General features: G+C 33.4%; 9 protein-coding genes and 1 non-coding gene across 12 annotated transcripts in view; 6 read left to right on the forward strand and 4 right to left on the reverse strand.

The window, feature by feature from the left end:
• Positions 1-14,951: 14,951 nt before the first annotated feature.
• On the forward strand, positions 14,952-16,180 carry LOC11408670 (histone H2A.6). Its single transcript, XM_003596531.4, has 2 exons — positions 14,952-15,231; positions 15,755-16,180. The coding sequence occupies exons 1-2, from the start codon at positions 15,043-15,045 to the stop codon at positions 15,959-15,961; spliced, it is 396 nt and encodes a 131-aa protein (XP_003596579.1). The 5' UTR covers positions 14,952-15,042; the 3' UTR covers positions 15,962-16,180.
• A 6,232-nt stretch (positions 16,181-22,412) lies between these two features.
• Positions 22,413-23,331, forward strand: LOC11409476 (histone H2A.6). Its single transcript, XM_003596553.3, has 2 exons — positions 22,413-22,716; positions 22,935-23,331. The coding sequence occupies exons 1-2, from the start codon at positions 22,528-22,530 to the stop codon at positions 23,142-23,144; spliced, it is 399 nt and encodes a 132-aa protein (XP_003596601.1). The 5' UTR covers positions 22,413-22,527; the 3' UTR covers positions 23,145-23,331.
• Positions 23,332-24,432: 1,101 nt separating this feature from the next.
• Positions 24,433-30,432, reverse strand: LOC11407115 (formin-like protein 5). The gene is made up of 7 exons (XM_003596528.4): positions 29,939-30,432; positions 29,509-29,838; positions 28,206-28,674; positions 27,072-27,705; positions 26,651-26,853; positions 25,860-26,095; positions 24,433-25,538 (listed from the first exon to the last, which is right to left on the reverse strand). The coding sequence occupies exons 2-7, from the start codon at positions 29,671-29,673 to the stop codon at positions 24,663-24,665; spliced, it is 2,583 nt and encodes an 860-aa protein (XP_003596576.1). The 5' UTR covers positions 29,674-29,838; positions 29,939-30,432; the 3' UTR covers positions 24,433-24,662.
• A 2,349-nt stretch (positions 30,433-32,781) lies between these two features.
• On the forward strand, positions 32,782-35,072 carry LOC11405866 (21.7 kDa class VI heat shock protein). Of its 2 annotated transcripts, XR_003009009.2 has the most exons (3): positions 32,782-33,234; positions 34,314-34,746; positions 34,842-35,072. XR_003009009.2 is itself a non-coding variant. In XM_003596527.4 (2 exons), the coding sequence occupies exons 1-2, from the start codon at positions 32,823-32,825 to the stop codon at positions 34,568-34,570; spliced, it is 669 nt and encodes a 222-aa protein (XP_003596575.3). In that variant the 5' UTR covers positions 32,782-32,822; the 3' UTR covers positions 34,571-34,776. The 2 variants fall into 2 exon arrangements, 1 of the variants encoding a protein (XP_003596575.3); XM_003596527.4 differs by lacking the exon at positions 34,842-35,072 and having other exon boundaries at positions 34,314-34,776.
• A 1,138-nt stretch (positions 35,073-36,210) lies between these two features.
• LOC11405868 (pentatricopeptide repeat-containing protein At5g40410, mitochondrial) lies at positions 36,211-36,831 on the reverse strand. The gene has a single exon (XM_024777129.1). The coding sequence runs from the start codon at positions 36,829-36,831 to the stop codon at positions 36,211-36,213; it is 621 nt and encodes a 206-aa protein (XP_024632897.1).
• Positions 36,832-43,193: 6,362 nt separating this feature from the next.
• TRNAA-AGC (transfer RNA alanine (anticodon AGC)) lies at positions 43,194-43,266 on the reverse strand. Its single transcript has one exon. It is a non-coding gene; the product is annotated as a tRNA-Ala (tRNA).
• A 4,697-nt stretch (positions 43,267-47,963) lies between these two features.
• LOC11433597 (kinesin-like protein KIN-14N) lies at positions 47,964-53,842 on the forward strand. The gene is made up of 17 exons (XM_003596559.4): positions 47,964-48,249; positions 48,379-48,615; positions 48,926-49,070; positions 49,166-49,275; positions 49,367-49,486; positions 49,684-49,866; positions 49,956-50,165; positions 50,250-50,324; positions 50,406-50,552; positions 50,639-50,777; positions 50,870-50,979; positions 51,311-51,472; positions 51,568-51,788; positions 51,990-52,071; positions 52,348-52,452; positions 52,540-52,644; positions 53,381-53,842. Exons 2-17 carry the CDS (start codon positions 48,424-48,426, stop codon positions 53,558-53,560), a joined length of 2,286 nt encoding a protein of 761 aa, XP_003596607.1. The 5' UTR covers positions 47,964-48,249; positions 48,379-48,423; the 3' UTR covers positions 53,561-53,842.
• A 760-nt stretch (positions 53,843-54,602) lies between these two features.
• Positions 54,603-56,350, reverse strand: LOC11405533 (photosynthetic NDH subunit of lumenal location 3, chloroplastic). Its single transcript, XM_003596561.4, has 3 exons — positions 55,963-56,350; positions 55,082-55,368; positions 54,603-54,823 (listed from the first exon to the last, which is right to left on the reverse strand). The coding sequence occupies exons 1-3, from the start codon at positions 56,249-56,251 to the stop codon at positions 54,707-54,709; spliced, it is 693 nt and encodes a 230-aa protein (XP_003596609.1). The 5' UTR covers positions 56,252-56,350; the 3' UTR covers positions 54,603-54,706.
• Positions 56,351-57,801: 1,451 nt separating this feature from the next.
• On the forward strand, positions 57,802-59,685 carry LOC11405534 (thioredoxin-like protein CXXS1). Of its 2 annotated transcripts, XM_013609350.3 has the most exons (4): positions 57,818-57,961; positions 58,061-58,099; positions 58,197-58,319; positions 59,091-59,685. In XM_013609350.3, the coding sequence occupies exons 1-4, from the start codon at positions 57,860-57,862 to the stop codon at positions 59,232-59,234; spliced, it is 408 nt and encodes a 135-aa protein (XP_013464804.1). In that variant the 5' UTR covers positions 57,818-57,859; the 3' UTR covers positions 59,235-59,685. The 2 variants fall into 2 exon arrangements, with proteins under 2 accessions (XP_003596610.1, XP_013464804.1); XM_003596562.4 differs by lacking the exon at positions 58,061-58,099 and having other exon boundaries at positions 57,802-57,961.
• A 9,725-nt stretch (positions 59,686-69,410) lies between these two features.
• Positions 69,411-70,743, forward strand: part of LOC11409489 (transcription factor ILR3) — a 2,464-nt gene continuing 1,131 nt past the window's right edge. Inside the window, exons 1-2 of the mRNA XM_003596565.4 lie at positions 69,411-69,689; positions 70,476-70,541. Of these exons, the coding sequence (XP_003596613.1) occupies positions 69,571-69,689; positions 70,476-70,541 (185 nt within the window). The 5' untranslated portion in view covers positions 69,411-69,570. The remainder of the gene's footprint in view (positions 69,690-70,475; positions 70,542-70,743) is intronic.

Below are 70,743 nucleotides of genomic sequence, written 5' to 3' on the forward strand. Positions count from 1 at the left end.
ATAAGAAAATATACTTATAATCAATTAGTGTAATGAAATATATTTTAATTTAATTACGAATATAGTATGGTTTTACCTAAAAAATAGCGTTTATACAATTAAATATTTTTATGATAACATTGTTTTTAAGGATATTTTAACGTTTATATTATATGTTATGTCTTTTAAAAGATAGTTGAGGTCCTCTATTGTATAAAAAAATATGTTACATGTTTTAAAAGGGATTTTTTATTTGACAGAAAAAGAGAGTTGAAGTCTCCTTTATATAAAAAAGAAAAAAAGTAAATAGATTTGTATAAAAAATAAGAGTAAAGAAGGAAAGATTGTTTTAAATTGAATAAAGGATTTATGTTATATTAAATAAAGATGGATTATTTTAACAATTATGAATTTTAACGTTTAAACTTTCCAACTTGCAAGACTTTCCAACATGCAAAAAAGAAAAAGAAAAAAAAATGGTTCGGGCAAAACATATATATAATAAGAATTATATTTTTGGGGGTGGGCCATGGTCTACCTTGGCCCATGAAGGGCTCCGCTCCTGATTGCAGATTCGGAGGCCATGAATATTCCGGTCACTTTAATTTTATCATATATTTTTGTAGGCATTATGCCGTTATATGCTATTAACTTGGATGATGCGAGTTTGTTCACAGATTCATCCTTTACGTTTTTAGCGGTGTTGAACGATGTAATCTCTCGATTTGAATGAATGGATATCATTTTGTTTTTGTCAAAAAAAAAATGGATTGACATAATAGGCTTAATTGCACTTTTGGCCCCCTATCTTTCCAAAAGTTGCGATTTTGGCGCCTTAACCAATTAAAATACAAAACAGCCCCTTATGTATTGGATCTTTGGCAGTTTTGGCCCCCAAGGCCAATTTTGACTTGGTCTTCACTGACGTGGCACCCACATCACTTAATTTTTTTTTAATTTTTTAATTAAAAAAAATAAAATAAAAATATTTGTTTATTTTTTAACAAAAAAAATAATTTTTAAATAATTAAAAAATAATTATTTTTAGTTTAAGAAAATCTTTTTTTATTTTTTTAATTAAAAAATAAACTTTTTTTAATAATTAAAAATTCAAAAAATAAAAAATATTTTTTTTTAATTACAAAAATAAAAAAAATACACGTGTGCGTTGACCGAGTCAAAATTGGCCTTGGGGCGAAAACTGCCAAAGATCCAATACATAAATGGCTGTTTTATATTTTAATTAGTTAGGGGGCCAAAATCAAAACTTTTAAAAAAATAGGGTGCCAAAAGTACAATTAAGCCATAATAATACCTGCACGGCGCAACCAATGAAAACAACAAACACGTTGAAATGAAAAAATCAATTACCAACTAAACACAGAAACATTAAACCACTAAAAACAACGTATTAAAAAAGAAAGAAGGAAAAAATAACACCACAAATCATATGTCTTGATTCTTAAAGACATACTCCACTATAGAGAGAGCGTAGAATAAATTTCACTATATTGATGAACAATTACAAGATATAGTCTACGTCATAAAGTTTCACTCCACCCTTCATGGTTCATGCTTCAATGTCGATTCTTCTTTTTTCCACCACGGCGACCCCAACCTTACACTGCCAAGGGGGTCGTCGTTTCCCTCTTTCTCCACCAATTTTGCCGTCGTTTCGTCCCTTCTTACCAATTTTACTTTTTTTTCTTTATTTCCTTCTACTTCTTCTCTCATCTCCTTGGTGGAAATTGGTGGGGAAAGGGGGCAACAACGACCTCGTTGGTGGTGAAAGGTTGGGGTCGCCGTGGTGAAAAAGAAGAATCTATGTTGAAGCATGAACCATGAAGGGAGAATGAACAAAACAAGGGAAGAAAAGACGAAGAGTTAACGTGTTGAAAGATTGAGAATAGACAAATGACTCGCTTATACCATCTTTTAATCTCAGCCCTTCATTTTAATTTGATGGCTACTATTTATTCCTACCATTCTTATTTAAGACAGCGCTTACACATTTTTTAAGAAATAAATATTCATGTAAAATATTCTAAAACTATTATATTTATCAATATTGTTTGTAACATAAAAGCAATTTTTTATTTTTTATTGAAAATGTATTTTTTTATTAGTTTAAAAATCAGAAATTTAATTTAAATGAGATTATATCTTAGCATATTCTATTTCATTGTAAAAAGAAATACTTTAATTTATAACATTTTATTTTCTTTTTCAATTATCATCATTTTCACACACGCTTTTTCCTAACCGTCATAATATTCCTAAAGACTTTAAAGCACTTTTGAACGGCTCGGACGCCCTTCAGAAGGGCTCATGAGGCCTAGGCGCGCCCTCCCTAAGGCGCCGTCTTTCTTAGCTGCTAGAAACCTCTAGAAATCGTCTAAAAGACCAAAAGTCCAGCTTTCCTTAGGGCTGAAGTCACGCTAAAACAAGCCCACAAGGAGGCTATAAATACAACCCTTGTTATTCTTTGAATTATTTTGCTTCAATGTTAATCTTACTTATTCAATATGAACAGGATGGTCATGTAAAGCCAATCAATAAGCTCAAGAGAACTTTATGAGGCGCCAAGTCACACAACAAAGAACCTCACCTACCGGCGTACTAATTGGAACGCCAATCAGCCAAACACAAACATCAGGCACAGTTCAGGAACTCAGGTCGACGCTCAACATACAAAGAGCCATGCTCAATCGTAAGGGCGTCATAAAAAAAATTGTCCAGGTTCTATTTTTTCTTTGCAATATGAAAGAATTATTATTTGGTTTAATATAGCGATATAAAGAGTGGAGGGATTACCCAACGATTTACTTCTTTACGCAACAAAGAGCATGAAAAGTGGAGTAGTTAGTTAGTTTCAATATAAAATAAAAGTTTGAAGTCGGTGAGGTAGTAAAAATATAATCAGTTTCAAGTAAAGATGAGCAAAAAATCAAAGAATAAAATGGGCGAGTTAGTTCATATCAGGGAAGAAGTGCTTTCGGATTTAAGAGGAGTGATAAAATTGAATAGAGGATTCAATTCCAGTCTAATAGAAGAAAGAAAAAGACTAAAAACACAAGATAATTGATTAAGAAAGTTCTTCCCAATTTAGTGGGATAGTGAACAGGAGAGGAAAAGAAGTAGAAAATATGGGCGAGTTAATAAGAGAAGACAACAAGTAGTTAGTTTTTATTAAGTAAGATTGAACAAAAGAACAAGATAATGAACAAATAAAGTACAAAAATCATCAAACAAAGGAAGAAAATCTAAGCTGGCAACAAGTCGCCGGTGTGTTTACAAAAGTTCATCGGCGCAGAAAAATCCATGTTGACAACAAGTCGCCAGTGCGTTAACAAAAGTTCATCAGTGCAGAAAAATATATGTTGACAACAAGTCGTCGGTGCATTTACAAAAGAACATCTTCGCAGAAAATCCGATCGACAACAAGTCGACGGAGCGTATTTGCAGAAAATCCGAACTGACAACAAGTCGACGGTACATCTTTGCAGAAAATCCGATCGACAACAAGTCGATGGTGCGTATTCGTAGAAAATCCGAGCTGACAAAAAAGCATTTATATCATGTCAAAAAACCGAGCCGAAAAAAGTCGTCGGAACATCACGCATAAAGGATAGCGCGAGCTAACAATAGCGCCAAGTAAAACATAAATAAACTAAAGCACATTTGAAAGGTCACGAAATCTAAACTGTTAGATCTTTCGATAAAATGAGCTCGCCTTGTATTCTTTCGAATACTCGCCCCTGAGGAATCGCCATAAAGAAATCAACTCGTCACGGTGATACAAACCACTTCGCCTTATTCCAAGACTCGTGCTTGGGGGGCTATGAGTGGTCAACCTATAAAACAATTCGAATATATACTCCCTGGGGGGCTTCGAAGGAAAAGTGAAATCACCCTAGGGGGACTCTCCAAATTCAGACGATAACACCCAAGGCACATACAAACTATAAACAAAGCATAACCAAAAAAATTCAAGCTATTCAAAAACTTTGCCTTGTTCCAAGACTCGTGCTTGGGGGGCTGTGAAACGTCATACTATTCCTAAAGACTTAAAAGTCCTCTATAAAGGCTCAAACACCCTTTAGAAAGGCTCCTGAGGCCTAGGTGCGCTCTCCCTAGGGCACCGCCTTTCTTATCTTCTAGAAACCTCTAGAAATCGCCTAAAAGACCAAAAGTCCAGCTTCCTTGGGGTTGAAACCACACTAAAACAAGCCCACACGGAGTCTATAAATACAACCCTTGAGAGCTTTCTCGAGGCATCCAATAATCAGTCTAAACCCTTGAATATGATACCTAACCCTAACATCCCTTATTGTGCTTTTTTGCAAGTACAGTACTTTAAATTTATTACAATCATAAAAAAATTCAATATGGTGATTTTTCTAGAAAACTCACTAAATAACTTCTTGTAGGTATTTTTTTCATATCTTTCAAGACAACATTTTAGATTCTTAAAAAAAAAAAAAAAAAAAAAAAAAAAGGCAACTGGCATTAACCGCGTGAATTTTTTTATTGCAATTCTATGCATTGATTTTGTTTTAACTCAAGGTAACAATTTCGTTTATTATATTCCTAACATTTTTTATTTTTTTATAGAACGATTTAGAAAATATAATCGTTTATCCATAGGAAGATTGAAATAAAAATTATTTTCAAACGTTGAAAAATATTTTGATTTTTCAAAATATATTTACAATGTGGAATATAAATTGTCATGGTAATTTTCAGCCAAAAAAAACATGCACAATGGATTCAATATGTTTAATTATTTTAAGCATAATTAGTCAATCAATAAAAAAATATTGGACATAACTTCTATTAATTTTTTTATCGCAATGGGAAACATGGAGAGAAAAGATCTTTGAGAAAAAACGTTATTAGAAAATGATCTGGTCGGACCTACGAGGATGATTAAGTTGCTTAGATATGTCGTCTATTGCGGTTGATCCGCCGATCTGTCTGTCATCAGTGTAGTTCTGATGAACTGTGGTGAGGTGATGATTCCGATGAAGTTGGTTGATCGTCATCTCCTGGTGAGACGAAGGGGAGTTGTTTACCTTTACACGCTCTGACGCCAAGTAATTAAGGGTTTAAAGAGGAGAGGTCAGAAGTTTAGGGTAAGAAGTGTCATATTTGACCCAAGGCTAAGGCCTATGTATATATAGTGGTTAGTCAAAGCTTGGTTGGCAAACCTTATCTTGACAATTGTACCTGCTGGTTAGGACCTGGGTAACCATCGGCCCTAGGGAGCTACCATCAGCCTGCATGGCCATGGTCAACCCCCGAACCTCGTGCGTAACCCTCGGCCTGCATCGTAATCTTGTGGATTTTAGGGTGTGTCCATCGTATGTTGTCGCCTTCTTAGTCGACTCAAGTCGGACATGAGGGGAGCCGAATTAGGATCTAGCCCATCCGGAACAGTAGCCCCACAAGTTATAGGTTGAGGGAGTTAAAATGTATCTTGATAAAGCTCTCTCTTTGGAAGTCTATCTTAGAGGTCAAGGACATGGTCTTGCGTCGTGGTTTATGGGTTGTGCGGGTCTTGTCAGGTAATATGCATGGTAATTTGGTTATCACAATGGAAAACATAAGTGTGATTTAGAGGAGTCTTCTGAAGGAGAAGTGTGAGTCGTTGCAACTCTTTAGTAGTCAAAGTTTAAGTACCTATATTTTACATATGTTGAACAAAAGGACACACTCGAGTTTTAGGTAAGAACAAAGGGGGCTTCTAGGGTGAGGCTCCAGCTAAACCACTTACTCGTGGACCAGCCAAATTAACCCATGTTTGAAGGTAATTTTGGTCGATAAATGTAATACCTAAGTCATTTTGGGAAGTTTTGTAAACTGAGGTAAATTGCGAAATTGCATATGTGTAACCTCCGTTGCGGTTATTTTTTAGATAAAGTGTAGATCAACCGCGAACCTCTACCAAAAGCAGGGGACTCATTGTTCTGCTTGCAAAGGTGTGGCATAATATTCTGGTACTGAGATTACTAATTCCAAATTTGTTATGTCCAATGAAATTGAGGTTTCACTCTTCTTTCATCATGTTAAAACATGGATGGTTGTTAATATCCCTATCATGGTTTAAAATTGTGGACCTACTGCTAGCATATAAGGCACAGTTGCAATGTGATTGTAAATCACAATAAAAATTGCATCATAATGCCAAAAACATAGTGGACGCAACGGACTCATCAGACCACAACAAACTATGTAATGCTCACAATACCCACGATCGTCATGGCTGCTACCACAATTTAAAACTAAAACCATGATCCAAATACTTGTTCTCTTGTGGAACATAAGATTCACAACAATATGATACTTTGGTCATCACAACATGAAACATAAGTGTGAGTTATAGTAGAAACCGTCTTTTTTTTTTCTCTCCTTCCATTGTTTTTGAGCAAGTGTTACTCCACCGACGAGTGATGGTCTTTTACCCTATCTGACTTTGAGCGACCTTGATACCTTCATCTTGGGGTGCCTCCTACAGAGAATAACATCTACCCAATTTGTTTTCAGAGATAGAGTTGGTACTCTCGGCCAACTATTGGGATCCGGATTTAGTAACTTTGGGAGGGAAAAGTTATGTGATTTTGATCAATATCCACCCTTAATTTAATTTGTTGTTTCAGAATTTGAAACATGTTCCAACCTTTGTTTGTATTAAAAAACAAAAGCAAACATCAAATGGAGATTCATCACAAAGCCAGTGCCTATATCACACGACCATAGTCATGACCGATCACCACTTTCACAAACTTCCACTTTCACAAATCAGATTGATCAGTATAACCCATTTTCATGACCGATCATCACAACAGAGAAATCAAAATATGGAAATCCAATTTTATTCTTCAATGTCTTCTTCTATGAATAAATTTTCAAAAAAAAAAATTAATCCAACCAATTTCAATCTCATTTTCAAATAATCAAAATCTGGAAAATCAACTTCATATATTCTTTCACGATGGCGGCGTTGAAGGGATGGTGGTGGTTATAGGACGGCGGTGCGACAGACAACGGCAACGGTAACAGCAAAGGGGTGTGGAAGAGAGATAAGTTCTGATATGGATTGATGAAACGGGTCTGAGATTTTCTGAGAAGGGTCGGCGGCGATAACGGAGGTTGTGATTGGATGACGGCGGCGCGCGGCGGACATCAGGCTGAATAGAGAGGGGTAGAGAGGAAGAATGGGTCATGAAAATGGGTTATACTGATCAATCTAATTTGTTTTAGTTTTTTAACATAAAAAATGACTGGGACGCGTGTTAAAATATGGACCATAAGATTTATCCAATGGTCAATTTTTACCAAAGTCTCATAACTTTTCCCTCCCAAAAGTTACTGAATCTGAATCTCAACTATTGCTTTCAGTTTTCACAATTATTATCCTTGATTTATTGATAGCGGATAAAAGTCAATATGGGAATTTGACTAGTCATAAAAATCAATGTGGGGATTTGACTAGTCATTATGGGGATTTGACTAGAAAATTCAATAAATAGCTTCATGTAGGTATTGTTTTTTCATATCTTTCAAGAGAACATTTTAACTTCTTCAAAACAAAACAAAAAATAAAATGGCAACCGGTATTAACCGCGTGCATTTTCTCATTGCAATTTTATGCATTGCTTTTGTTTTTACTCAAGGTAACAACTTCACTTATTCTATTCCTAACTTTTGTATTTTTATAGAATGATCATTAGTGTCAATTGTATTAATAATAATGACTTAATCTCCCCCAATTTTATTTCTTTTAAATAATGATATAAATTTAAAATTTGATGTTGCTCACGGTTTCTGACAATATTGTATTTATTGTAGGAGGATCAATTGATGCACCACCTACTACGAAATATTGCATTACAGAAGTGAAATGTCCAAATAACGATAAAGCTTGTAATGATTATTGTTTAAAGATTAGGTTTCCTGGTGGTGGTAAATGTGAATCAAATAATATGTGTTGTTGTGAAGCATAATTGTAGCTTCTCGAAGTATTAGTACAAGTGTGTCTACACACAAAGTCTTTATGACTAAAAAAGAATAAATGCATTTTTTTACTTTCGTATGATCAAATGTTTTAATAAATTTTGGTATCTAAGCTCAACTGTTTGTTCCAAGGAATTGACTCATAATTTACATGTTCCTGGTTTTTAAAATGGATTGATAATAATACCTGCAACAGTGCAACCAATGAAAACACTAAACACATTGAAATAAAAAATCATGTACCAAAAAAAAATAAAAAATCAATTACCAACTAAACACAGAAAAATTAAACCACTAAAAACAACATATTAAAGAAGAAAGAAGAAAGAAAGAAAAAAAAAAACACCACAAATCATAGAGTTACATGGATTTCTAACTTAAAGTGCAACGTGATTCCAAATTTGTCTCCTTAGCCCCTCCTCATAGAGATTTCCTATGAGACTTATTTATACCTCTGAAACAAGCCTCTAACTCAAACAGAATAACATAGTTCAGTTAGAATAGTTTTTGCCAACACTGTGTAGCTGAATTAACAAGTTGTAATTGACTTGTGATCCCAGATGTAGCAACATTTGGATGCTCCAGAGTGCTGCAACACCTTGCTTGCATCATATTTGAGATACACATAAAAATATCTCCATGTTATCTTCAAATAAAACCTGTCCCACCATCGTTGTTATGCTCGCTTTTAAATCTTTTGTTTTCGTACAAGTTAATCAAGTCCAAGAAATGTTTGATCATTGATAGTTGTAGTGCCTTGGTAAATGAATTTGAAAGATTAAAAAATGATATGGTTGGTCTGAGAGGATGATTGAGCTGCTTAGATATGCCGCCTATTGAGGTTGATATGCCGATATGCATGTTGTCTGCCTGGTTCTGCTGAATTGTGGTGAGGTGATGATTCCTGTGAAGTTGGTTGATCGTCATCCCCTAGTGAGACGAAGGGGATTGTATACCTGCAAATGCTTCAACGTCCAAGTAATTAACTCGCACAGGGATATTTTTGGAATTTCAGTTGGGAATAAGCAAAATGTGTTGGGTAAAGAGCAAAATTCATATTTAATGGTCAATTTTGTCCCCTTGGGCCCATGAGCAACTTTATTGGAATTTGACCCCGCACGGTTCACCTTAGAAATTCACCACTTAAAACCCTAGATTATGTTTCTTTCTTTGTTAGGGCAAATAGAAAACAACAACAATGGTTCAGCATAGCATTGGAGAAACACCACCAAACGATTTCGCCATGGATACTGAATCAACACAAGAAGCTTCAACGGTGACAAAGAAAAACTCGTTAACCCAACAACTACCATCAAGGCAAGGTAGAAAAAGAGAGCGATCACCAGAAACAACGAGCATTGATGCTGATCATGGTGACAAGCCTAGCAAGATGAAGAAGCAGAGGTTGAGTAGATCAGTGTCACGTTTTTCCAGATCGGTTCAGCAACCACTTCACGTTGTTGTGCCTGGAGAAGGTTTTAGGGATTCTGCTCAAAAGATGAAGGCAATAAAACTTGCAAAGAAAGCTTCTAAGAAGAGAAACAAAGCTGCTCGTCGCGGAGAAGCTGATAGGGTTATAGTTAATCTCAGACCGAAGCACACTCTTGCTGGAAAGCGCCCCAAGGGAAAAGCTCACCACCGCTGATGAAATAATTGGTAATGTTGTTCTTTGGTATCACGATGTGTTTGTCAGAATCACGGCGAACCGGAGTGGTTTTGCAGAAACTACGCATTTTGTTTTATTGAGCTCGAGTAATTATAGGTAGTGAATTGCTTGTGGCACAAGGATTTTGATTAGTACTGATTTTAAATTAATGTTTGAATTTGTAGTTTATTCCTACTAGTTTCGCTATGCTGAAAATGTTGAGCTTGTTATATACAATCAAGTTGTGTTTTGTTTCATTTATTGGGGTGATTGACAAATCTTGTTGCTACAAGTTTAATTTCTGCATATTGATATCCTGGTCATGAGATATATACTGAACTGCAAATTTGTTCTTGTCTATGTAACTAAGGTTCCGCTATTCTTATATCGTCTTAAAACATGGTTGTTTATGTCCAAATACTTGTTCTGTTGTGGAACATTGTATTCACAACAAAATGCATGCTAATTTGGTTATTACAATAGAAAACATAAGTGTGAGTTAGAGGAGTCTTGTGAAGGAGAAATGCGAGTCATTGCATAGTCAAAGTTTAAGTACCTATATTTTGCATCTGTTGAACAAAAGGACCACACTTGAGTTTTAGGTAAGAACAAAGGGGGCTTCTAGGGTGTGGCTCCAACTAAATCCCTAACTCGTGGACCAGCCAAATTAACCCATGTTTGAAGGTAATTTTGGTCGATAAATGTAATACGTAAGTCATTTTGGGAAGTTTTGTAAACTGAGGTAAATTGCGAAATTGTATATGTGTGTAACCTCCGCTGCAGTTATTTTTGAGATAAAGTGAATATCAACCGCGAACGATGCTGGTGTCTCCACCAGAAGCTCTGCTTGCGGAGATGTGGCATAATAAGAAAACAAGTGCAATATGTCAACATCAATCCTAACATGTCAATTTTGTTTCACTCAAGTATTTGACGTGCTGATGATGACCTGTTATAGGCTTTTTGTGCAGGGAAATATCGTAGGCTATTATATTTGCTTGTCACTTTTGTGATAGTTTTGTGTTTGATTGGCTTTACAAGAATGCAATAAATTTAATGGGGTGATCGTAGGGAAATGTTGTAGGCAAAAGAACGTTAATTAGTCACTCATTTTAAATCCTTATGTTTCCATTTAAGTTTTATTCCTACTAGTTTCGTTATGTTATATACAAGCAAGTTGTTTATTGGTCGACAAATATTGTTGCTACAAGTTCAATTTCTGCATACTGATATTCTGGTGCTGAGATTTCAAATTCCAAATTTGTTTCTGTCCAATGTAACTGAGGTTTCACTCTTCTTTCATCGTGTTAAAACATGGATGGTTGTGAATATCCCAATCATGGTTTAAAATTGCGGACCTGCTGCTAGAATATAAGGCACAGTTGCAGTGTGATTGTAAATCACAATAAAAACTGCATCATAACGCCGTAAACTTAGAGGACGCAACAGCCTCATCAGGCCACAACAAACTATGTAATGCTCACAATACCCACAATCGTCATGGCTGCAACCACAATTTAAAACTAAAACTATGATCCAAATACTTGTTCTCTTGTGGAACATAAGATTCACAACAATATGATACTTTGGTCTTCACAATTCACAACAGAAAACATAAGCGTAAGTTATAGTAGAAACCATCTTTTTTTTTCTCTCCTGCCCTTGTTTTGAGCAAGTGTCACCGGTGAGTGACGGTCTTTTACCCTATCTGACTTCGAGCGACCTTGGTACCTTCATCTTGGGGCGCCTCCAGCACAGAATAACAGCTACCCAATTTGTTTTCAGAGACAGAGTTGGTACTGTCGGCTAACTATTGCTTTCAATTTTCACAGTTATTATCCATGGTTTATTGATAGAGATAAAAGGTTTTTGCCTTTTTACAGGTTCTACTAGTTGTGGATACGTTTTGGTTTTTGATGTATTGTTGTTGGAATGTTTTACTGGTTGATGAGGTCTCTCACTTGAAGCCAACTTCAAAAGTTGATGTCATTAACAGAAATGTAATTAAAAAGGTGTCCAGCTGTGGATAATGTGATTAATTTATCGTTCCGTTGAGGGTTCCCTTTTTAGAGATATATACTAAAAGCCACCTATTTCGAGATATATATACACTAATTGGCAAGGACAAATGACTTTCCCCTGTTACTGTTGGAGGCTGCAAATTGGAATTATAGGTGGGTTGGTAATGTTCTGAAGTGAAACAGATTGGTTGTGGTTTACTGCAAGTGCAGCGCGGGATGCTGCAAAAAAGTATTGGAAATATATCAGTTGTTCCAAATTCTGGTTTAGTTTTATGCTGATGTGCTTATGTTAGGTGACTCTGAGTTAAGTCTATTTGAGTGTAATTGGTGAATACTTTGATGTTACTTTATCTGTTGTTTTGATCTATCTTTGCATACAACCTGTTGCTTGAGAGTCCCAAGCATATTATTAAAGTAACTTCTTTGCTTTTGTTAAAAAAAACTAAATATACTAAACTCGCTATAGTTAATTGCCAACCATAAGGGACTTTAATAACTTTTTCACCAAAACTAGTATACATCAATAGAAATTTCTACCTCAAATCAAATAAACTAAGGTTAATTATTACATTCAAATTTGATGTTTGGCTAAGTTAAACTTTAACCAAAAGAACTCCTATGTAAATCACTAGATTACAAGAAGCATTTACAAGCAGATTGTGTGTTGTCTCCATAAAATCAAATTACAAGTAATTGTTGGAGATGGATTTCTTGAACCTCCAAGGATGCTTTTTTGGGTGACTGCATAATAATAATCCCACTGATACATTTGAGATGAATTGGTTGAGCCTCCAAGGATGCATTATTTGAAAGTTGCTTCAATGTGGCCACTAGTAGTTTTGTATAAATTTATAAGTCATCACCAATTCTTCTTCTTTATTGATATGGTTGTCTGGTGCTCCCATACTAACTAGTAAACATGTAAAGTAGTATTCAAAATATCCACCAAATCAATTTTATGATCATGCTCATATTTATTTTTTTACACAATACATACATTGAACTCCATATTACAATGCCGTTAGCAAACAAAAGAGTTCAGCCACATATACAATTTTATATTGCAGCCACCTTTAACACCAAGTCTGTTACAATCTGTTAGATCATTAACTTATATTTTATCGAACTGTAGTATATAAAGTTAGGTTGTAAGAGATTTTTTCATTCATTTAGTTTAATTCATAGTTGAAGTTTGGATATGAATCATTCTTTTCTCTCTACTTTGATGGTAATAAGAGCTCTTCTATGAACAGAATTAGAACTCTTTTTAATAGTTCTGCTGCACATCACAAATGGTTCGAGCTAATGGCTCCGGTGGCTGCAGTGATGCTTCCGCCGTGTTGACAGCAACTCAGATTTCTGAGATTCAGGCCAATCCTTTCTATATTCGTCCAAGTGAGAGTCCCACTTCAGTGATAATTTTGCAACTTCACACCGGTTCCAATTATAATGTTTGGACCCGTTCTATGAAACGGGCTTTGTTCTTCCTCATGAACAAATACCAATTTGTTGATGGTAGATCGCTGTTTTAACTTCTCGAGATCTCAACTACGAGGTGTGGGAATGCTTCAACAATATGATTCAATCATGGCTCATTTCTTCGGCTTCTCCACATTTCGCTCAAAACGCGGTATTTCTTGATAATGTTGTTGATGTTCTGAATGAACCGCCAGAACGATTACATGATAGTATTTCCTCTTTACGTCAAGGTAATACTTCTGTTATTGATTATTATACTCAATTGAAGAGTTTTTGGGAAGAAGTGGAGCATTATCATCCCCTATGGCAGTGTGTTTGTTGCATTTGTAAGGCTAAAGAATTTCATTTAGAGGATTATTTGATTCGTTTTCTTACTGGATTAAACGGCCAATTCAGTCATGTTCGTTCTCAGGTTCTTCTTCTCGAACTCTTACCTACTTTGAACAAGACTCTTTCAATGGGTTTACGACAAGAATGCCAAATTACTCATGTACATGTACATGTACATGTACAAGAGATTTCTGCTATGATTGATTCTGCTGCTGGTGGAGGCCGTGGTAATCCCGGTTGTGGCGGCAGCCGTGATCCTGCAAAATCTGCACATTCTGTCGAAGGCCTGGTTATAGGGTAGAATCGAAGGCCTAGTCGTATGGTAGAAACTTGTTACAAGAAGCATGGCTTTCCACCTTATTTCCCATACTCAGACAAAGGAACTCAAGCTTTTTACATTACTTGTGCAGAGTCTGCATCTCATAGTATTGATATCATATCTCAACCACAACAACATTCTTCATCTGAAGACATGAAGTTCGCTCCATATTGTTCACCAAGGATCAATATAATGACCTACTTTCTTTGTTGCAGCAACAGTTCCTCCATCCTGGTGAATTATCCAATACTCATGGTTCTAACATGGTTTTGGCTACCAATGGACATGTCGCACCAGGTAGCTATTCTATTGTTTTTCACTTGCTAATTGTGTGTGACCTCTATTCCTTGGTAAATATAAAAAGTATATATCGATACACCTTAAAGTCTCATATTGTTTATCCCCCGTGAGCTTAGCTCAGTTGGTAGGGATATTGCATATTATATGCAGGGGCCGGGGTTCGAACCCCGGACACTCTACTTCTCCACAATTAAATTGTGTGAGCTCTAGCCACTAGGCTATTAGACCAAAAAAAAAAAAAAAAAAAGTCTCATATTGTTTAACAAGCGAGATCAAACGTAATTTATGTACAATAATCATATTTCTCAACTAAATGAGCTCTTTTTATAAGTTACAAAACCGTAAGGTGGCTTATGTAAACATAGAAATTACATGCTAACATGTTTTACTGCCATGTGACAACAATTCAACAAAAGGTGGCTTTACGAATTCACACATGTTCACAATTTAGCTAAGACTTATAGACTCAATATATGTTTTTATTGGTAAAAATTCAAATATATCCCACATGTTATGAAACTCAAGTGATTGTGTGGAATCAATACAAATTTTAATTAAATTCTATAAAAAAAAAATAATCATTGAAATTTAATGTATTGGAAAAATATTTATTACAGACGTTTCTAAATTAATTTGAAAATTTTGGTATAGAAAAGGCTCCAAAAACAAAAAATAGGCTCCAAAAATTAACACCGGTTCAAAACTTCGCTAGTTACGTCACGACCGAATAACCCGTACAAACACCACAAACTAATCTCAACCGTCCATATCAAACACAATCAACGGTAATCACAATCGATCCGCGTGATTCATTCTCATTGGTCCATTCCTCCCCATCTCACAATATAAAACCCTTGCTACCGCCAATGTTTTCATTCACTTGAATCTTTCATCTTCTACATTCTCTTTCTCTCTCCAAAACCGTTCCTTCAAATCTCTGAAACTTTTCATCAATGGCGGGTAGAGGCAAATCCCTTGGTTCCAGTGCTCCCAAGAAGGCTACCTCAAGGAGTAGCAAGGCGGGTCTCCAGTTCCCCGTTGGCCGTATCGCTCGTTTCCTCAAAGCCGGAAAATACGCTGAACGTGTTGGTGCTGGTGCTCCTGTTTACCTAGCTGCTGTTCTTGAATATCTCGCTGCTGAGGTAATTTCCCTTCACTTCTCTCGTCCTTCCAAATCGCTCTTTTTTCTTTTCAATTTCATATACATGTCGTAAGATCTAGGGTTTCGTGATTCAAATCGAGTTCCCCAGATTTAGGCAAAATCATCGATTTTAAATAACTTCGAATTAATTCAATGGAAAGAAATTGTTTTTGTTGTAGATGTGTTTCGAATTTTGTTTAATTTCAATTTCATATACATGATGCATGATCTAGGGTTTCGTGATTTTGGTAGTTTTCTCCAATTTCAATATATTACTCATCTTTTTGAATAACTTTGAATAAATTTATAATTTATTATGTTTTAATTTCAATTTTATATACATGTAAAAAAAAATTAGGTTTTTGTGATTCAATTCATTTTCCCTGATTTTATGTAAATAATCATCTTTCTTCGATGATTTTGAATGAATTTATCGATTCTGTTATGTGTTATGATTTTTGTTGAATTCAAATTTTTTAGGATTTTAGTCTCAAATTATATATATATTTTATTTTTGTGATTAGGTTTTGGAATTGGCTGGAAATGCTGCAAGAGACAACAAGAAGACAAGAATTGTGCCAAGACACATTCAATTGGCTGTGAGGAACGATGAAGAATTGAGCAAGCTTCTTGGTGATGTTACCATTGCTAATGGTGGTGTTATGCCCAATATTCACAACTTGTTGCTTCCAAAGAAGGCTGGTCCCTCCAAGATTGTTGATGATGAATGAATGAATCTTAGATGAAAAACCTGATTTTGCAGATGCAGTTATTGAATTTAGTTTCATATTTTGTTGTTTCTGGTTTTAGTTTCAGACAGAGTTTAATGATTGGGATTATTAGGGCTTGTTAGTGGTTCTGTTAGTGATGTTAATACAATGAATTTCAGATTGTTACTTTTGCATGAGAATGGTGGAAGTTTATAACATTGATCCCTGTTTTTAATTGTTCGTATGAATTTGTCTCTAGTCACTTCACTAACAATCAATCTGAAATTAAGGCAGGGGTAAGGCCCTTACCAAGAAGATTGTTTAATTATGTGTATGGTATCCAAATGGAAGCTTAACAGAAAGTTTTGCTTAACAATCTATATCATGGTTTTCTTTTCTGAATGCCTAAAGTAACAAACCTCCATGGCCATAAACTTGATGCCTGTGTCAATAGTTCAGCTTGAACCATAATTCAAGGTAACAAATTTTAAAGCAATTATGAATGTAATCGCCCCAAATACATCCATAATTCAGCTTGAACCATACTACATCTATCAGTCTTTCCTGCAAATCCCCACAAAAATCGTCCATTGTGATGGCGACCCAACCCCCGAGCAAGAAGACCCATTTAATTGCATTACATAAACATTGCACTTATTCCCATATTCGGAGCAGGCCATTTCGGACTCAACAAATGACAACTTTGTCACTCATAACAGTAACAAATTTCTCCTCGTTAGCCCTCTCAAGGTCTACAACAAGGTAGTAAACTTGGAAAATGGTGTTACCTTGATTAGGTGTGATGGCTTTGAAAACCAACTCATTTCTATTGCACCAAACACAAGTTAAAGGATCAATGTCTGCCTGTCTGAAATATCTCCAAATCTGCATTGCCTGCCCAATCTGTGAACACATGAAGGAGTGTCTCAGATTCCAGATTGCAGATCCGGCACAAGTCATTAACCAGTCCTGTTTAGCCTGCTCTCCAAATGACATTTTTATTTGGCCATCCTTTGCAGATTCCCTGTCAAAACTTCGAACCAGGTCTATTACTTCTGATTGTAGGCACAATATCTGAACCACACCTATATTTAGATTTGATAGTTTTAACCCACAACTCATTACTTCTATGACAAAGAGACCAACCTGCTTTCATCATAAGGTGAGTTTTATGTGACTAATAATTATATGATATGCATTACATATATCGACACTACACTACATATGCACTTTGGCGCGTCCGTTTCACACCCTCATTTTTGGACTCAAGGTTCTGGTTTTGTCCCAGTGATATGGTCTTTTCTGCTGTGGCTTCACAGATTTATTTTAGTTTTTCGGTGCATTCTTGCATGGTTTGGTGTAACCAACTCCTGTGTTACTGTTGTTTTTTTAATTTGATTAGATTACTGATTTTATCCTCTTTGTTTAAATTTCTGTTTGTAAAATTTGGTCAATTAAAAGATAATAGCAAGTTATCGATTTGGTCATTCGAAATTACCATGACAAGATGAAATCTATGGAACTTACAGGTCCATATTAAGACGAACGGTCCAAATTAAAACTTATTAGCCATAGTCAATAATCGCCTAATTCCTAACTCCTCTAGGCGAAGAATTTGCTTATCTGCAAAATTTATATCTCCTCTTTGAGAACCCTAATAAATCATTAACAGGTGGTGAGTGAATAACAGAGAAAGTACTAAAAGAGTTGCACATCATTGTAGCTCAGATAATATTCTTATTCTTACAAACATGCTATGCTACAAATATTGTAAGGAAAAAAACATAAGTTGTCACTAGACACAACACTAAAGAATCAATATGAACTCCAAAAAGCATCAATCCGTAGAATGAAAAGAAAAGAAAGAATACAGATGCAGTTTATTGCATTGTACTACAAAAGATAGACAAAAAGAGTAGGAAGTGAGGTGGGGTTTAGCATGGGAAAGGATAATTGTTTCCCACCATGGGAAAGTTATTTTTGACCATTAGATTAAGTTGCTTTATCATAGACTCTCTACACTAATTAGAAGCTTTATCCGAACCGAGCCACTGAAGATACTCTTTGATGCCCCCAAACATTAATATGAACACATTTACTTAGACAAGCCACCAGCAACATGGCACATTATGCTTACATCACATATTTTCCCCTAATTGACTCTATCTAATCTCTACTTCTTCAAGCTTCTTTGCCTCCTGAACACATTTTTGAACATTCAAGCCAACGGTGGCGGAGCCAGGATAAAAAAACTCGGGTGGGCCACCAAAATAAGTAATAATAATAATTACAGTTTTATTTGCAAAGGACAGCATGGGATGATCAAGTACAAGATGCAGTCAATAGAAAAGTAGCAGCAATATTGTGAGTTGTGATAGCCATGGGAGATCAAGTGTGTATATATCAATTAATAGCAGACTCCAATATAACAAAGACAAAATTCTAGAGATGATGAATACATAATACATTGAACCCTTTGTTCATAAGAAAAATTAAGGCTTAAATGTCCAATAATACAATGACAAAGTGACACGTGTCCCAGAGTTAACACGTGTCACCTTGTCATTGGTTCTGGGAATTTTTTACAAAAAGTAAAATATATATATTAAAAATAAATTATTATTTTTTATATAAAAAAATATTTTTTTGTAAAAAAAAAAAGAAAACAGAGCCAATGACAAGGTGACACGTGTCCACACTTAACGTTTTTTACTAAAACTAACGGAAACCTAACAGAAGGGACCAAAACGAGACTAAAAAAAAACTTAAAATCCTCAAACAATCTTTTTTTTAGTTAAGGGACCAAAGCGATACCAATTAAATAGTTAAGGGACTAAAAGAGCATTTAAGCCAAAAATTAAAGTCAAAATCAGCAAATTAGTAAGTACAATAAGAAAATGAATTAGTATAATTAGAAATTAACAAAAAAAAAAAAACTCACACCAACTTTGTGCAATTTGTACAAAATGAGAACCAATCAAAATTTTTGTTTCACAAATCTATTTGTAGACTGTGTAGAATCCATATGTTGAACAATCGAAACAACAAATAAAACATAGGAATCTCAATATCAAGTCAAATTGTTGGTTTTTGACCTCTCTGTTGCCTTTGGATAAATACATTTAGAGAGAGGGTGAGGGAAATCCTGGTGGGTGTTAAATACCTGACCCAAGCATGACAAGCGCACGATTATGAATTCTGCTCTTTAACCAGCACATTTCGCTCGCACCCTGCAGCCATGCTCAAAATACCCCTACGCTAGTTAATTAGTGCAAGTGTAAACTTATGCGCAAGTTAAGTAGCGTTGCGCATGTTAAGTAGCGCAAGTGTAAACTAGTGCAAACTTTAAGTGGCGCAAAGTGCCTACTTTTTATTTATTTATTTAATATGGTGCAAAGTCGAAAATATTTTATTTATTCAATATGATTTAATAAATTATTTTATTCAGTCAATATGGCGCAAAGTCTAAATATAAATTTTATTTTATTCTAAATTATTTATGCACTTAAAAAAAATTCGATTTTATACTAATTCAATTTTCATTCTAATTTATTTATTCATTAAATGCAAAATTAGAAAATAAAATCGATTTTATTTATTCAATACATAAGCATAAACATAAAATAAAAACGAAAAATAAATACAAATAAAAAACAAAATTAATAAAAAATAACTCTCATTTTATTAATATGATTCAAACATTACATTATATAATACTTATATTTTACCCCTTCAGTATATGCTAATAACTCTTGGGGAAAATAGTGATATGTCATGTTGGGGAAAACGACATCAAGACCCCTTGAGTTAAATTTAAATTTGGTTCCTTTTATACCCCCATATTGATTCAAGATTTTAGGAGTAAAAGGAAACAAACCTAATTTTTTCCAAGGGATTATGTCTTTTTCCCCAACTTAACGGACCACTATTTCCCCCCAAAAGCCACCGGTATTTACCTAAAGGGGTATAAAAAGCCTAGAAACTAAAGAAGCAAAGAAGAAGAAGAAAAGGAGGGGGAGAGAGTGGGAGGAGAAAATGTGAGGAAAAGAGAAAGTATGTGAGGGTTTTTATAGGTGGTATAAGGTATATGGCACTTAATGAGGTCCAAAAACGTGTGAAAAACTTAAGAAAAACGTGTAAAATCCAATCAAAACCATTGACTACCGTCCAAGAAACGTTTGTGCTTCAGTTTTTATCACCGGCCAACTTGTGCAAGTTAACTCGCGCATAGGCTCAGTAGTGCGTGACTTAAGTCACGCAGAGCTTGTGAGGTGCGTGACTTAACTCACGCAGGGTTATATTTGGAAAAAGTGCAGGGCGCGAGCAAAATGTGCAGGGTGAAGAGCAGAATTCCGCGATTATACCGCTAGGACGAGCAAACAATTGTGAAATGTTTGTCGCACTATTTCTATAAATTATATTTTTGTATGCAGTATACAAAAAAAATAAAAAAAATAAATTGGGCCCAAAATTTGGAGGCCTAGCTCAGTAGAGTTGTTTGCACCCCCTCAAGAACGGCCCTGAGAAGATTAGTGTATGGAAGGATGCTTCTATAAAGGAGCAAGACAATTCTAAGTTAATGAGTCTAATAAATTTGAGCTCGTAAAACCTATATGTCTCGTACCTTATTGAACCAAATTGAAAGGAGTGGAGGAGACGATTTTATTGAGGAAAACTTCAATGTTAGGGAGGCCTCAAGTATCTTATTAGGGGGATTGGGAAGATATCATATGTTGGAAATTTAGTCCAACCAAAATGTATAGTGTTAAATATGGTCTCTATTAGTCTCGTGAGCATAGCTCGGTTGGTAGGACAATGCATTATTATATGCAAGGGTTGGGGTTTGAACCCCAGACACTCTATTTATTCACCTTATAAGGTGAATTCTAGCCACTAGACTACTTGACAAAAAAAAAATACGGTCTCTATTACACCATGAAACACTTGTTTGACAATAACGAATACCAGAAGGAAATCTAACAAAGTTATTGGAGGTAAAACTAACTCAAAAAACGATTTTTATATGTTTTTTGTTGTTGTGTGGAGGGCACCAAAAGGAGTGTTACCTACTCCACAAAGACTTCAACACTGAGGGATACCATGCACAGAATGTGTTTCTTTCGATGTAGGAAAAGCAAAAGATATGTGTAGAAGCTGGTACCATCTAATCATGTGATTCAAATTCATTACTTTGTTGGTACCATCTAATCATACCACGAGTCACTAAATTCGCCTTTGTTGGCAATCGATTTCGAAGGAGACGCCAAACAAGGATTGACACCTTCAACGGAATCTGTCTATGCCAAATTAAATCAGAAACCTCGGTAATCACATTACTCCCATCTGAAGTGAGCAAATCATAAGCTGATCGGACAGTTTAACTTCCTACAGGGTCGCGAGACCATCTCCAATGATTTGTGGAATTAACCTCCAAAACAACATTAGCTAACAACAACCTACACTCCTCCACTAACATCTCCTCCCAATCCCACAACCTCATACGCCACTCCCACGCATCACCCCCTTCTCCCCAACCCTTGTCAAACATTTCCTCCACTGTTCGATTTTTATTAAAGTTTAAGTCATACAAGCGACTGAATCGAACTGACAACGCAATACCTCCCACCCACGGATCAATCCAAAAAAAAGTGTCCCGCCCGTTCCCCACCATTTTTGTAACATTATCGTGGAACCACCTATCTCCGCTACCTCCTCCACTACTACTATGCAAACGCACAACCTCCCTCCGCCATCTTTGACAATTTTTATTAATATCCAAGGTTTAAATAAAATGATCATATAAAAAGGGACATAGTGAATATTTAAAATGCTTGTAGGAGGTTATTATTTTCTTTATTAATAAACTTTAGGTTAAATTATATTCAACAAAACAAAAATATTTTGTTCATAAAAAACAAAACAACAATATTGCACATTTATAAAAGCATTTTATAAACTAATATCAAAGTGATATAATGATATGTATGCATAAAATCATCTCATTAAAAATAAGATAGGAGTAATTAAATTATAAAAATATTTTAAAATGATTATCCCTTTTTTCTTTTTCTTTTTCTTTTTTGATAGAAGATTATTCATTTTTCAATCACATTCGCTCATAATAAACTTTTAACAAATATAATTCTTCCCTTAAAAGAATAATTAATCCGGGTATTTCTTTTTCAAGGAAATTATGTTTTTTTTAGGAATTTTTAAGGAAAATTTGATCCATGTATTTATAAAAAAAAAACATATTTAATCAAAAAAAATCCAAATAAACTAATATTAGACACGTGTACAAAATGGCTTGTTTCGGTCCTACTAGTAGAGTAACCCATACACACACCACAAACTAATCTGGACCGTCCATATGAAACACAATCAACGGCAACAAGTATCGATCCGCGTCATTCAATCTCATTGGTCCAATCATCCCCATCTCACACAATATAAAACCCTCGCTACCATCTTCAATTCTTCACTCTGAATATTCATCTATATTCTCTCACCGATTCAAAAACTTCACCTTCTTCAAATCTCTCTTTTTTTCGATTTCAATTTCAATTTCTTCATCAATTTCTTCATCAATGGCTGGTAGAGGCAAAACCCTAGGTTCCGGTTCTGCTAAAAAAGCCACCTCAAGAAGCAGCAAAGCTGGTCTTCAATTCCCCGTTGGCCGTATCGCTCGTTTCCTCAAAGCCGGAAAATACGCTGAACGTGTTGGTGCTGGTGCTCCTGTTTACCTCGCCGCTGTTCTTGAATATCTCGCCGCTGAGGTAATTTCCCTTCACCACCTTCATTTTCACATACATATCACCAGATCTAGGGTTTCTTAATTCAACTAGGTTTTCCCCCAATTTTAGTAATTTATCATAATTTCTGATTAATTTCAACTTAAATTAAATATTTTTGTTGAATTTGAAGTTTTTTGGGTTAATTTGGATTGAATTTGGATTTATTAGGGTTTTGAATTGAATTTGTGATTTTTGTGTAGGTTTTGGAATTGGCTGGAAATGCTGCAAGAGACAACAAGAAGACAAGAATTGTGCCAAGACACATTCAATTGGCTGTGAGGAACGATGAAGAATTGAGCAAGCTTCTTGGTGATGTTACTATTGCTAATGGTGGTGTTATGCCAAATATTCACAACTTGTTGCTTCCAAAGAAAGCTGGTGGTAACAACAAGGGTGCTGATGATGAATGAATGAATCTTAGCTGAAAAACTTGAGTTTTGAATTTAGTTTATTAATTGTGTTAAATGGGTCTTGGTGTCTTTGTAGTTCTAGTTAGGTGTTTAGTTAAATGATGTTTATGTGGATATATTTATCTAAGCTTGTTCCTTTGGAAGAGATTAATGAAAATTCATGAATTTGTCCTTTTTAGTATTTGAATCTCTCAGTTTTCTAGTTAATGTTTCTTCTACTTATATTTCTGATATTGTTTTAATTTATTAACTGTTATTATCATCATGGCCATTTTTGAAGTGCAAGATTGTTTAAACAAATTATAAGGAATCATAAATTTAGATTTTGGGTTTGAATTTTGCTGTTATGTGATGTTTATATGTTCATCAACATTTTGCTGTTGGTATACTGTTGAAAGGTTTATATTTGGAATTTGAATGCAATTGCAGTAGTTTGATTTGGTGTGGAATACAGTTGCAGTTATATGGTTTGTACATTTTAGATTGTGTTATCTAAATTCTCAGCATTTGGTGTCAATATGATTTTCTTATAACCTTTGGAACAGTATTTGAGATTACTTGGGATGTTTGTTTCTATTGTTTTACATAATACAACATTTGGTGTCGATAATGCTCTTGAAATCTATCCTCACATAACATATTAACAATAGGTTTGTAATTGAGGTAATGTTTTGAAATGGTAACTTCCATACATAGGGCTGTTTTGAAGTAGGAAATTTGCATGCACTTCTTTTTGAATAAATGCTTTTTACTTTATTGAGAAAATGAATTGACCCTTCTTAATTATCTTTAAATGAACTCACATTTATCTCTATTTTACATATTTATCTATCTCAATAAGAAGTTTAAAGAATTAAAAGGGGTCATTATCATTACATTTTAATTTGTCAAAAAAATGAATGAAGTTAAAAAAATATCAATACTTTTATGGAAATTGATTAAAAAATATACCATTTTCATATACTTTTATTGTAATTCATTCAAAAATGTACCATATTCATATATAAATGAAGCAGTGCAGTACTTATCTACCAGTTAGGAAAATCAAATAAACAAACTTACATCACTACTTATCTAGAAGTGGTTTTTTCACGAGTAAATTATGAATCTAATCCTAACCGACCAACAATAATAACTTTCATAACAACTGTTCTGCATGATGTCAGATCCTTCCAAGTCTATGTACATTTGAAAATTTTAGTTTGAGGAGCATTAATGCTATGCATACCAAATCTATCTACATTTGAATATTTTAGTTAGAGGAGCATTAATGCAATGCAACTTAAACCATTAAAGAAGATACACAATTTAACCATCTTTCTACAAAAGGAAAGCCAACAATGACTCTACTACATACATTCAAATTATCAATGATCAACAACACAATCACCCTTTTCAAAGATTAGACAAGTAAGCAATCAAATAGTCATGTCTATGTAACAATGCTATAGTAATTAATGACATGACTATTTGATGAAAAAAAAAAAATTACAGTACAACTTCCAACTTGAATTGAACCTATGGACTGTCATCATCTGAACTAAAATCATCCACTCTCCTATCTACCACTGCTGGAAACATTCGCTCGCGAAAATCTGACGGCGGTGGACGACGAGTTTCTGGCTTTGATGAACCTCTAGAACTAGCAGTATCTTTATCTTGTTTCACATTCTTTGTTATTGGTTTCTTTGGTGCTTTTTGAATCTCTTTGCACACCTTATCCAACATTATTAAGAAATCACGTACTATTACAAACAATCTTAACCCTTCATCTCTTCCTGCACTCCCATGAAAATAATCACCAGTACTCTTCACAAGAGCCATGATTTTCTTCTCTTCTTCTAACAAATTTGTGACATCAGCCTCAGCATGCTCGACAAAACCCTTAACAGTCTCGTAAAACCCCTTATCACCGTCTAAATTGTCCACCATCTCTTTTTTTATGAAATCTCTTGTTTTTATAAGACCATGGCCTAATCTAGCTGTTGTTCCTGTTAAACCATCAGCATCTAATGCTGCTGCTTTCTTCACATTCTCAAGCTCACTGCTCAAACGCGAAACAACTTGAAGACCAAGTTCGCGGTAATGGTCTTCCGATTCATGATTAAAGTCTTCAAGAAGGTCCTCGGTTTTTATACTAGAGAAACTACTGCTCTCTTTTATCACTCGGGCTGATCTTAATCCTTCGGTTCGGATTATCTCTTGAACAACAAAGTGTAAGAGTGTGATTTTTCCATCTACTCCTTTTACATCAGATAGTTTTAATAGTGTATCAAGTTTGAATGCAAGTGCACCTCCTCGAAATGTTCCATCGTTCATTCGGTTTCCTGTTTTAAGAACAGCTTCAAGAAGCTTGAGGAATAGTCTACTGTTTCTTAGTTCCTTACTAGCAACCTGGAATGAGATCAAGGAATGAACCCAATTGGTTTTCATTTTGATAAATAAAAAGAGTGAAGCACAGACACAAACACATATACCTGACAAGAACATTGATAGTCTAACATTGACATGTAAACATCGGTAATAATATAAAAGTGGTAGTAATTGAATGTAACCACATCGATGTGAGGATGTCATGTTGACGTTAGACAACAAGCACAGGAGACACGTTACAATCTGAAGTGTCGGTGCTTAGCAGTCATGACTATCATGTAAGATTAAGACTATAGAGTATAAGCAATGTATCAAATGAGTGATGAAATTTAGAGATCCTACCTCTAAAGTTGAGAAAGACTCTCGGGTAGTGGCGAGTTCTTCTTGAAGAGTACTCATGTAAAGCAATGCATCCATTCGTTTAAAAGCAAATGGAATCTCAACCAGAGATTTCAGGAACCGATCAGCCGGACCCAGTTGAGCAAGACCACCACTGAAAAGTCTAAGTTTTAGTTCTTCCTCTGAAGTTGGTGCCATCTTCATCAGGGTTTGAAGGAATTCTGGTGGGAGCTCATTTCCTGATCAACCAAAAACATATCAAAGCTATGATACAAGTGGAATTCTGGTGACAATAAACTATATTTGTTTTGCATTTCTATGTAAGGAGCTATTTTGACCAATATCCAATGTGTGTGCCTCAGTGAATGTATCTGTGTGAATTATTGGCACAAATCCAATCACTAGACACTGACAAGTCGTCATCGATAATAATTTTGATGGAACAGTTGAATATAAACATGCGTCCGTGTCAGATACTGACACATATCGGACACCGGACATGCCTTTAATGTGAAGGGTCAATGCTACATACTGATCAAAAGTTAGAACTAATCTAGCATACTAAATCCTGCCCAAGTGCATGAAAAATATGCTAGTTTCAAATAGTTTAATTGGTACCGCATATATATGAAATTAATTCTAGGCTTCTATTGATAAATAAAGTTTGCATACTAAAGCAATGATTTCTAGTTAGTGTTACAACAGAGAATCTGATGATGCTATTATTATCATTATTATTTTCTCCTTGTAGCTATATGCATTTATAGAAGAAAATTGAAGGAACAGAAAAAAACCTTCAAGTAGTGCATCACGAACTTCTTCTAGTGTCACATTTAATGCTCGCAAGAGAATTGATAAATTTTGTGCTTTCTTTGAGTCAATGATTTGGATATACTGAGGTGTATCACGTAAGGAAGACTCTTTCCTATGTCCACCTTTGAGTTTATCATTCTGTTGAGTATATCCAAAAAGAGATTCCATCATTTCTTCATTAAACCTGTCACATATTCGATCATCATCAACAACATTAGCCATGTAACACCTATCCATGGTAGATTATTTTTTATCCGCATCAAAAGAAGATGTTAGCTCAGTAGTAAGAGTTCGGCATTATAATATCAAGGAGTAGAGTTGAAATTTCCTCGTAAATAGTTGTAAAATGATCATTAGTACTATTTTAATTAAAAAACGAGAAGAAGAAGAATGATCACTCACTGGAATGATCCTGCTTTGAGTTGATTCCAAACCATAGTTTGATCTGAGTTTGCTTGAACCTTGTCCCAAAAAAAAGGCTTTAACTTAGTTTTATGACTATCACCTTCACCTTCTGAACCAACAACAGCCTTTTCTTGAACTTTTGATCCTAAAGGTCTAGGACCCTTTTGGCCAAATGGCGGAGGAGCTCTTACACCACTCTTAGGAGGCGGTGGTGGACGAGGACCACCTGGTTTCGCACCAGGTGGTGGTGGTGGAGGAGGCTTAGGACCACCATTTCCAGGTTTCGGTGGTGGAGGTGGAGGAGGACCGCCACCACTAGGCTTCGGTGGTGTGGGAGGAATGGCACCACTGCTAGGAGGTGGAGGGGGCGGAGGAGTTTTAACGGCAAAATCAGAAGTCTTATCTGACTGTGGTTCAGTTGAAAGAGGATCAGATCTTCCAGGAGGAGGTTTCAAAGGTGGAATACCATTTCCTGCCCTACCAGGTGGAGGTTTCAGGTCAAATGATGGTCTTGGAGCATCTTCTTGCATTGCATTCTTTTTTTCATCAACAAAAGCATTACTTATTGATTGAACACCATGTTTCTCCTCATTTAGTGAATTTTTTGAAGGGTTATTATTTGAAGAAGAACCTGCAATTAAGATTCAAGTACATCATGTCAAGACTAGTACATCATCATAGGCTTAATTGCAATTTCAGTCGCCTTATTTTTCCATATTTACAACTTTGATCCCTCCACAAATTTTATTCCTCAAATTTCAAAGTATGTGACATTTTCCCGACATTTGCATTTACGGTTGATTTTTTATTACATCGCAAGTGAGCAACTTATGTGGCATAGATGGTTGATTTTGGTCACCCTATTTGAAGAACCGCCCTAGAGAGTGTTGCACCATCAACCAAGCAGCCACTTAAGCATCTCACTCGTCACCATAAAAATTCAGTGTCGAAATGTATAAGTGGGGGAAAAGTCAATCACTTTTAAAATCGAGGGACTAAAATTGTGGATTTAGAAACAGGCAACCGAAATTGTGAATGCGAAAAATCGAAGAGACTGAAATTGCATTTAACCCTATAACATAGCATTAAAAAGGTGTTACTTGTGAGAGAATGAATTTTTTTGTTATATACCAACAGAGTAATCACTCTTGCTCATGCTGAGAAGTGGCCTTTCATCAGTTTGTCTAACTCTACCACTTCCACAACAACATAAAAAGAGAAATGCTGCAAATATAAATGTCACCAATGCAGTTATAGCTATGGCATGCATAACAGTTTTCTTGTGATCACTACTCTTGTCTTTTTTCGACTTCTTTTTCTTGTCTTTTTTTTCTCCTAAGTGTCGAGGCGAAACATGACGTAGATATCTTCTGGATGAAACCGATCCCACATAAGCATCGTTTTTTCTCAAACAGTTAAGAAAATTTTGTTTCAAATGTGGATTGCAAGTACTAATCAATTTTTGTATGTCTTCTTTTGGTATTGATCTGATTTCATTGGTACTACTTGGTGATTCCTTTGGTATGCATAAGCCAAGATCTCCAATATCTTTCCTTAAATGAATCAAATCTTCCTTGCAAGTAATCCATAGCATCTCTGCCTGATGTCATGAAACTATAACCCGTTTTAGAGTCCACTCATCTAAGAGATGGTTACAAAATAATTAAAGAATTTTAACTTAGTAGCAAGTCCCTTTAACAATAATTACATGAGGAAATGCTCAAGCTTAGTGCATGCTCATTCACATCATGTGGAAGCATAGATATATTCAGGTTGAAGTAGAAGCATAGATATAGATATATTCTTAAATCAAAATCTTTCTTCATCAATTAAGTGCCTAATTTGACAAAGAGCATAATAGAGAGTACATAACAAAACCATATGAAATCATTCATATGAAAACATGAGCAGTCCTCAAGACACTTTGAAGACTAGATTATGCAACTAATGGAAAAGAACACAAACCCTAGTCATATACAGTGTTATATTCCCGCATTATATGAAAGACATCTCTCACCTTACAAGCTGATTTTTTAAGGTTGAGTTTAGGTCTATCTGAATTTTAAGACGGTATCAAAGCCTATTCAAAAAATATCGGGCCACCCAATATTAGACCACCCATATATCACACTTCAATTGTCTGATCCAACCCAAATTTTAAGATAATATCATAACCTAACTAAGATCCATTATGCCACCCGTTATCAGACCACACATGTTACATTCCAAATATTTAGGTATTGGTGTGAAGGGGTGTATAATGAGATATGAGAGACTTCCCTCACCTTACAAGATGGTTTCGTAGGGTAAGTTTAATATCGCATGTATGTTACTATGTCATGTTGACTTAAATTTTCCTCAAATATTTTGGTTGAGGGTGTTAAAATAATGAAAGTATTTCCTAAATGGAAATAACTAGTGAAGTGAGTCTCACCGTATCCTCATCCAATAGTCCAGATGCAGGATCAAATAGTTGGCTAATGAATTCTTCATCTGTTTCCTTGTGTTCTTCAATGCTTATAGCTGCTACAATATTGAGAACCAGAACAATGCAAAAAGTACACTTTATGACACCCATATACTGTTGAATTATTACCATCGTGCTTCATATGCTTCTTGTAACATCGAGGCCCATAAAATGTCTAAATTGCCTTCATCATCCAAAAATCTATCATTTTTCATTACAGCTATATGTATCACTTTCATGAAGGCATGCACAAATTCATCAATTCCCACCAAGGAGGTAGGAAGAAGAATCAAAATTCTGAAATCAGAAAAAAAACAAAACAAAACAAATAAATTGCCAAATTATTACACATTCAATAAAAACTAATAATTGTCACAGATAATAAATTAAAACTAACCTGAAATTCCAAATGTGAATGCAAAGATTCACAAAAGTGGTATTTTGTTGTGTATAATTTTTGGTACGTTACAAGGATCCACCAATCCAAGGAAAGGAACATAAAACACACGTGATGTTAGATCAATGAAAGAAAGACAACGTGTGACAATGTTTTTTTTGACAAAAATGTATGACAATGTTGTTGATTATGAGATAATGTTGGAAAATGTAGCAATGATGTTGTTGTTTTTCTTTATTTAAGGTTGTAATGTAACAACAAGTTTCATATATATTATAGTGATGATGAAGTTGATGAATTGTGATGACGATGATGATGATGGGAAAATTGTTGTTTGGCGCGAGAACCCTTTCACGCACAGGGCCGTCCTATGAATTATTCTGGATAATAGGACATTGGCACCTACTCAGAAACACAGATTTTTCCTTTTAACCCCTTTCTTTCTCTTTCTCTCATTTTCTTTTTGCTATTTTCTTTTTCCTGCAAATCTTTTTTTTTTCTTCTCAAAATTTTCTAATTTTACTTTAAAATTCATGAACCGTAGCATTGTAAAATTAGAGATTCGTTATTACTACTACTACCTCTTTTTTAGTTTTATTATATTTTTTTAAGGAATTATTATTATTATTATATCACAATAATAATGAAAACATATTCATTGAGATTAAAAAAAAATCAGGAAACAATTATTTATCTTTTCGATGGAACTCTAAATTACCAATATTAATTTCTCTTAAAAGTCAGTTTTCATACTTTACTTTTGTTGAAACTGATCAACATTTAATTGGGATTGTATCCTCTCTCCTTCCATTTCTCTCCCATCTATTAAATTATACTTGTCTCTCTTACCTTCCTCTCTTGTTTTTTTTATTTTCTTTTTTTCTTTTTCATATAGTTTCTTTTTTAGAATACGAGAGTTTAGTTAAGTTTAAGCTCATCAGGGTCAGAGCAAACATCATGACTTAAAAAACGTTTATAAAAAAAGTACTTATAAATTGTTCATCAAAGAGGTCTTTGCTTTGGTAAAAGAAGTTGAACCAATAACTTTATACCGTTAGTCAACTCCTCACTAACTAAACAAACCTTCATTAAATTTTTCAATCGTTTTTGTCACTTACATTTGCATGAGAGGGTCCATTACATATTTAATCTTCATTTGTGAAAGAATTTATAGTAAGAATGGTAATTTAATAGAATATAGATTCTCTACATATTATTAAAAATGAAAATTACATTACACTTTTGATCCTAATCATATTGTCGCGTAAGTGTAGTTTAATAAATGGCTATCAAAGATATTATATGTTGAGGTCGTGGTTCTAATTTTAAATTTATTATTTCTTTACATTTAAAATGTGTGAATGTAACCGCATGCTACTTAACAAAAATAAAAAATCATATTTAATCTATATAATTCTACTATTTTTTGTTTTTATATGAATAAATTTATTTGAGATATCTAAATATAAGATACTTAAATATAATAATGTACTTATAAGAAATAAATTAAAAAAATTTGGGGTAGCCAAAGCAAACCTCATGGTTCTAGCCTCAACCTGTTTAGGGAAAGAGATTTTTTATAAATAATAAATAAATAAAAGATGAATGAAGAAACTATTGGTATATGACCTGACCCATCATCCAAAGTGTCGTTAATATTCGATGATGGTGTAGAAATTCTTCCATTACATCGAGTAGATGCCCCATACTTAATTAACAATGCCTATTAAGCTCATTGCCATAGATCAAAAGCTGACGGTCCTTACCACAAAAGATATAGATTATGAATGTCCATCATGACAAAAGTCATCCATATTCCTTCCAAGACATGCAATATTCTTTTCACACAACTTTGCTTTGTGGAGAGGCACATCATGAAAAATCTTGAAATAATGGAATTTGATGATAATATTTCACAAATGTACAGCCACTGATTACTTGTCACTATAAGAAAAACCAGAAATATCTCACTAATTACTTGTTTTAAAGAATCTCAAAAGATTATGCATGGAAGAAAAGCATTCTCACAATGTGGCAGATCGATGAAAAAAATACAACGATCGGGTGGTAACTCTTGATAGATTTTGTGCGATCGGGAGCTAGGATTCAATTCGTTTTCACTAAAATTTCAATCCCTCATTTAATTCTTTTCCTAATAGTGTGTTTTGGAAAAGTTAAAACATTTTTGTGCAATGTTGTTCCTACAAACCTGCTACTCCCTTATCTGATTCCAACAATTTGTTCATCTTGTTAAAAGTAATCACCATGGCAAATTCCTTAATTATACTCATTAATTTATCATGTGCAAGCAATATATCTAACAGAGGTAAGCATCAATTGCCATGTCTTGCACGCGACAAACAGCTAAAAAAGTATCTTGAGTGATAGAACAGTAATCCTTAACTAGAGTTTTACAGAACATTCATTGAATAGAACAAAGCCTGTTTTCACAGAATGTTCTGCAAACAATATAAGTTAAAGTTAAACAACATAAGTCATTGATTCGAGATCGGACGGTTGAGATCTATAATTGTATCACAACAGGAAATCCAGATCCATTTCTAACAGAAAACTATAACATACTTCAATGTCATGACTAAAATATTATGATTCACCAAATCTAAGTAATCAGAATATAATATAGCAGCAACTATAAAAGAATGTCTAGAATTGCATAAATGTTGCTTAATATAATATACATAATTACAATATAGCATTCCTAGAAAAATTCCTTCATTATGTTGAGCATCAATTACTAGTGTTAACCATACGTAATAGGCATGACATGTTTTCTTTTCTCTTTAGAGAGAAGAAAAGTCAAGAAAAGAAAAATATTCCTTTATATCTTTACAGCCTTAAAAAATTCCGAAGGAATTTATTCTATATGTTTTATTATCAGAATAGCTTCTCTTTCACTATAAGAGAAAAGGCCTCAAAACTCTCTCTCTATACCAAAAAGCCTCACAATTTTGTTGAGAAGAAATTAATGGCTAGTTCTAACAAGAAGTTTGAGGTGATTTTAGATGATCAAACTCCAAATAAATGGTGTGTTTCATTAGGAGATGAAACTTTCAAAAGATTCTTCAGCATGACTAATCCAACAGTTCACAAGGTTTTTGGTGATGGATCACTTTTTAGTCCAATGTTGTTTGGGAAATTCTTTGATCCTTCTGATGCATTTCCTCTATGGGAGTTTGAGCCAGATGTTTTATTATCTCATGTAAGAAGTTCCAACCAAACCACTGTGGATTGGCATCACACAGATGAAGGCTGTATGTTAAAAGCTGAAATACCAGGTAACAAATATTACAATGCATTTATTTTTCATATTTTCTGATTTAATTTTCACTTAACCTAATAAAATAAGAGAAATAAAAGTTTTTTTTTTGGGAAAGAAATAAAAGTTGAAACCATTCATCTGTGTGATGTTAAATGTTAATCATCACACAGATGAAGGCTATATGAAAATTGAACATGTTTTCAGAAAGTAAACAAGCCCTTAACTTCACATTTTCAATTTCTCACTTCACATACTCTATGTAAACTGAACTTGTGCTAAACAAAACTGAAATGATGAAACTGCATCATCATTTTTAAATCCTGGAAAAATAAAAAGAGTAAGTAAAATATATCTCAAAATTGGAGGAACTATTTATTAAATTTGCAGGCACAAAATTATTTGAAACAAGGGAGAAGACATCAAGTTTTCTTTACTAGATGTTATTATTACATATATAGTGAATCTTTCAATAGAACCGTAGAAGTGCATGAGGCAAAGTTTAGCTAGTATGTTTGGATAAGAAAATTTGAGGTAATGTAATTTCAGAGGATAATTCATATGTTTCAATATGGATTATTACTTTGTTTTGATAATAAATTTGGAGAATTTTCAAAATAAAGAGATTTTATGAGGTTTTGTGAACACGAAATTTAGAGAATTTCAAATACCACCTAAAACCTAAGAATTTGAATTTCCTTATCATAGGGACATGGTATTATGGGGTGCCGAAATCCCACATGGAATAGTATGAGATATTTGCTGGAAGTAGCTTGGTAATTCCCCCTTAATAGCTAGTTTTTAAAGGAGTGTTCCCCATGCCGATGACTCAGAAATGGCTATACCTATGAAGGGGCTGGCCAAAAATGCCTGAGTAAAGCATCGTAGAGTATCGTGCTAACAGAGATTAGTCCTTAACAAGTGCCCTTTCCGTATTTAAAAACTTGCACACATGTCCCTATTTGATTTTTCAAATTTTACAGATTGATGATCCCTATAATTGTGGTTAGAATTCTCAATTTCCTAGTATTTTCAATTGCCTCATCCAAACACTCTCTTAGTGGAAATTTCTGTGACACCAGTTATTTTTCAAAGCAGGAACCGGGAAAAACAACATTCAGGTCCATGTTGATAAAGGGAAGGTGGTGGAAATCAGTGGACAGTGGAGGCAGCAAAGAGACTCAAAGACAAATGATTGGAGGTGTGGTCATTGGTGGAAAAATGGATATGTAAGAAGGCTTGAGATGCCAGAGGATGCAGATTGGAAGAATATACAAGCATTCATATATAATGACATATTCTTAGAAATTAAAATGCCAAAGATCAAAAAGGGTTCTGATCATGCTCAAGGATAAGACGTGGCTTGAGATTCAATTATGCAGAAACAGATTAAAATTGAAAAGTGAGTTTGTAACCATCTATGCAAATTGATACTAAAAACTTAAGAAAGTTATAACTCTCAAGTATCAATCTAATATCAGTAATTATGAGCATGCCTTGTGATGATGTAATATAAAGACGCAAGAAGAAGGTAATAAAAACAAAATTATTGTGTATAAAATTACCTAATGCGCAATTGCCTTTTTAAAAATAGAGTTGTTTATCAATTGTTATTTTCATTGGCAGTGATCATCAAAGGACTATTGTGAACTACACTTGTAGTGAGGAGATAGATGGATTCGGATTACCTGCTGGGAAAAAAAGCATGTATTTACATGTAGTAAACGATTTCAGTCATAAATATACCTTATAAAGGTATGCCGTGCAGCATGTGCATCTACGAATACAGAATCAAGAAATGCCCTAATTGATCGTAGTACATTTTTCTGCACATCAATGTTGATGCGCTGCCACTTCCGTCTATTTGTCTTCTCATCAAAACGTCTGTCAAAATTTACAAAAAAACAAAATAAATACAGGAACAACCTACAGAAAAAGGATGTAATGCAAAGAAAAAGGCATGATTGAATAGAGAGGAAATAAATAAAAGAATGAATTAGGGGGAGAGGAAGAGAGAAACCTGGTGCCAAGGTTTAAGGCGTAGCAAAGATGGAGATGTAGGGTGAGGATATGCAAACTCATGCGCCAATCGTTTTCTTTTTCTCTTGTCGAATTTGCTGTCAAATGAATCATAATAACGTTGTAACTATAGCCATTTTTTTTACGACCGACTGAGAGAGATAGTGGAAGTTGAGAATCAAGAAGAAATTGTATGTGTAGTTGATAATGTATCCAACTCTTTGAAATCACAAGAATTGTATTTTCCTACTGTACACATAGTCACATAGTAAAACAGTCTAATAAAATTTGAGTTGGAAAGGCTCAGATAGGATCATTGTGACCCCTTATTCCCAATAATCTTAGTCAAATAGTCACCATAAATCATTACATGAACAATTTCCATTTTTGAAGTGATGAAACCTGAAGGAGTCTCTGACAACAATCATCACATCAACAACCTTAGCCATATACTTAATGGCATTGTGACAATCACCACATATTCTCAAATTCTTAAAAACTCGTATCGTCGACTGCCCATTCAAATTAAGTATCCCAAATGCAACGGCAAGCTTCTCACTATGCTTACAAAGACTCTCAACTTTTTCCTCTTGATCAATATCATGCAGAACATTATCAGTGTCGCTTATATCCAGCCGCTTTTATTTTCTCAACCAACTCATCTAAAAAGTTATAGATTTTAGGGTTAATAGGTCTTTACCCCCTGTAATATAGGTCATTTCCGGTTTTCCCCCCTGTAAAATATTTTTTTTGATTTACCCCCCTGTAATTATTTTTTGTTTTGATTTACCCCCCTAATAGGCCAAACAAAAATGAAAAATTCTTAAAAAAAAAAATAAAATTGGTTTTTGTTTGGCCTATTAGGGGGGTAAATCAAAACAAAAAAAAAATTACAGGGGGGTAAATCAAAAAAAATATTTTACAGGGGGAAAACCGGAAATGACCTATATTACAGGGGGGTAAAGACCTATTAACCCTAGATTTTATCATTCTCCATATTACTTTTGTCTCCAGCAACAAAGTTGTGAACTCTATTTCCCACATGAAGCCAACTACATCCTGGAGTTTTTGTAATTCCACTCTCTTTCATAAACATTCTGATTTTTGAAGCTTCACTCCATAATTTGGCAGTAACAAGAATGTTGCATAAAGCAACATAGTCTCTAGACCTGCTTGGCTCAATCTCAAATAGTTTCTTAGCTGAAATTTTTGCCAACTCCACATTCTTATAAACCCTACAACCAGCAAGGAGTGATTTCCAAGCACCAGCAGTTGGTCCCATAGGCATTCTTTGTATAAACTCATATGCTTCATTGAGGCGACCAGCACGGCTATAGATATCGACCACACATGAATAATGTATAGCATTAGGTTCAACAAGATGATCCTTACTCATTGAATTGAATATCTGGACTCCTTCCTCTACCAGCCTTGAATGGCTACAGCTAGATAGAACACAAATAAAAGTAACAGAATCGGGCTTGACCATTGATAGTAGCATCTTCTCAAAGAGAAAGAGTGCTTCTTTTCCATTCCCGTGCATCGCATTTGCATTGATCATTGTGGTCCAAGCAACAACATCTTTTATAGCAATCATATCGAAGACATTCCTTGAAAAACTCAAATCACCGCATTTGGCATACATATAGAGTGTTTGTGCATGTCAAGTACCAAACTTTCCAATGCCTGAAGACATAGTAGTGTATCTCCTTGCACATTCTCAAGCTTTCTGAAAGATAACAAGCTTGTAAGATACTACTAATTGTTATTTCATTGGGTTTAAATCCCATATTTTGCATCTTCCTAAGCATCTCCATTGCCTCTTCTATTCACCTGTTCTCCATGCATCCACCAATAACAATGCTCCAGGTAACTTCATTTGTTTCGACTCCATCTCTACACATCTGAGAAAAAAGGGAAAGACCCTTCTCGTATTCTTTGTTTGTGAAGTATGTCAAAACTCCACTCCATGACACAACATCTCGATGAGGCATCAAATCAAATATTGCATGAGCTTCTCTTACACATAAACATTTTGCATACAAGTTCACAAGGGCATTGCAAACAAACACATTTTCCACCATCCCGTTTCTCACCGCAAATCCATGAATAGCTTTACCTGATTTCAAATCTTTCAAATCGGCGCACGCAGGCAAGATGCTAGACACAGTCACTGGATCCAGCTTCACCCCATTCCATCCCATTTCATGAAAAACATTTAGACCCTTCTGAGGAAATCCACAATCGACATAGCACGAGGACAACGAGGTTCAAGAAACCACATCTCTAACAACCATATCATCAAAAACACGTCTTTCACCCTCAACGCATTTACATTTACCATATGCATGAATCAATGCATTGCCAACGAAAACATTAAACATCGCCCCACACCGAGTTGCGTCATTGTGAAGTTCCTTGACATTCAAGGCATCACGAGAAGCAGCACAAGCCTTGGCTACAGCCATAAACACAGGTATGTCGAGTTTGATCCCACGTTCCCGCAACGAAGTACAGATGTTAATGGCCTCATTTAGAAGACCATGAGTGGTTAAAGCTGAAATAAGAGTTGAAGAAGTAGTGGGGTCTGGTTGAGGAATATTATCAAACAGTTGGCGGGCACGCTTGAAATTTCGCACGTCCAAAGCTTCCTTGAGGAGTTTAAGACTAAGGTGAGAAGGGAGGTTGGTAGAGAGAGATGGAGACACCATTGCTTCACTGGAATGATGAAGATAGCTGATTCAAGGTGTATCTTTGAAGGGAAATACATTTTCAAAAACTTGTGTTGTTTGAATGAAAAATGCTGTGTTTTGCGAATCATCTATCGTGCAAAACCCACTAAATACCATGGTGGATCGATATAGGCATTTGTGAGTGTTGTTTGATTTTCTTCGATTTGAGTTATGTCTAAATGACAGATTTGGAATTTGTTCAAAGGGTTCTGGGTTTTTAGTTGTATTTCATGAAGAAGAGAAGAAGATTAAAGTTCTTCTGATTTATTGGCAATGAGAGAGAGATGAGGAATTCTTTCATGGTCACAAGACCAAAATCAATAATATTTTAGAATTGTTGTTCCCACAATTGATAAGGATATGGCACACAATTTCTAATTCTTCGGCAGTTAACTGCCGAGGAATTAGAAATTCGGTTCAGTTAACTGCCGAGGAAAACTTCGGTAGTTAATTGTCGAGGATCTTCTGCTACAAATCTAGAAGCTCTCTCATCCATTATTCATCTCATCTTCTTCAAATTTCTCTCACAAATCTCTCTACAAAACACAATCAAATCCAACCAAATTTATTCAACAAAATCACAAATAAGTAATTATAATGATATTAACTTACATTTTAGTTGTTATAAATGTTTTTATTTTTTAGTTTTTGAGTAAATTTATTATTTTTTAGTTTTTGACTAGATTTATATGTTATAATTAATTTTTAGGGTGGATGTTAGTTGATTAATGTTGTTAAAATATTTGCATGATGTTTATGTTATAATTTAAAATTTTAGGGTTTTTTTTTTTTTTTATTTTAGTTTTTAATTAGATTTACATGTTATAAATCATTTTTAGATTAGATGTTAGTTGATTAATGTTATATTATATGATTAAACATAAGTTGAATGATTTATGTTATATTATATGATTAATTTTTTTATTTTAGTAAGAGTATATGATTTATAATTTTAGGGTTATTTTTATGAATTTTAGAGTCTATGTATAATGTGCACATCAAGTGTTTGATGAAATGTTTGAAAGAGTTTTTCATTGATTGTTTTTAATTTCTTATTGTGTAGATTTGAAACAATGGTCGGGTGGATCGACGTTCATGCGCAATTCAACGGCGGAGAACCTCAGAGGTTGAAGGTTCGGTGCATTGGTGTAACGTTAAGAGGTCTCAAGGATCAACTTACTGAATTCAACCAAGGAGTCAACCCCAGAGACACAAGGAGGTGGAACACCTTCGGTATAAACGTCCAACGCTCAACGAGGGGAGAGTTTCATTCACTTGGGTGGAATTAACAAACGACGAAAACGTGACGAGCATGTTTTGGGAGCACAGCATGTTCCACCGCAAAAAAAAAAAAAAAAAAAAAACAATTCAACCGCAAAACAACAATGTAATAAAATTAAAAAAACTTACTTGTTTTTGTTATTGAAATTGGCTTGGAATGGCTTGAAATAGCTCAAAATCGCACCTTGGAGATCAAAAAATGTAACAATGGAGTTTAGGAAACTCCTATGTCTGTTTTGTTCTTATAACATTTTTCTCGGCAGTTAACTCCCGATGTTTTCCTCAGCAGTTAACTGCAGCCGGATTTTTAATTTCTCGGCAGTTACCTGCCGAGGGGGCAAAAAAGTAAATTACTAGTGTGGCACAGCCTTATCAAATGTGGGAACATCAATTCTCATAATGTTTTGATACACAGATAAAAAGATTTTTCCTCAAAATATTAAATTATATTTTTTTTTATCAATTTTCTCATTATTATTAAACTAAGGAAATAAAAAATTGTAAGATAATAAATTTGCATTGTATTCAACAATATTTTAACCATTATCCTAAGCCATTTATTTTTCACTACTCCATGTAGGGCCCACAACATTGATGTAATTGAATGGTATTCATGATCACTACACACTCTCCATTGGAAATTTCACCGGAGGGGATCTGCACCTAGGAGTGGGAATGAGCCGGACCGAGCCGGGCTTTGCTTAAATAGGCTAGGTCTAGTTGAAAGTTAAGGCCTAAGCCTTGAGCTTTTACTTGTCAAAGACTTTATTTTAAGTCTGGCCTGACCTTTTTAAAAGCCTGACCTGGACTATTAGCCTGTCTAAAAGTTTAGTTTGTGTTACGAATTTCAAAGAGAGTATGTTCATAAAAAAAAAAATCCCTTTCAATTTATGCAACATACTTAATATAGAGACAAATTAAACTAATAAATCACAATTGTAAAATTTATAGATGGATATAAACTAATTAAATAACCACGAGTCTTAAATGATATCTTAACAAGCTTCCAAACATTATGAAACTGAAAACAAAATCAACAATTCAACAAATAAAAATGCATAAAATTTTGAATGTGATAACAAAATCAGCGACCAACAAAAATGCATCAACTCTTCAAGGTGATCTACTCATGTGCTTCTTTTTAGCAACCAACAAAAATGCATCAAATCTTCAAGGTGATCTCCTAATGTGCATCCTCCACCTTCAAAAATAAAGTTATTTATTATTAAACTGCATACTTTAAATATGATGTAAATCTTCAAGTTGATTAGCTTCCGTAGCCCCTGTGAGCTTTTTTTAGCATGCAAATATCAGAATGCCTTATCAAGTGACTGTATGATCTCAACTCTTATGAATTCCTCTAGTTATTTATTATAATAGATTGAACAAAGTTGACAGGATTTTACTTCAATTCATAGGCTTTTTTATAAGCCTAAGTTCGGCCTATTTAAATTAATAGGCTTTTTAAAAAGCTCAAGTTTGACTTATTTATTAATCGAGCTAGGTCGAGCCGGGCTTTTAGTAGGCCGAGCCATAGGCCCCTGACGGGCGGTCTGGCCTATTCCCACCCCTATCAGCACCCATTATCCTATGCAGTTTTTCTATTTTCACTCTCTTAACCAATGCCTTAAGACTTTCATCGAATCTCTTATAGAGTTCTCTCTAAAATCTCCATGTAACCTCATTGTAATTTCACCGGAGAACTACCTCTTTCATTAACTAGAATAGTCTTGCCGTATTAGAAAACTTGTTGTACACATTACGTTGATTGAATATACATTGAATCAATATACACTATATTACCTTTTTTTTTTTAGCAACAGCAACCGCAAGATATTTGAATCCAATTTGGAAAATGCTTCTGCGTCTTTCTTTAGCAAGAAATGATTACTGTAACAAAAAAAGAAGAAGCAATTTTCACAAATAATATAGTGTTTTAGACCTCTTCTACTTCTGTCAATATAAAAACCTCTCCTTCTGTTCTAATATTTGAAAGAAGAAAAAAATAAAAAAGGAATTAAAAAAGTTGGAGTAAATTAACTTGAACAAATTTAACTCATCAAACAAAACACTAAAGGGAAATTTTAGATTCAGATGAATTTCAAGTTACAAAGCCATGGATTTGAGAATTGAAATAAAATTAAGAGAATCAAAAGTAAATTACACGGTGGAATTGGAAGATTAAGGGGAAGTAGAGGTAGACTCATAAACAGGAGAATAATGGTTTTCGAAGGAAGCACATTGCAGCAGCTTATGATCATCATGCTCAAGGATAAGACGTGGCTTGAGATTCAACTATGAAGAAACAAATTAAAATTGAAAAGTGATTTTGTAACCATCTATGCAATTAAATTGATACTAAACACTTGAGAAAGTTATAACTCTCAAGTATCAATCTAATATCAGTAATTATGAGCATGCCTTGTGATGATGTAAATTTTTATTTTTTTAAAAGAAAAGCTGTTTATCAATTGCTATTTAGATTGACAATGATTATCAAAGAACAAAGCAAAGGACTATCGTGGACTACACCTGCAGTGAGAAGACAGATGGATCTGGATTATTTGCTCGAAAAAAAGTGTTTACATGCGGTAAACATTCTCGATCATTAATATGGGTTCGGACGACTTAAATTACACAATAATAAAATTAGCTTTAAATGATCTCGAACATTTATTTGAGATGGGTGATATTAAAAACTATGTGATGCGGCAAGGGCAGCAAATCCAAATACAATTATATATGCAACATCATGTCTATAATCTTGATCTCCATCCTCTTCCAATCATAAACTTCTATTGAGAGTTTAAGTTTTGAGAGATTTTATGGAAATTAAAGAAGTTCAACATATCACTTATAAAAGGTCCATGACTACAACTAGACCATGAAATCGAAGTTAATGATTGCAACCACAATTTAAAACCTTTATCTATAAATTCACTAGAAATTAAGTGGGTCTTGTTTCTTTCTATGGAAACTGAAATTGAATGGTATCATCTAAAAAAAAAATACATTTAATTAACAACACTAATTTCTGGTAAGATTTGGAGAAATAAATATATAGGTTGGTCCCATGCTATGAGTGGACAAAAAATTTAATGTTGCAATGGATGTTACGTGAACAATTGTTTACATAATGAAAAGGAGATAAAATAGATGAAGTGTTTGCGCTTCTGATTCTTAAAGTCCAATAACGTTAGCCAAGAATACTCAATTTAGATACATTTTTCAGATGATATTCATGTTTGGGCGGTTGTAAATATTTATTGTTTGCTAAATGTGAGTCTCGTAACATTTAAGGGAAATATGATTACACAGCTAGCTATTATACTTAGATAAGTTTGTCAAGAATTAGTTTATGAATGATATAAGTATTAGAAGCAATGTTTTAAAAAATAGAGCGGATACTATACGGCGAACCAAACAAACCTGTTAAACCGTAATTCAAACCATTCAACCCTAATTTGATGTGATTCACCCTGACAAGTTCACGATTCAACGGATCAAACCAACTATGATATCAAATTTTCCAATGACGGTTTATTACTTGACCCATTTTCACATTACATTCTACTCCCATCAACACATCTCACCTAAAAGCTAAAATGAGAATAAAGCTTTGTCTTAAACATATATATAGATAGACACTTGTTCAAGAAATCAAAAATGGAAGGAAGACCAATGTTGCAATTCTTGAGCCTAAAAACAATTAAAACGTTTAATGATATGTGGCCTATGCTACTAGTCGTAGAATCTTTAGGCCAAAAAATAAGCAAGTCAAATTTGATTCATTAATTCATGAAAATATAATTGACATGTGTGTAAGGCCTTTGGTGTATTATTAATTACCGTGACATAGACAACTCAACCCGTTTTGTGTAAAACTGGAAAAAATTCACTCACGTAACTGATGCAAGTAAAAAAAGGTTGAAAAATAGAACAAAAATGGAGATGCGGGGTATCGATCCCCGTACCTCTCGCATGCTAAGCGAGCGCTCTACCATCTGAGCTACATCCCCATGTTGAAAGTATTCTACAACAATTATATTTATATTTACTTACGATGATACAAAGATTTCATCTAACAAAATGTGATGTTTTTTTGGTTGTGGGTGAATTAATGTGATGTGTATGTTCGTATAAAATGTCATTAAAATTAAATGACTCGTTATAATCGTTAATTAGAATAACAGTTCATGGTTAATTTTAGATTTTTGGGTGAAAATTATCAAATGAGTACTTTTTAAAGGACAAAACTTAAATGTATTTTTCTAGGTGTTTTTTATGTGGTTCTTCAAATAAAATACTCATAACTACCATATGAAAATACATTTAAAAAAATGCACATAATTTTTTTTTTTAAATATGAAAAAAAGTTTAAATAAATTTGATGTTGGAGTTTCACTATGGCCAAAATAAAGTTCAAAAACTAAGAGAGTGATGTTATAAACTATCCAACAAAAAGAGATCTTCACACTCATGTGTAATTTAAATTCAAATGCTTGTGGGATTTAGTTGAATTTTTTTATCATACATTGGCTCATAGGAGATGTGAAGATATTAGTTTTAATTAGTAATTAGCAATTTGTAATACATTAAGAGAGAGTGAACGGTTAAACTAAAAAATTAGAATGCCTTTTTCTTTTTCTTTCTAAAAGTCTTCTTTTTACAAGATTTTTTTTCTTTCTAAAAGTTAAAATTGAGAAATATCATACATAGGCCAATCATTAAATGGCAGAATGGAATGAAAGTAAAAAAACAATTATAAACATAGAATTTCATAATCATAATAGTGGTATACTGTATTAATATTATCCTGCAGGTTTTCTAGACCATTTTCTAAACTAAGCAGGCTAAAACATTGACCGAGGATAATTTGTTCCAACTTTTATTTATTTTAATTGTAATACTAAGGTACTAGATTTCAGAATATTTGTTCATTCAAGACATGACACGTGGAGAAACCACTACTGTGCACATGTTTGATTTTGAAGGTCTAAATATAAACAAATAATAATTGTGCTTGACCATATACTGTATTGAATTATTCTACTCATTTTGTCTCATACTACATTGGATTCGTTAAACTATAAGGGTGCAATTTGGAAGTGCATACAGGCCACATCAAACAAATAATGCTCCATGCCTCTCCATCATTCACAAACCAACAAATTGAAAAGAACTATCTTTAATCATGTAAGCACTTATTTGTTTTTAATAACTTTGTTTAATACACCCAAATGATGATTACAATGTCATCAATTTTGTGTAATTTGTAAAGTAGCAGCTCATTAGGTCCACTTATCAGATGAGGCCACTAAAGTTTCAATGCATGTACGTTTTAAATTTAAATTGATGGTTAGTTTGTCGAAATCAAGGTGTCAATGTGATTTTTTTTTTTCCGTCTAGAAGTCTGGTGGTTAGAATTCACAATTTTTAAGGTGAATAAGTGGGATTTCTCGGATTCGAACCCCGACCCATACATATAACAATGCATATCTCTGTCAACTGAGCTATGCTCACGAGTACGGAGTCAATGTGATTCTGATGAAAAAGAAATCTGTCAGGATTCATATATAAACAAAGACATTTCTTTTAAATTTATTGAATAAATGATGTATATGATATATATTACAAATCTGATACTGCTCGTAATAATCAAAATCATCTCTTCTTGTTTACCAAAAACTACCAATAAACAAAATCATATACATTAATTTTATTCAATAAATTTAAAAAAGTATAAGCAGAAGACTTTTGAAAAAGGGCTTTGTCACACCTAATTTGCTTGACAATCTTGCAAAAGTAATTACAGTCTGCTTCTTTCTAATTATATCCATAATTGTGGCAAAAATCAACCCCACCCATATTCACTTATTACAATTGAAATTAACATATCTATAGTTGAATGACCTCCAATAATACTACAGTAGTATGTCACTTGCCAATTAGCAAAGACTAATTAAATGGTGTATGATTGGTGTTAGTGCCTTGGAACTTTTGCCGACAGTCCATTGGTGCTTAAGGGCAAGATCCGAACTTCTAGAGCAAGATTATGACACAAGGAATTTTAACCTTTATTCCACTTTTAACATGGACAATGATGTCCACTACTAGTGGAATTAATTGATAATCTCTTCGTTAATGCACTCAACACATCAATGATCATTGAATTCATATTAGATGAATAATATTTTAATGTAAATTTTGATTTGTTTAAACCTATAAAAATATCAAAATTAAATTTTGGACCGTCTAATATCGATTAAGCGAACATCGCTACGTTGATTGTGGGAATGCACGAAACAAAACCTTTTTCTTATAGGTGGAAATTAGAGGACGATAAGTCAATTTTTTCATAAGCATTGTTGAGGAAGAAGCCTTAAAAAGAGGTCATATGATAAGGACAAGAAATGCAGCTGAGTACCAAGAAGTGAATGGAAACACTAACTAATTGATGTGTCATGGTATGGTATGATATTTGCTTTCGAGTTCGGGTATGCTCTATTTAGGTTAAGTTCTATTTACTCCATTTAGGGTATGGATGCAAGACATGTGGCAAAAAATATCTAACGATTGAGATTTTAAATTAAAAAACAAATATTTATTTAATAAAAATACATAATAATAACAAACAATTCATGTTCCCTTCTTCTCTCATATCGCAACAACCTTTTATTGTTTTTTAATTTAAAATCTCAACCGTTAGATATTTTCTTGCCACATGTCTTACATCCAAACCCTAAATGGAATAAATGGAGTTAAGCCTAAATGGAATATACCCGAACTCCTTGCTTTCAGTGTTCCTATTTATCTTGCAATCTTTTTTGGGAAATGAAGGGAAAATTCTTTACTCTCATCTTAAGCAACTGAAGAAAAAAAATAGTTCTTTATTATTAAGCAGGTTGGCAAAGTTTAGATTTGGATTATGGAAGAAGTATGTTGGATCCTGGAACAGGAGTTTGTGATGGGAATAATTGTAATTAATTAATTCCTATTTTAAAGCTAAACAGCAATTATTTTATCTTCTTTTGTTTGTGTCACAGATTCCTGCAGATTTGGAATGAAATTAATTTGGGGTCCAACTTGTTTTTCATTTTTCAAAGATAATGGTTGTTCACACAAAATCATACAGTACAAATGTAACTAGATTCATGCAAGTATTTAATTTAGTCATCGTCCTAATTAATCTTCTTCAAGAATTTTAATGCCGATTAACTTTTTAAGATCAAATTAAAACTCATGACCATTCTTTAAGTTAAATGAATATAGACGATCTATCAACATGTGTTTCTTGGATTTACGGATTTATATCAAGTTTTCATCATCTTTTAATAGCGACTAATCTCTAATGGAGTATATGTGAAGCACATAAGATTGATTATCGAAATCAAATCAGAACCACATGATTAAGAGTTTCAAATTTCCTACCGGTTAGATCAACTCATTATCATTTCAACACTTTATCTATATCATTGCTATCTTTCTAAAATCACAGCAAACAAAAAATTGAAATTACAAGGGACCACGGGGAAGTTTAGAAATTTAACGTCAAATACATTTTTATATTCGATTTAACTCATTCATACAAAATCAACTTAGAAAGCGATAATTGTCCTTATCTATCAACTTTTTTCCGTTCATATTTTTTCAAACTAGGATATATGATAGTGTAAAATAGGAAGTGTTACTCTTTATAATTTTTTTACACCGTATCTCTTTTTTAAAGAATTGATTTTTTCTCGATACATGATTAAATTTGTTTACACTCAGTATATTTTTATTGTACTATAGTCAAACACATTTAGATTGTTTGGTCTTGATCGAACACTCTAAATTTTAACAACAAAATTAAGATTTAAAAATAATTGAAATACAAACTTAAAATCTGAATTATCTAATCATAATCAAACGATCGAGATACGTTGATTAGGTTCGATCAAACTGCAATGAATCGAAATCTGCCCAAACACTTGTCACTTGATAGGTTGCCGAATGCTAAACTTTTATGTATATCTTCTTTCTTAAGGTAAAATATCATTATCATAAGTTTGTTTTCACTAATTCAACAATTCAATTTATAATTCACATAAATATACAATGTTTCTGAAATAAAAAAATCTTTTTATAATAAAGGGTTGCTATTTTTTGGGATGTACTAAATAATTAATGAATTGCATGGGAGAACGAATCTTACACGTGATGGTCAAGAGCTGAATTTAGAAGTTCAAAATGAAAGGCAGTAAAAATCTAAACTAAGTCCTCACTGACAAACAGTACCAAACAAACCACATTTAGATCTACAATAGTACAAATCTATTTCAACTCCACTTACCAACATAACTACAAGATAATGTTAATTAATCACAATATTTTTTTTAAAACTTATATCTAACCAAATAAATGATTAATTTAAGAGACCGATCTCACCATCCATTAACAAAGATTCAATTAAGAACATTCGATAATTATCAATTAAAATCAATTTTAACACAAAAAAAACAATAGTTAAGGGATACGAACCAAAAGGACAAGCAATTTTAGAAGGTCAAAAGAGTAAACTTCTTCAATTAAAATATTGACTGATTTAATATCAGAGGAATTCGAATCTAAGATCTAAAGAAAAACATTTCAAAGTCTCAAGTCTACGTCATCTAAATAATAATAATATTAATGATAGTTTTTGGAAAAATTTCATCTATTTTCTACTTTTTAAGTTAAACCTTTCACATTCTCATCTCTCTCTTGAAATTTTTCTGTGTTTGTGTGGATCATCACCACCAACCAAATACCAATCTGTTCTCTTCTTCATAAAGCAACTGACTTTGATAGCTTCATATCTTTGAAGACAATCCATGGCCCCACAAAACTAGTTTCTCTCTCTTTCACTTTCTCTCTCCTCACTCACTCTGCACTGAAGTGTTGTTTAGCTTAAAAAACTAGTACTTTACCTCATAATATCACTCACATTCACACCTTCAACACCTTCAAATTGTTCAAAGGTACAAACTTTTTTCTTTTCTAATCATTTATTTTCCATTTTGAGAAATGGGTTGTTTTTAGTTTTCACATTTGTTTAGTGGAAGTGAAATTTCAAGGGTAAAAAAGTAATTTTTTTGTGGTTTTGTAAGGTTGTGTTGGTGATGAATGAACTTTTCATAGAGTGAAGAAGAAAAATGGTGGGAACTCCAATGAATGGAAGAAGGCTTTCTTTTGGATTTGGTAATGGTGGACATGATCTTGGTCCAAGTAGTACTCCACCAAGCAATGCTGGTTCTGATTATGGAAGCTACATAGATTTCACAAGAGAAGATGTTGAGGCTTTGTTGAATGAGAAATCTAAAAGGAAAGACAGATTTAATTACAAGGTTGGTTAAATTTTGTTGTGCCTTTAGTTGTTTGAGGTGTCAGGTCGATGGTAAATTATGAAGCATGGACACTCCTCAGATCAAATTATTAGCAGTGTTGGGGTGTTAGTGTCCATATGGTGTCTTGTGTCCGTGTCCGTAGTTTGATCTTGTAGTCTCGAAGACAGATTTTAAATCCCCTCAGGGACGGTTGTATGATTTATGTTTTTTCATTGTTTGTTTGGGATTTTAGATCAAAGGGGTGCAATGTTTTATCTTTTACCATATATTAAATTAATTAAGTAATTAACATCATAATTTGTGTTTTTAGGAAAGATGTGAAAATATGATTGATTATATAAAAAGGCTCAAGGTTTGCATCAGATGGTTCCAAGATCTTGAGTTGAGCTACTCATTAGAGCAAGAGAAGTTGAAGAGTTCATTGGAATTGTCCCAACAAAAATGTGTGGAAATAGGTAAAGATTATGATTTATATTTTTTTCCTTTTTTGTTTTTGGAAAATCCGCATTATGTTTGTGTGGTAATGTGGTTTAATTCATTTTAATTGCAGAATTGCTGCTCAAAATCAAGGAAGAGGAGTTGAATTCAATTATTACAGAAATGAGAAGGAATTGCACTTCTTTGCAAGAGAAGTTAGTGAAGGAAGAAACAGAAAAGGCGGTGAGTAAGATTTTCAATTTTGTGTAAAATGCCATGGAAATTGGAAAGGTTGATGCTAAATTTATCATTTTATTATCTTTTGAAACACAAGGCTGCAATGGAATCTCTTATTAAAGAAAGAGAGGCTAGGCTTGACTTTGAAAGGTCGCAGACAACACTATCAGAAGATCTCGGTAGAGCTCAACGTGAGCTTGAAACTGCAAATCAGAAGGTATAATAAGCATAATATGAATTCAATAAGCTCTCTAGGATGGCTTATGAAAACAACTTATATATGTCAATAAGCTGTTGTCAGTTGTCACCTTATTTCCATAAAATATCCAGGATAGCTTATCAGATATTGATAGTCAGGTCAGTGTCAGGAAATATTTTTATACAAATGTATAATACATCAACGCATTTTTGCAGATAGTATCACTCAATGACATGTATAAGCGATTACAAGAGTATATAACAAGCTTGCAGCAGTACAATGGAAAACTTCATTCTGAACTTTCTACAGTGGAAGGTGATCTCAAGCGTGTAGAGAAAGAGAAAGCGACCGTAGTGGAAAATCTTACAATGTTAAAGGGCCAACTAGCTCTGTCTATGGTTAGTATACATTGTGATTTTTCAGAAAACCTTTCTCATTAGTATGCAACTTGGAAGTCTTACAGAGTTTCATTGGTTGTTTTGCTCAGGCTTCTCAAGAAGAAGCTACAAAACAGAAGGATGCTTTTGCTAGTGAAGTTACATCCCTTCGAAGCGAGTTGCACCAAGTGAGGGATGATCGAGACCGCCAAATTTCTCAAGTGCAAACTTTAAGTACTGAAATAGTGAAGTTCAAAGATTCTTCAGAAAAGTCTGGTTCCGAAGTGAACAACTTGACCATGAAAACAAATGAGTTGGAGGTTGGTTTATATCATGTTTCTTTTCGGTAAATACAACATCCTTTTTGCTATTTATGTAGACATGAGACTGATTTTCCTGTGCAGACAAAATGTACGTTGCAAGATAATCATATAAAGGAGTTACAAGAGAAGCTAACTCTTGCAGAGAACAAACTGGAGGTGATGACAATGTGGCATAAATTTAGAAGAAAAGATTGTCTCATTGAACTTGTGATATAATTGTTTTGGTTCTTCATTCAGGTTTGTGATATATCCGCAATTGAGACAAGAACAGAATTCGAAGGACAACAAAAACTCGTAAATGAGTTACAAAAACGATTGGCAGATGCAGAATACAAACTTATAGAAGGGGAGAAGCTGAGGAAAGAATTACATAATACAATTTTGGTAACTCCCTGAGACGATATGTGTTGATAAACAAAAACATTGAAGTAAAATCAACTCCTTGCTAAGTACTTATCTTCATTTGACAGGAACTGAAAGGGAACATTCGTGTGTTCTGTAGAGTGCGACCTTTGTTACCTGATGAGAGTTGCAGCTCAGAAGGCAAGATTATATCTTATCCTACCTCCATGGAAGCTTCTGGACGAGGCATTGAATTAACACAAAACGGTATATCTCATGATGCCGGCTTCTTCTTATTGATGTATGCTTGTTTTAGTTTATTCATTTAATTATGCTGATGCTTGTGTTACTATTTTTAGGTCAAAAACATTCTTTCACATTTGATAGAGTTTTTGCACCTGATGCATTACAAGAAGAAGTATTTACGGAAATTTCACAACTTGTGCAAAGTGCTCTTGATGGTTATAAGGTAATTTCTAAGTTTAGCTTTTATTATTTGTATATCATTTCATATTATATTATACTCTTAGCTGCATGCCATTGTTCAGTTGCTAGTCGGTAATAGAGTTAAAAGGCTTTAGTTTTAGCATATTTGAACTTATCTACTACTATAAGCACATGAAAGACTGTCTGGGAGAGCTTAGAAAAAATTTATGAAGTACTTATATGTCAAGCGGTTGAGCTATAAATGCTTAATTAAGTTGTTTATCCACACAGGGCCTTATAATATGCATGTTTATCAAGTTGTATGAATGTTTAGCACCAAGGATTCTCGAAATTTGAGATATTTTCTTTTCCAGGTTTGCATTTTCGCATATGGTCAGACAGGTTCAGGGAAAACCTATACAATGATGGGCAGGCCTGGACATCTCGGAGAAAAGGGTTTGATACCTCGTTCGCTAGAACAAATATTTCAAACAAGACAGTCTCAACAACCGCAGGGCTGGAAATATGAAATGCAGGTGATAATTAGTTTTTAATTTTTCCCCTCAGTCCCATCATTGTGTAACCATGATGTTGAGATCTAATAAGGTTTTTTCTTCATAAAAATTTACAGGTGTCAATGTTGGAAATATACAATGAAACGATTCGTGATTTGTTGGCTACAACAAATAAGTCCCCATCAGACACAACCCGTGCAGAAAATGGTACTCCTGGGAAGCAATACTCAATCAAGCATGATGCCAGTGGAAATACTCTTGTTTCTGATCTTACCGTGGTAGATGTTGAGAGTGTAAAAGAGGTCGCATTTCTTTTAAATCAAGCGGCAAATAGCAGGTTATTACTTCATAACTTTCCTTTGTAGGCCTTTCAATGTGTTCAGTGTCTTGTTATTGCTTTATATGAGATCAAGAAAAACAAAAGTTAACATAATTTTAGTGCATCAAAATATTGAGTTATTGTTCTCCTACAAGTTACATACTTTGCTTTTGGATGACAATTTTGACTATATATGTTTTTCTGTTTATTTCTATTTAGATCTGTGGGAAAAACTCAGATGAATGAACAATCTTCAAGAAGTCATTTCGTATTCACTCTTCGAATATACGGTGTAAATGAGGTATGAATGTTTCTCCTCTATAAATAATTCAAGCCATGTTTCTTGCTCATGACTCAGTTTCTTTCCTAGAGCTTGTATGGATTGACTTATTTGAACATGTCTGCTTGCTTGAGTACTTGTGAGACGGTTGGAGAAAGCTTATAGAAACAACTTATGACATGTCCATAAGCTGTTTTCAACTTATTTCCATAAGCTCTCCAAGATAGCTTATGAAAAATTTGACTTTTTGTTATAGAAACAACATATACATAAGCACTTATCTCTTTTTTCTGCCAGAGCACGGACCAACAAGTACAAGGTGTTCTAAATCTCATTGATCTTGCTGGGAGTGAGCGTCTTTCAAGGAGTGGCTCAACTGGAGACCGATTGAAAGAAACTCAAGTGTGTAAAACCATACGATGTTTTCTATTTTATACAGTTCTGCTTCTTTGATTTATTATAATCCAAACTTCTTTCACTTGTAATTAGGCAATAAATAAAAGTTTATCATCATTAAGTGATGTTATATTTGCGTTGGCCAAGAAGGAGGATCATATTCCATTCAGGAACTCAAAGCTTACATACCTACTTCAGGTGATTTTTCTTTCATATTAGTCATTGAAAAATGCTGCAATTTTCTTAACCTTGAAAAATGATAAGGATCTCTAAATTCTAATAGTCATAAAACGAAACTGATGTTTTATCGTATACTTTAAATCAGTTATTTGAAGGCACGTACAGTTCTTTCAGTGCTACACATAGTTATGATTTCCCTTTACCATAAATAAATTATATTGTTAAGATAGACCAAAGATAATTCATGTTGTAGACTGCAATAGGTAGGACTGTTAAAAAAAAAATCCCAAAACCAAACCTAACCGTTAAACCAAAACAAACTGCACTGAAAAAAACTAAACTATTCGTCACCTTACAGTGCGGCGTGGTTCAGTTTAGTTTTTGATTTTTTTTTAAAAACAGTCTTAATGTTCAACTTGGTCCAGTTTTTGGTTTTTTTCAACTGTCCTAATAATCAGTTAGTTACAGCATTACCAATTTGATACAATGGTTCACAAAGAATCGGTTTAGTTCGAAAAAGTACAGTTCAGTTTTTTTGTAAAGGTAGTTTCGATTTGGAATCACTGAACCGGTGAACCAAATCTTTACATCAACTCGGTTTGAGACAAACCATTAATGGTTCGGTTCAGTTTTACCGAACTGTTTAAACAAATTGATTCAATTTTCTTTCCCGAACCATGAACAGTGCTGCTAGTTGTTGGTGTTTCTTAATAGCTTTGAGATGATCTAATTTGTTGACTATTATGTTGAACAGCCTTGTCTAGGTGGAGACTCAAAGACATTAATGTTTGTAAACATTGCTCCTGACCAAGCTTCATCTGGAGAGTCACTATGCTCGCTCCGGTTTGCTTCAAGAGTAAATGCTTGTGAAATCGGGACACCTCGCCGCACCACCAACGGTCGCCCTACAGAATCTCGCTTGAGCTATTTCTAATCTCACCACAAATGAAATCATGAATATATTGTTTAACCTGCTTGGAGGAGTCAATTTGCTTGGCCTATGTGACCACTACAATAACCAAAATTAGCTTTAATTCTAAATTTCTAACATCATACATATAGCTTGTATAGTGAAGAGGTTACCAAGTACTATGCATTTAGTTAAAAACACTTCCATGTTCTATTAGTTTCATTTGCAATTCTGTTTAATGTTGTATAATCATAATTTCATTCCTTATATTATGAGTAAACAACTAGACATGTTTCTTAGTGTCAATTTTTTTTATAAAATATTGAAGTTCTGTTAAACTAGTTATAAAACTTAAGAATCAAATTGATGGTTGGTACATGTTATTTAAGAAGTGTGATTGTTACTCTTTTGAAAGTATATTCGTAAATAATAAATACACTAACTTAAGAAAGAAATGGGAGTACAATGACGTATCATCTGCCATATGTATGTTGATGGATTAACATGTAGCATAGCTAAGTTTGATGGTGATAAGTCTCAATCTAAGCTTGAGTTCTTGCAAAGCAAGTTAAATATTAATACAATATTTAACTTGTCAATTAATTAAGTCGTACCTTGTGGTAGAGAGTCAATTCCTGAACCATATTAAAAAACTTGTTGTATAATCCAAGTAAAATTTATTAGACTTCCTAACTCCTCCAAACTCCAAAATTTGTACATGTGGCAATGTGAGCATAGTATTTTATTTTATTTTTAATAAAAAAAAGAGCATAATATGTTTTTATTGTTTCGATTAAACCTATGATTTTGAGGGAAATGGACTGCAGTAATCAATAATTCAGATCGAAAGATAAGTAAAGTCACACTAATAATTGCTTCGGTTATGACCGGAAATAGGATTCTCCTCACAATTTGTTTTTAATTGAAGTTGATTAATGATTATTTAAACTAACAGAATTTTTATTATAGATAGAATTGGCAACATTGTGATTGAAACCAAAAGAATTTTTAAAAAAAGAAGAAAGAACACTATTATACATTTGAAAATTTTGCTGAAATTATAGCATTTATCTATCTACAAGGTAAAAACGTCCTTATCTTGAATCAACACAATCAAAAACACAAAATTGTTTTGACAAGAGTAAAAAATACAGCTTAATTAAAATCATGTCAAATTGTTTTATACATTATAGTCATCCTGTCCATGACATCTTTAAGCATAACTTCAGTTTCTTTATAGCATGCTTGTGTTTCAAGTAGATTTTTGTTCCTTGAAGCTTCTTCAAGCTGTCATTGCATAAAAAATTCAATTCATTAACCCAACATCTATTCACATAATAGTAAATTGCGGTCAACAACTGCAATTACAGCACAAATGTCGTTGGACCACAATTGCGGCCACAACACAAACATGGCCGCAATTGTGGTCGCATCAGCCACATTTGTCTGCAATATTTTGGATTACAGTGGCATCGACCACTTTTTCCTGCAATATCAAGCACTAAAATGCGACTCTATGTAACCGCAATATAAAAAGGAGCATACCTTTTCAAAATTATCAAACAATTTGTTTGCCACATCAGTTAATTGTTGCTTATCTTCAACTGGGACAGCAGAGATAACCTTGTCAAAATCAAAGTACATGAATGTTGACTTGAGTCTTAGGTACCTCCTAACATAGTTGAGTGTGTCTTGTGCAATCAAATCCGCCATTGCAAGAAGATCAAATGCATATTTCTTGATCCTTAAAACACTTCCTTTTGCTCCAATATTTGCCATGTAGAGTTTCTTTTTAATAAAAGAACGCGTCCCAGTTTTCTCATTTGCAATATCTAACCATATAATCATCATTCACATCGTTAGAACAAGAACCTTGATTCAAAAGTAAACAGATACGAAAAACGCAAACAAAGAAAACACAACATTTTATCTCAGGGCTCGGCCAGTTGTGTCTACGTTCTCTGACTACATTGATATTCTATATATTATTCAAGCTTAGGATTACTTTTACAAATTTACTTTAAATGCTACGGTCCAATTTACATGATTACTCCTAAGCCACTTAGTATGGTCTAGTCAACTCAAGCGACTTGTGCACTTATCAGTAAGGCGACATTTAGTACAGTGAACTTAAAAGATTAAACCATCGTGATGAAGTTAACTATAACCATCGATTTAATATATCTATTGGCATTGTACTTCACTAATAGGTCAATAGTTATTTTTTAACTTCACCATGATAGTACAATTAATATTTTTAAGTTCACCATGCTAACTTTCAATCATAACTATAAAAGAAAATAGTAAAAGAAAGAACAAAAAACCAATCATAATTGTCCAATGTCAATTGAAACATAACATCAAAACAAACATAAGAGCAATGAAATGCATGTATACAAGCAAGAACAATAAGAAATTAATCTTACTATTAGTGACAGTTGGTTCTGGAATAGGTCCATCAATCCAAAATCCATTATCCTTAGCCAGTGAAATCTTCTCACTGAATTGTCCTGTAAGAACTAAAGAAACAAGGCTTATTGCAGCTGCTCTTCTTGTAGTGTTAACTGATTCACATTCTGATATTTTCTTTGTTTTGCTTCCAAGAAATCCAACTACTACTTGTCCTGTCTTAAAGGTTCTTTGTGCATTTGGAACAAGGCATGTAATTGGAGTTAAAGTTTTGGAGACTCCATGCAAATTTGTTAGAGGAGCCATAACTCAAATGAGTACAAGTGTTTGAGAAATTAAGATAGATAATTCATTAAAGTTTTTGGAAATAAAAAATTTGTGACATATCCATTTGGGAAGTGCTAGTGCTATGGTGTCCACTAAGTGGCACTAGAAAGGATATCATTATTAAGGGTGGTTTTGTAATTTTAGTTTTGATGTGTTTTTTTTTTTTTTTTTTTTTTTGGGGTCAAGGATGTATGTGGACTTAATTTATATAGTGGGCTTAGAGTATCTCTTTTGGGTGGGTTCTTATTAGCACGAAAATTGTTTTATAGGCCTCCTGAATTGCTTAAAATTCAGTGAAAACGCATCTGGGAAAATAGTTTCTGGTTCTATAAACAAAATAAACCCTATCGAAAGATACGTTTTGATAGGTTGAGCGATTAATGAGGCCTATAAAGAAATTACCATCTATCACAAGTGACAAATGAAACTCCCATTTCATGACAAAAAAATAAATAAACAAAATCCTTTGGTTTTTCTTAAGCGAAATTCGGCTTGCAAAAGCATGCACAATGACAGCCATCATTCCAATGTGTTGGTTACCATCACTGAGAGCAAGGTTTTAAATAATGGTCGTGTTCGAGGTTGCGGTTGCGTTAAGGATTTTGCAATTTCGGGTTTTTACGGATGTTGTTTTATAAATTGAAGTTGTCGCAATGTGAATTAATCAAAATATTGAACAGATATTATTAAGTTTATTTATAATATCATATACTGTATAATAACTTCATTTTGAGTGTTTCTTCATAAGTTCATAACAGTAATTCTTTCATAATCTTGTAATGAATTTGTTCCTCTAAGAATTTAATCACTAATGACAATTGAAATGGAGTTCCACTAATAAAAACCTTGAATAGAGAATCCCATAAAGGCTATTCTATCTTAAAAAACTTCCATTCCCTATATATATATATATTTTTTTTTTTTTTTCTTTCTTTCTTTCAAATATCCATAACAAATAAATTCATCGGAGTGACTAAATATAAGATTTAATTTGTATGCATTGTAAATTTTGTTTATATATGGATTGAATCAAATCACGTCGTGTATGTACTTTTGTTGATATTTTAATGTAAAACTTTTTTATACATTAATTGAATCAAATTACGTCGTGTATGTTCCTTTGTTGATATTTTAGGAACCAACATATTTTGATGTGAATTGACAACCAGAAACGTGTAACATTTTCAATAATTTGGAAATATTGTTAATTTTGTTATTTATTCATATAAGTTTTCGTAAAACAATGAAAGTTGGCTTTAAATTATTTTTTAATTCATTGCATGAATCACGTTATTATTATCATTGAATTGAATTGGCTAAAGCAGAGGCCCCAGTTGCATTTTGTTGTTCATGTATACATCAATCTACAAAAAACATCTTAATCAATTGAACAAGAAAATCAACAATTTTTCTCGTGCAACTTTGCTCACATAGCTAATCATATTTCCTCATAGACTTTTTTATCTATCTATATATATATATATATATATATATATATATATATATATATATATATATATATATATATATATATATATATAATATGCTAGCACCCTTTTGAAGAAGCAACAACAACAAAAGAAAGAAATGGAGGGCCAAGAATATCTCAAAAAGTCTAAGGTTATCAAAATAGACTCAAAAAAATCATGGGAACATTACATCTCTTATGCTACCAATCAAAGTTACCCCGTAAGTCTTCTTTGTTTATGAAAAATCATTTAACTTACTGCATATTTGAAATTACACTGAGTTTCACAAGATCATAGTGACACCGTAATTTTGTTACAGCTCTGGTCGATAGGTTTTGTCAAAATCACGATACCAGTGGTACTCTGTGATTCTGCTAAACTCATATATGCTAAATTCATTGTCAATTCAAACATGCACTTACATTTTTTGGTTTTAAATGTTACCAAAATTGCAGGTTGTGGTTCATTTCTCTGCTTTTTGGTGTGTTCCCTCTATACAAATGAATCCTTTCTTTCAAGAATTGGCCTCCAACTATCAAGATGTTCTCTTTCTCACATTGGATGTGGATGAGGTTAAGGTAATTTTATTCACACACAAACTCATCTTTATTTGTTAAAATTAACTATGTTTGATTTTGTACTATTTCTATGATTTTGTACTATTTCAAGGAAAAAGTGTCCATACAAATCCATCTAAAGTGTTTGTATTCGGATTCCAAACACCACTATATATCATATGCTTCTTGTTTGCATATACTATATTCTAGTAGAGTATTACTTAAGCTTATCTCTAATCTAATCTTGAATAAAGAAATTCATATGTGCTTAACTTTTAACAATGGAATTTTTCTTTATAGTATATGCAATTAAACTCTTTTTGAGATTATGTTTTTTTTTTTTTTTTGTCTTATATGCATTGTGAACAAACCTGCAATTGTCGTTTCTATATCTATTATCACCTTTTATTTTTTACTCCAAATTAAATGAGTTCATGCTTCCAACTATTGGTATTTTGCAGGATAAATTTGCTTCTGCATCCTTTAATTTTTTTTATTGTAATAAATTAATCATTTGTGGATTTTTCTTTCAACTTAGACCTTTAAATAAATTTCATGACGTTAATGAGGTTGACGTGTAACAATCACGTAAACATTTTTTTAACATAATGTCAAAAGAAGCTGTTAACCTTATTAACGTTTTGAAATTTAAAGGAATTATTTGGGGAAACAATATAAAGCAACTTTACCTATATCATAAATTAATTATGAGATAATTTAAAATTGTATGTTTGAACTATATTTTCTGTTATTGTGTACATTAATTATTAATATATATGTGGCTACATTCAGGAAATTGCATCCAAGATGGAAATTAAAGCTATACCTACCTTTCTATTTTTGAATGGTGGAACTCTTGTGGACAAAATTGTGGGTGCAAATCCTGATGAAATAAGGAAAAGGGTAGATCATTTTATTCAATCAACTCCTTCCTAAAGATCTATTATGGAAACAATGAAATGAACAAGTAGTTTACTAAAGTTGTAACTATAGTCTAGAACTATAGTTTTGGACCTACTGGTTGTTGTGTGTGTTTGAGAATGATATTTTAGTGTGTATTTATTTTGATTTCTTTGTCATCAAGTATTTCACATTTAATACTCCCTATCTTTTATAACTTTATAAAAAAAAAATAGGGAACTATATCATGTTTTTATTTGATGGGTTATAATTATTATGTATGATGTTCCTTAGAGAAAAAACTATTGTGCACTGTATCATGTTAGTGTATATAGATTGAGAGATGAATTTAATTTGTTTGTACTATTGATGTAAATTTGTCTGTATGTGCATTTCTTTGTGTAAATATTTGTGAAGATGGTATAAAAACTAAATAATCAAGTGATATATCATGGTGTCATTTGATTATATATGAAGTTTTTTTTGAGAGATGATTATATATGAAGTTGTTTTACAATAACATTGCATATAAATTAAACTCTTAAAAATATTTAATATATTGATATTGTTTTTTTCGAAAAAGCTAAAATGAAATTTATTAAAATCGCAATGAATCTTAACCAGCACGAGGAGTGCTGCTAGGTTAGGAGTCTTAAAGTAGCAACATACAAAGGATAGATGAGGAGCTCCCAATAGAAAACCCATACATACACCCGTGAATCGAAGAAAAAAATCCAAAAAACATATAGGAAACGCCTCCTAACAAAGGACTAACTCTGAAATCAAGCTAACAACACGATCAACGAAACAACATAAACATATGTTTGTACCAAAATCCTCAAACATCGTCTGAACACCACAAAAACAACTTTCACCACCCATATTCCGCTGCTCGCACACAACGCTTGAACATCAACTTAAAAACCTACACAACAACCAACAACATTTGAAAAATAAACGGGAATAAACCCCCAAACACCACCCTTAGCTCTCCCATGCACCTTCACCCGAAACACACCTCGAAGAACCGCAAAAGCCAACAAAAAATCCTTGTACCATCATACAACAAGGAAAAAAACATAACCATCACTAACCACCACCAAAAACCACCACAAAAATCAACCACTACCACTATCGTCACTAAAACTACCATTGACCACCAAAAAACCACCATTAACGATCACTAAAAAGCAACACCAACCACCATGCGCATCACCACCAAAAACCACCACAAGAACCACCACCAAAAACCACCACGAGCCTCGCCACAAAACACCCAAAATCAGCACCACCATGAAAACCGCCATGAAGCACCACAAACCAACACAACCAAAGATCCATCGAAACCATCACCACAACTAAGAGAGAAAACGAATCAAATAGTAGCCCTAATAAAACCAAACAACCACCGACAAGCATCCAACGACACATCACGAAACCCACCAACGTTCCAACCAAGTGGAAAAAAAAACACCAAAAACACAAACCAACCTTTACACGATAGAGAGCAATCGTACATCGGAAAGGTATGGTGGTGCGGAGGACAAAGACCCTCATCACACCACCATCCATTTGATCTATATGACGGCGGCGACGACGGATTTGGAATTTGTGTGAGGAAGAAAGGAGTAGGGCAGTCCTAGGGTTATTTAGAAAAGAGTACGACGGCATATTGATATTGTTAACAACAAAAAATAGTCGATTGAATTGTTAACAACAAAAAATAGTCGATTGAATCATTTTTTTAGGGGATTTATTGAAGCATGTATTGGTCCCTAGAAACATTCTATAATAATATGAGAAACGATCAATAACAATAGGAGCAACATTGAATACGATAGAAAAAATTATTTTAATTTTAATTGTTAAAAACATTTTATTCACTTTTTTTATATACAATGTGCAACTGAAAAGAATATACAATATACAATGTGCAACCAAATCCCTGTTGGTTTGGAGGATTTTTCATAACAAAGTGCCAACAAATGAAAATCTCTTGTCCAGGGGTTTTCAATTTCCATCACAGTGCTCTTCTTGCAACATCTTGTGTGAATCTACCTTCCACTTATTTTTTGAGTGCTCTTTTGCTATGCATCTGTGGAACTGGTTGCTCTCTACTATAAACATAAACATACAATTCACCAATTGTTTTGATTTTTTTGAAGATTTTGGATAGAAACTGGTCTCCTTAGTGTAGGACTGTTCTAAAAGCTTGCATGTTTAATATAATTTACACTATATGGATTAGAAGAAATCATGTGAGATTCAAAAATCAGTCTTTGCACTGGAAGCCTGTACTCAACAAGATTATTACTCAAACTGGCCTAGCAGGTAACATCACCACAGAAGTCTACAGAGGGGATATGCAAGAATTCAGGATTCTTAAAGCTTTTAAAGTAAACATTAAACCCCCAAGGGCCCCCATCATCAAAGAAGTGATTTGGACACCTCCTCTGACAAGTTGGATTAAAGCAAATACAGATGGAGCAGCTACAAAGAACCCTAATAGAGCAGCTGCAGGAGGAATCTTCAGAAATTCTGATAGCTTATGTGTTGGATGCTTTACTCAGTATCTGGGGGAGCATAGTGCACTATATGCCGAACTAGTAGCTGCTATGACTGCTATTGAGATAGCTCACATCGATGGTTTCTCAAATTTTTGGTTGGAAACAGACTCCCAATTGGTCATTTTAGCTTTCAAATAGGTGGCTTAACTGTCTGGTTAGGATTAGACATATAAGTTTTGTGGTGTCCATAACATATTTTTTTTAAAGAAGTTACAATGAAATTTATTAAAATCACAATGAGTCTTGACCAGCACAAAAGGTGCTAGGTTATAAGTTGTAAAGAAGCAACATAAAAAGAATAGATGGGAGCCCCAATTATAAATTCATACACTCGTGCATCAAAAACAAAATCTAAAAAAATCAACGTGAAACACCAAAAACAAAGGCTACAAAATCCAAATCTAGCCATCATGCAAACCTCTATCTCCATGACACCACAGAGCCATTATGCAAACCTCATCATTATAAACAGATTCCAAAACACAAACAACATCAGATTTGTTGGTGAAGTTGCTAATCCCTAGCAGCCCTTTAAGCTTTGAAGACCAATCAAGATGGCTGCACCTGCCATAAATCCTACAAGTGCAGCATGTGATAAAAAAATAGACAAGGAATCCCAATCTGAAAACTCCAAATGCAACTTGAAAAGGATTTTGTTCCTGTCTGCCCCTATTGTGAGTTTATTACCAATATGGCCTACTTGAAATTTTAAATACGTAACTGCCCTAGTTTGGATTTGCTAGTAGGAGTGTGCCATTTCATTTGGCGTACTCGTTGCTGACGTCACCTTCGAGTTTGCCAATTAAAATGGCGGACTCGTGAAGAACTTTTATTTTATAATTTTTTTTTGTTGTTGTTTTATATATATATTTTTTCAATTTTAATTATTAAAACATAAATTTAAAATATAGTAACAAAATGCTTAATAAAATATTACAAATAAAAAAATTATTACAGCAAATAAAAACTACAAATGTCCGTTCGTGCCACATCCCCTACGTCTAATGTCACGAATAGGATAACGTGGTTCTTCTGGTTGTATGTTGTCGATAGATGATTGCCCATAAGAATTGCCTCCTTGAAGCATTTCATTAAATGACTGAAAAAAAAAATCCTCTTTCAACTTCAAAATCGTCTTGACGCCATACTTCGCGTAGAAAATCGTGATCGGATGTGCCCCATGCAGCGTTTAATGATGGACTGGAAAAATTAAAATAATGCGTCGGTGTTAAGTTATTATGTGGTTGGGTTTGTTGTGTAAACCGAAGGTCGAAATGTTCTTGGGGTGTTCAGTTTGCATAGAAGGTTTGCGGGGTTTGGTTTGGGTAGAAGCTTTGGGGTGTTTAGTTTGTGATGATTTGGTTTTGTGGAGTTTGGTATGTGTAGAAATTCTGAAAAATTTGAGAAGGCATGTCACACCACAAAGAGATATTTGCTTGATTTCAGATAGGCATGAATCAACCAAAAGTGCATACAATGATCCACAAAAAGGTTGACACGATACTCCAACAACCCATGTGTACTGTATCCGGCACATTGCACAAAATTTTAGGCGGGCGATCAGAGATGGAGAACTTCGAAAACAAGTTGTCAATGTGGGTAATAATCACACTCTTATTATCATGAATTACACATTTTTTTATAACTTATCTAATTATTATTATTATTATTTTGCAATGTAGGTTATTTTTAAGTCGCACACTCACGAAGTCAATCAGTTTGATCGAGAAATGCATACTTTTTTTGTCCGCGAAACTGTCGACCACAAGGAGGGAAGGCCAAAGGGAACTTTCAAGGTCGACTTGCATGCAGAGTGGTGTGATTGTGGGAAATTTCAGGCTTTCCATATGCCTTGTTCACATGTTATAGCTACTTGTTCCAGTTTTAATCATGACTACCAAAGATATATGCATCAAGTTTACAACAGTTATTGTGTATTCAATGTCTACAATATCAGGTTCGAAGTAATTCAACACCCTTCATATTGGATCCCATACGAAGGGGAAATTCTCTGCCACGATGAGACAATGCGAAGAGTGTGAAAAAAGGTCGCCCAAATAGTACTCGCATTATGACTGAAATGGACGCGGTGGAAAGAAATCCAAGGAAATGTGGAATGTGTCATGAGCCTGGACATTCACGAAAAAATTGTCCTCTTACTAGACAAAACTAGTTATTTTTGTGTAATTGGTATTTTATATTGTGCTATCTTTTAATGTAATAAATATTATTGTTGTTATATTTTATTATGAAGTTTATTAGTCTATTTTCAATTTTTTTTTTATCCAAATTTTCAAAATATTTTTAATTTAAGTTTTAATTATTAAAACCTAAAAACTTAAATTAAAAATATTTTTAATATTTTTTTATCCAAATTCTCAAAATATTTTTAATAATTAAAATTGAAAAATATAATCCTACAAAACCACAACAAAAAAAGAAAAAAACGAAAAAATAAAAATGAAAAAATGCTTCACGAGTCCGCCATTTTAATTGGCAAACTCGTTGCCACATCATCTTCGAGTGCGCCATATAGTTTGGCATGGTATTTAATTTTTTAAGTAGGGTAGATTGGTAATAAAAACTCACATATAGGGCAGGCACGTGAAAAACCCACTTGAAAAATTTCAGCAAATAATGTTCCATAACATATTTTTAGGTTTAACATTTTTTTTTGAAGGATTGTTCTAACAATATCGTTAGTCTAATTTTTTTTTGGTAATATATCGTTAGTCTATTTTAGTCAAGTCTATTCACAAATATTTTTTTTTGAAATCACGTCTATTCACGTCTATAACTTTATCTTTAGGGTTCCTCAACAAACAAACAAAAAAACTTATCTTTAGGGTTGCTCTCATTATCGTTAGTCTGCCCCTAAAAAAATATCGTTAGTCTGGTCACGTTTTTTCAAAACTATAAATGCCTAACAAACAACTTGCCTCTCTGGCTGATTTCATAAAATCAATTGAATTTCATTAATATAACTTTTATTAATATAACGTTTTTTAGTAATATAACTTTTATTTATTGAATTTCAACCAATTTAACTATTTTTTTTTTGAACAAACTAAAATGATATATTATACACCAGGTCGATTTACCGTGCATAAGATATGCAAAAGGTAAGCCAATCCACAAGAATACAAAGAGATGGTACCGATGTTAAGAAAGGATCACCAAAAAGTTACAGGGATATTACACACAAACACCCATACAAGAAATTGGATTTTTCCATCATTCATGATAACTATAGCTAAAAGATGTCTGAAATGCTTTTAGCCACAAGAAAGAATTTAATTTAACTATTTCAACCAATTTAACTACTTTACTGACTATAATTAAGAAATATGTTTTAGAATATGACACAAATTTTACCATTAAAATTAACACAAACATAACTTTAAAACGACTGTTAAAGTGAGACCGAGAAAGTACATTATATGCTCTGAAATCAATCAGCTTTCACATTGATTATTGGTTTTTTTAGTACATATAGTATTGGTTTTCAATAACATGCAATGTTTTTTAAAATTGGATTGAGCGTCGAACTTATGAGATTTTTATTCATGATTCAACTTCAACCGTTTTAAACCGTTTAAACATGGATGAAATTACGTTCCAATCATTCAGATATTTAAACCATGGATGATTAAGCCAATTCTCGGTTCAATTGATTGAATTGTTCTGTTCAATTCAACTTTTATGATAATATTAGAACATAAATTTAATTGCACTTTTATCTCTCCAAATGTTGTGATTATATGCAATTTTAGTCCTATGATTTTATTTGAGTGATTTTAAGTTTTAACCCCTAAAGTTTATCCCATTTCTAATTTTACGATATCACCTTCAATTTTACACCATTGAACGCATAATTAGACACTTTAATTGACATGACAAGGACAGCCGAATTATTATATAACAGGAATAAAAAATAAATTAAACATTAAAACAATCAATTAATCATAATCGTAATGTTTATAAAATTGTCAATAAATCATAGACAAATTCTATGGTATACCCAACAATTTGAGTGTATTGGTACACCAAATCCTTAAATTAATAGTTAAATGAGTTATTTTTTGTAGGAAAAAAATATTTTCTATCACCTATAATTATAATAACTAAATCTTATTTACCAAAAACGTCAACACAATAAAATTTGATTTTTCTGAATTCCTATTACTCATAATAGATAATTTTGATTATTTTTTACAATAAAATGTAAAAAAAATTAGTATGATTTTTCTAAAAAATGAAATGATATTTTTTCTTATAAAATGATATTTTCTAAAATATATATGTCAACAAACACCTATTTCTTTCATAAAAAATAATAGTTAATTTATAAAAATGTAAGCGAGAGTACCGGTACACCTTAATTTGCGGGTGTACCGTAGAAGTTCCCTAAATCATAATCGTTAAATCATGATAATCATTTGGCTTTAGTCAAATTTAACTTAAAAGTCATCCAAAAGATGACTTGATTGGTTGATGATGTCAAAAGTTTTAAACCTAGCAATGCATAACTGATCTCATTTAGAAATTCTTAAAACCCCTTCCTTGCAATTTGACCAAGAAACATCCTTGCAATTTTTTCCCCATTTAATAAAGTTGTTTTGGATTTCGGATTTGCTTCATTGTCTAATGTCTATTTATTGTCTATTTATGAAAAAGATAAACAGAAGTGAAAGAATAGCGAGAATCATATTAATATGTGAATCACACTAATGAGTTCCATTAATCATCTAATCATGTCTATTTCCATTATAAATTAACAATAAGTAGAGAGAATTAAATAGAGAAAGGAAAGAGAAATTTGTGGGAGCTATCAACTTGTGCATTTTTCAAAATAAATTAATGGAAATCACGATCAATTTCAACGCATCTTTTGATATCGGAGTCTCTGATATCTCCTTTGTAACTACGGAGCTTTCACTGTTGGAGCGAGAATCATTTTTTTGCTCCGATGGAGGCAGTGTTGGTGTGGTAGTTACCAGAGCACTGAATTAAGATGATGCCACCTTTGATTTGTTGGAAGTTTTGATTTGAGGGAGTCGTTGCCGATGGAGACGATACGAAGGACACTATTTTTTTTTTGGTAGATAGACTAAATAGCAAAGACATTGTAAATTCACATAAGTGGAAGTGTCAAAGTTCGAACCTCGGCCAAAATGATAAATTAATCTTTGAAAATGGTGTAAATTGAAGGGGTCTACATCGAGAATGGTAAAGTCTTCAATTAACCAGTGCGGTGTAAGCCTATCCACTCTTACTTTTGAGGGTTTCCGGTGTGCTAGAATCAACAGCTATAGAATCTGTCTTACCTTCTTGACTGGTGTTACCGGTATGGGATGATACGAAGGACACCATATTTTTATTAATCTTTGAAAAAATAATAAATTAATGAATGAATGAGTGTTAAAAATTTAGCGGTTAAAACATTATTACAAGGTTAAAATCACACAACTACAATCCAGAAGTCCTAGCTCAACTGGCAAAATGCCGAAATTGTTAGGCCGGATGTCATGACCGGAGTTCGAACCCCGGTACCTCCACTTGTGTGTGTGAGTTTATAATGGCTTTGCCATTTCGTCTATCTACCAAAAAAAAATATCACACAACTACATATAGATGCATAATATATAATAAAACATTATGAAATCATTTTGTAGATATTGTGTAGTGGGATAATGTTTGATTGTTGCTTTGTTGAATTCAGCTGTGAAAAAATCTAATTGAACCAAAAGAAGCTTTTTTTATACACTCCACTTTTGATTGTTCAACGTGTTCTAATATTTATGCACAAACATTGCCTGTGGGGATATGAAACATGTGAAACAAGTTTCTTTGATTTTGACCAAGCAAAGCTCCACCTATAGTGGTGGAGATTGTGACATTTTAGCTGCCACTACGCGGAAAAGAAAATAACGTTTCAAAAACTAGTTTTGCACGTTTTAGGTTTTTATTTATTAATATATAAACATAAATGTTAATGTATAAAATGCTCAATTTATCTCAAGGAATATTCTCAAAATATAATTTTTGATAGATAAATGATATATGAACATCTAATTTACGATAACTATTTTGACAACCCTATGAATATATGGATATTATCATAAAAGCAAAAGGAAAAAACATGGTTATTCAATGCCCAAACAATCGAGCAGACATGCCAACCAATTATGAACTCCTAAAACATAAACAACATTTGTTGCCTTCATCCACCGATGTGAGTGAATTTTAACTTTTTCCAACAAGTTGTAACTATGGGTTTCCTTGTTACTAAATAGCATATTATTATGTTCTTCCATTAAACTCAAACACAAACCAGCCAAATGAGTTACATAAATGATCTTCTGGTGAACCCCTGATCAATAAGTAAATTGAAGGAAATTGTCATCAATGCTATACGGGTCAGCCCCATAAACTTCAATCCAATTACGAACTAAATGCCATAACTCTCAATATGATACAAGAGAAAAATAAATGATGCACGATTTCCACTTCTCCGCACCAGTTACACACATCTGAGCCTCTTGAGTAATGATCCCACGAGCCACCATATTAGCTTTGGTTGACAACCTTTTACGGAGAAATGGTGAAATTGATGAAATTTAATTAGTTTGGATAACGAATTTGAATAATACAGACTCAACTGTTGTTCACTCCTACCCTTATCCCACAAACATGCTATATCCCATATATTTCACAATACATAAAAGTATAATATGTAATGAAATCACCTTTTTAAATCATTTCATTGCATTTTAAACATGCTGTAAGAGGTTTATTAGAAAAAGTAATCAATCCAACATATAGTATACACATATACAACGATCTTAGATTTTTTCCCCCTACAAAAAAATATCTTAGATTTTTTACTAACTCTAAGTCGTTTGCATTTTAAACATGCTGTAAGAAGTTAATTAGAAAAAGTAATCAATCCGACATATATAGTGTACATATACAACAATATTAGATTTTTTTACTAATAACCTGTAATTGAGGAATATCGCGTCCCAATGCACTTCTAATATAGGAATTTAAAAGCTACAAAAGGTAGCTTCTTATATGTCACACATTTAGAATAAGAAAAACACAATAACAAACAAATGTAAGTCTAAGTTGTTTGTGAGATAAAAATTGTCACACTTATAAATACATGTTCAGATCATCATTTATCTGATATGAAACTTTTAACACAATCTTTATAAAACTAACTTTATAAAATGAAAGATATATCTTGCACCTAAATTCATTTTCAGACTCATTTAATTTTCTATTATATAGACTTATGCATTATATATATTTTCACTACCAAAAAAATATATAAAGTATTTTTTCAATCTATGAAATTCTCAAACTCATTTTTCCTATAAAATTTATTTTTCTTATAAGAAAAATCCTAATATTTGGTTTGTAATTTTGAATCCAAAGCCCGGGTAGGTACCGTTTACTTGAAAAAGAATCTAAAGAGCACTTGGAATTGTTTATGTAACAAAAAATTTCCATTTTCTTCGTATCTTGTCACATCACTCACTCTCAAACGCATAAGCATTAGATTCCCATTTTATTATTACCATAAAAAGAAATTATTAAAAAATCTTCAAACAACCACTCTTTTTTTCTCCACCCTTAAACGTGGTTTTCATTTTTTCAACTTCAATCATCACTCTCTCACTTCATTTGAAAAAAAAAAAAATAGAAAATTAAAAGAAAATAAAACAAAAAGAAAAAGAAACTTTCATTTCTTCACCGCCGGGAAAATTCACAATTTTCCGGGAAAATTCCACCCAACTATGGTTTCCCCGGAAAACACCAATTGGCTTTTCGATTACCCTTTGATTGATGAAATTCCTGTTTCTGTTGATGGCTCCTTTGCCTTCACGTGGCCCCCACCTCACCTCTCCAATGGCGGGTATCTGATTTTTGCCCTTTCTTAATTTAGGGTTTCATGTTTTTGCCCCTTTTTTCAAATTTCTGGATAATTGTTGTGCTTTTTGTAAAGTTTGAATTTTTAAGTATGGGTTTGTAAAATTTTGTTGTAAAATTGTAGTTTTTATAAATTGTTGTGGTTTTCATTGGTGTTCAGTTATTTGTTATGTTTTGTGTACTTATGGTTATGATGGATTTGTAGTAGAACTTGAACTAGGATGGAAGTACAAAGTGTTAGAAGTGTAATTTTTGAATTGGTTAATGATGATGTTCTTGAATATTCTGTTATGGATATGTTGGTGGGTTTAATTGTCTGTGCTGCCTTGTTTCAATAGCTGTTGATGAAGCACCGGCACATACACGAACACAAGACACGGCACTGAGACTAGTAAAAATTTGAGAAAATTGAATAATTAAATGCAATTACATGTGTCAGTGTTGGGAATTGATGTGTCGAACTCTGGACACACTTTCAATCCGAAGTGTCAGTGCTACATAGATGCCTTAAGCTGCTTGTGCAAATTGACGACCTGCATCCCTTGTATTATGGAAAACTGCGAACTAATGTGACTGATGCAATTGTAATTTAATTACAACAGCGATGATGTAGTCGTAGAGACCCCAATTACTGTTGCAATTCCTTTACCTTGGATTTTAGGTTTTGGTTTAAGAATTAGATTTTTTTTTTTCTTTCTATAGATACATATATCTCCCATACCATATTACTGATTTACTAAGTTATGCTTCTGTGTTATCTCTCTGCTCCTAGTATTGAAATGGATGATAGCTCTCTAGTGGATTCTGATGGTATCAAAGAACCTGGTTCGAAGAAGAGGTACGCTATTTTGTCTTACCTTTCATTTCTCATTAAACAAGTTAGTTAATATTAATAAAAACAATTCATAATCTACATGAGTAGTGTAGAGACTTAGCGTCAACTAACCTACAGCTTTGAGGTAATATAATTGAGTCAAATTGGCAATTTAACATGGTTTCTGAAGTGAAGATGATAATGATAGCAGTATCTGTTCAGTGGC

The sequence above is a fragment of the Medicago truncatula genome, chromosome 2 (genome assembly GCF_003473485.1).
Source record: "Medicago truncatula cultivar Jemalong A17 chromosome 2, MtrunA17r5.0-ANR, whole genome shotgun sequence".
Classification (NCBI taxonomy): domain Eukaryota; kingdom Viridiplantae; phylum Streptophyta; class Magnoliopsida; order Fabales; family Fabaceae; genus Medicago; species Medicago truncatula.

Bases quoted from the DNA above. Each gene is read 5' to 3' on its own strand.
- LOC11409476 (XM_003596553.3), top strand. From the start codon at position 22,528: ATGGCTGGTAGAGGCAAAACCCTAGGTTCCGGTTCTGCTAAAAAAGCC. The intron at 22,717-22,934 runs GTAATTTCCCTT...ATTTTTGTGTAG, and splicing joins TTGAATATCTCGCCGCTGAG to GTTTTGGAATTGGCTGGAAA.
- LOC11405868 (XM_024777129.1), bottom strand. From the start codon at position 36,831: ATGATTGCTATAAAAGATGTTGTTGCTTGGACCACAATGATCAATGCA.
- LOC11405534 (XM_013609350.3), top strand. From the start codon at position 57,860: ATGGAGGGCCAAGAATATCTCAAAAAGTCTAAGGTTATCAAAATAGAC. The intron at 57,962-58,060 runs GTAAGTCTTCTT...ATTTTGTTACAG, and splicing joins CTACCAATCAAAGTTACCCC to CTCTGGTCGATAGGTTTTGT. The intron at 58,320-59,090 runs GTAATTTTATTC...GGCTACATTCAG, and splicing joins TGGATGTGGATGAGGTTAAG to GAAATTGCATCCAAGATGGA.
- LOC11405866 (XM_003596527.4), top strand. From the start codon at position 32,823: ATGTTTTATTATCAGAATAGCTTCTCTTTCACTATAAGAGAAAAGGCC. The intron at 33,235-34,313 runs GTAACAAATATT...TTTTCAAAGCAG, and splicing joins GTTAAAAGCTGAAATACCAG to GAACCGGGAAAAACAACATT.
- LOC11433597 (XM_003596559.4), top strand. From the start codon at position 48,424: ATGGTGGGAACTCCAATGAATGGAAGAAGGCTTTCTTTTGGATTTGGT. The intron at 49,276-49,366 runs GTGAGTAAGATT...TTGAAACACAAG, and splicing joins AGGAAGAAACAGAAAAGGCG to GCTGCAATGGAATCTCTTAT. The intron at 52,645-53,380 runs GTGATTTTTCTT...TATGTTGAACAG, and splicing joins AGCTTACATACCTACTTCAG to CCTTGTCTAGGTGGAGACTC.
- LOC11408670 (XM_003596531.4), top strand. From the start codon at position 15,043: ATGGCGGGTAGAGGCAAATCCCTTGGTTCCAGTGCTCCCAAGAAGGCT. The intron at 15,232-15,754 runs GTAATTTCCCTT...TTTTGTGATTAG, and splicing joins TTGAATATCTCGCTGCTGAG to GTTTTGGAATTGGCTGGAAA.
- LOC11407115 (XM_003596528.4), bottom strand. From the start codon at position 29,673: ATGGTAATAATTCAACAGTATATGGGTGTCATAAAGTGTACTTTTTGC. The intron at 28,675-29,508 runs GTGAGACTCACT...TCATGACATCAG, and splicing joins GACTATTGGATGAGGATACG to GCAGAGATGCTATGGATTAC. The intron at 26,096-26,650 runs GTTTTTTTCTGT...TTGGTTGATCAG, and splicing joins TCGTGATGCACTACTTGAAG to GAAATGAGCTCCCACCAGAA.
- LOC11405533 (XM_003596561.4), bottom strand. From the start codon at position 56,251: ATGGCTCCTCTAACAAATTTGCATGGAGTCTCCAAAACTTTAACTCCA. The intron at 55,369-55,962 runs GTAAGATTAATT...TTATATGGTTAG, and splicing joins AGAACCAACTGTCACTAATA to ATATTGCAAATGAGAAAACT. The intron at 54,824-55,081 runs GTATGCTCCTTT...ATGCAATGACAG, and splicing joins TGTTTGATAATTTTGAAAAG to CTTGAAGAAGCTTCAAGGAA.